The sequence below is a fragment of the Zea mays genome, chromosome 4, assembly GCF_902167145.1.
Source record: "Zea mays cultivar B73 chromosome 4, Zm-B73-REFERENCE-NAM-5.0, whole genome shotgun sequence".
In the NCBI taxonomy this organism is placed as follows: Eukaryota; Viridiplantae; Streptophyta; class Magnoliopsida; order Poales; family Poaceae; genus Zea; species Zea mays.
The window spans coordinates 15,326,662-15,398,750 of NC_050099.1; the positions used below are offsets into that span (position 1 = coordinate 15,326,662).

At 43.9% G+C, this 72,089-nt stretch overlaps 2 protein-coding genes across 2 annotated transcripts; both read right to left on the bottom strand.

The window, feature by feature from the left end:
* Positions 1-26,365: 26,365 nt before the first annotated feature.
* Positions 26,366-30,700, bottom strand: LOC100191795 (uncharacterized). Its single transcript, NM_001137220.1, has 11 exons — positions 30,417-30,700; positions 28,894-29,379; positions 28,692-28,779; positions 28,533-28,595; positions 28,233-28,393; positions 28,041-28,116; positions 27,882-27,941; positions 27,682-27,789; positions 27,343-27,579; positions 26,989-27,113; positions 26,366-26,911 (listed from the first exon to the last, which is right to left on the bottom strand). Exons 1-11 carry the CDS (start codon positions 30,572-30,574, stop codon positions 26,659-26,661), a joined length of 1,815 nt encoding a protein of 604 aa, NP_001130692.1. The 5' UTR covers positions 30,575-30,700; the 3' UTR covers positions 26,366-26,658.
* A 5,072-nt stretch (positions 30,701-35,772) lies between these two features.
* Positions 35,773-36,250, bottom strand: LOC118476882 (LOB domain-containing protein 13-like). Its single transcript, XM_035967197.1, has 2 exons — positions 36,152-36,250; positions 35,773-36,056 (listed from the first exon to the last, which is right to left on the bottom strand). The coding sequence occupies exons 1-2, from the start codon at positions 36,245-36,247 to the stop codon at positions 35,904-35,906; spliced, it is 249 nt and encodes an 82-aa protein (XP_035823090.1). The 5' UTR covers positions 36,248-36,250; the 3' UTR covers positions 35,773-35,903.
* Between the last annotated feature and the right edge of the window lie 35,839 nt (positions 36,251-72,089).

Genomic DNA, 72,089 nt, shown 5'->3' on the forward strand with positions numbered 1-72,089 from the left:
AGCTCAAACTCATTTTGAGCCAGTCCTAGAAAGCGCTTGAGGGTTTCTTGGGTTTCAAATTTATCCTATAAAAAGAATACACAAGTGAAGCGAGAATAGTCATCAATAATTACTAGACCATAATTACTTCCACCGATGCTAAGATAAGCAACGGGCCCAAAGAGATCCATATGGAGAAGTTCCAATGGTCTTGATGTCGTCATCACATTCTTGCTTAGATGACTTGTTCCCACCTGTTTCCCTGCTTGACATGCTGCACAAGGTCTGTCTTTCTCAAAACAGACATCAGTTAGTCCTAACACATGTTCTCCCTTTAGAATCTTATGAAGGTTATTCATCCCAACATGTGCTAGACGGTGATGTCAGAGCCAGCCCATGTTAGTCTTACCAAGTAAACATGCATCTAGATCGGCATTCTCTTTAGTAAAATTTACTAAATAAAACATGATGTTAGTCACACCTTCAAATGCTAATGAACCATCACTTCTTCTAAAGACAGTTACATCAACATTTGTAAATAAACAATTATATCCCATATGACATAACTAAATGACAGAAAGAAAATTATATCAAAGTGATTCTACCAAAAAGAGATTAGAAATGGAATGCTCGGTAGTAATCGCTATTTTACCTATCCTCTATACCTTTTCCCTGGTTCCCATCTCCAAAGATGGTCGTGTCATGGGAATCCTTATTCTTGACGTATGAGGTAAACATATTCTTCTCCCCCGTCATGTGGTTTGTGCATCCGCTATCAATGATACAGCTTGAGCCCCCGAATGCATAAACCTGTAAGGAATTTAGGCTTGGGGTTTAGGTCCCCAACTTGTGTTGGGTCTTGTCAGGTTAGTTACATAAGATTTTGGAACCCAAATGCAAGTTTTACCTTTCTTGCATTTTGGTCCCACATTTGTAGCATTAATTTTATCATTCTTATAATGAAGTACATATGATGCATCAAAAGTACGGAATAGAGTAGAAGGTCCGTGAGATACATTCCTATTCTTAGGCACATGAGAAACAACATGAGAAGCATGGCACCTAGTTCTACTCCTATTAGAATCACTAGATGAAGCAAACATAGTGTGAGGAGTAAAGACGCCATCATGACACTTGAGAAAGGTAAAACTATCATTGCAAGTACCATGATGAGCATTATGAGAAGCATTCTTCACATGAGAACACAAATAAGCATGGTTTTTCTTTTCATGAACAGAATGCAAGCTACTAGCCACATGTGCCTACCCCTTCTCCTTTGTGAAGTTGAGGACCTTTTGGCTCTTAGTGTTCTTGGTTACCTTTTAGAAACCAAGTCCGTCCTTAATGGAGGAATGTCTACCAATGGTGAAGGCATCCCTAGCAAATTTAACTTTCTCTACTTCATTTTTGCAAATTTTAAGTTGGACATTTAATTGAACAATTCCATCACTGAACTTTGGAATAGTAGAGGCATGATTACTACAATCATCAAAATCGTGGTCTTTACATTTAGCACAAATTGAAACATGCTCAATGGATGAAATAACAACACTTGATTTCTCTATTCTAGCATTCAAATCATCATTTAAACTCTTAAGGCTAGTACTAGAGGAATGGCAAGAAGACAATTCAAATGCAAGCATTCCATTCTTCTTTATTTCTAAAGCAAGGGATTTTTCTACTTCTACTACTTTATCATGTTCTTCATAAAGCATATCCTCTTGTTTTTCTAGCAATCTACCCTTTTCATTAAGAGCATCAATTAATTCAATAATTTTATCTACCTTAGATCTATCTAAGCCCTTAAAGAGATTGTTAGAGTCTACATCATCATCATCACATTCCTCATAACAAGAATAGGTATACTTAGGAGTATATCACGTGTACGTACCATCTTCTCTTTTTCCATGAGGCAAGTGTGATGCTCGTTGGGGAAGAGGGAGGATTTGTCGAAGATAGAGGCAGCAAGTCCTTCATTGTCAGAGTCGGATGAAGAGCAGTCCAAGTCCCATTCCTTGCCGATGTGCGCCTCACCCTTCATCTTTCTATAGAACTTCTTTTTCTCCTTCCCTTTCTTCTCTTGTTCGTGGTCATTCTCATTATCGATACATTGAGCAATAAAATGACCAGTCTTACCGCACTTGAAGCATGAACGCTTTCCCCTTGACTTGTTCTTGTTGGGGTAGTCCTTGCGTACTTTCAATGCGGTCTTGTAGCACTTGATTATAAGCGTCATTTCCTCCTCATTAAGTCCAGCCGCCTCCACTTGCGCCACCTTATTGGGGAGCGCCTCCTTGGTGATTGTTGCTTTGAGTCCCACGGGTTGCGGCTCGTAGAGAGGAATAGGTCTATTGGCGATGTCATCGACGTGCCTTGCTTATTTTACCATCATGTGCCCGCTTACAAACTTACAAAGAATTTCCTCGGGCGACATTTTGGTATACCTGGGATTTTCACGAATAAGATTAATAAGATGAGGATCAATAACATTAAATGACCTTAACATGAGGCGCACGACGTCATGATCCATCCATCATGTGCTTCCATAGCATCGAATTTTGTTCACCAGGGTCTTTAGCCTGTTGTATGTTTCAGTTGGCTCCTCCCCTCTTCATAGCGAACCTCCTGAGCTTGCCTTCCACCAACTCCATCTTGGTGATTATTGAGGCATCATTACCCTCATAAGAGATTTTGAGGGTGTCCCATATTTGCTTGCCATTGTCCAAACCACTAACTTTGTTGTATTCACCCATGCATAGAGATGCTAAAATAATAGTAGTAGCTTGGGCATTTTTATGGATTTGCTCATTAATAAATATGGCATTATCATTACTATCAAAATACATTCCATTTTCTACTACTTCCCAAACACTAGGATGAAGAGAAAATAATTGACTACGCATTTTATGACTCCAAAAAGAATAATCTTCCTCATCAAAGTGAGGGGCTTGCCAAGAGGAATAGATAATAAATGAGCATTGGAGTTGTATGAAATACGAGAATAATCAAAAGAATAGTTTTGGTTAACCGTCTTTTTCTTTGAAGAAGAATCGTCATTGTCATCATCCTTTGGTGAAGATGATGAGGCGTCGTTGTCGTAGTAGATTATCTTCTTGGTGCGCCTCTTCTTCCCATCCTTCCTCTTGTTGTTTGAACCTAAATTGATGGGCTTTTCTCATTTTGGCTAATTATTGTTGAAGGTCTCCTTGTCGTCGATCACAATCCCCTTGCCCTTAGGATCCATCTCTTCGAGCGGTTAGTCCCTTGATGAAGAGAACTCTGATACCAATTGAGACCACCTAGAGGGGGTGAATAGGTGATCCTACAAAAATCAACTCTAAACAACACAAACTTGGTTTATAATTGGTGTTAGTGAAAACTAAAACCAAGTTAGGATGAGAAGATAGATGGAGAGAGAACTCTTCTCTTGATTGCTCGTTTAAGATGAGTATTAAAATTAGGAGCAATATTTCAAGAAAGTAGATAACTCAAGAGGATAGTAATCGCAATAAGTACATAGACAAGTGAAACATTGATTTTTATTGTGGTTCAGCCAATACCTACTCCATGTTGTGGTGAACTCCTTTGGTCAAGGGTTGCACTCAACCCCTCTCAAGTGATCCAAAATCAAACTTGAGTGCAACAGATATCTTCCTTATATCAAAATCTCGTTGTGAGGAATCTCAACAAATTGGAGTCTCTCATGCCTTACACAATTGATTACAAACAAAATCAGAGTAAGGATGGGAGTAGAAACGCACACAATAGCACAACGCAGCAACAACACGCACACAAGTGAAAAGAGAGAGCGCATGAAACACAACGACGGAGTTACAGCTCAAGAACGCGCTCAAATCTCTCTCTAGCAAAACAATAGCGTGGTCATAAGGAATCAGAGTTGTAGTGTGCTCAAAGAGTGCTTGGGTGACTGCTCCATGCACCTATGGGGTCATTTTATATCCCTAAGGGTCCTAGGAGCCATTGGAGCTCCATTTAGAAGGCACTGGTTGCCTTCTGTCCACAAGTGCACCATACTATCCGGTGCACACTAGACACTGCATAGTCACCAATTCCTTTCCTTAATCAGTCGAGTTGACCGTTGCTAGCCGTTGGTCACTTGGCACATCGAACAATCCAGTGGTGCACCAGACAGTCCGGTGTTGCCTTGTGATCGTTGGCTGGGCTGATGTTGCATGCGTAGATTTCATAGCTGATCGTTGGCAAGACACGCGGCTGGAACACTGGACAGTCCGGTGCACATCGGACAGTCCAAAGAATTGTAGTTGTGGCGCCTCGGCAAAAACCCGAGAGTGGCATGTTCGTCGGATGACATCCTAGGCACCAAACACTGTCTGTTGTGCACCGGACAGTCCGTTGCTCCCCAAACTGGCACATGTTTGGCCAAACTTAGCCAACCACAATTTCTCCAAATTGGTTCAACTTGAGAAGTTTTCTAGCACTTAGATGAACATAGTTAGCAACTAAAACAATTTACTAAGTGCTAGAATCATAACTTTGTTCCTTCAATGCAATATGAATTGCAATATACTCTTATATTTCTCAATTTCCCTTTCAAATACTTGTGCTCATACTCGTATGTGGAGTTTCTAGTCCATAGTAATGTGTTGGGCATCTAATCACCAAAACAACATAGAAATGGCCGAAGGACTCATTTCCCTTTCAACAAGCACAAACCTCATACCAAAGGGGCTCCTTCAATCAATCGATTTAAGAGCTAGATCGGGTGTGTGTGTGAGAGAGGAAGAGTGCTTTGTCTCAAGTTAGGTGATCAATAAGTGTGGGAAGTGACCAGGTTAAATCGGGAGAGAGGTATGAGGGGGAATTTATAGTCTCCTCAAAAAGAGTTGTTGGGCTGAACTTTTCTGCGCAGGGCCAGTTGAACCACACCAACCCCCAGTTGAAGTGGTTTTGACCTAGTTCAAAATGGGTAGTTTGACTGTGATCAAATGGTCCAGCACTGGTTGAACCGCCCCTACGACCAGTTCAACTGCCTAGTGGTTAGACTGATAGTCAGTTTGTCAATCAGACTAGCAGACAAGAAGTTAGACTTATCAGCTGACCCTAACACCGGTTGAACTGCCCTTAGGGCCAGTTCAACTGGTATTGACCAGAGAGGTTTGGAGAGAAAACCCAAGATGAACTAGCCCTGAGGCAGGTTCAACTGGTTTTGATTAGAAAGTGTCACAGTTGAAGTCAAGTTGAGCTGTCCCGGGGAAAAGCTCAGCCCAACTGAAGTCAAGTTCAACTGTTATGGAGAAAAGCTCAACTCAGCTCAAGTTAAGTTCAACTGTCCTAAAGACAAGTTCAATTCAGATGAAATCAAGTTGAACTTTTTTGAAAGAAAGTTCAACTGCTTCTCAACAGGAAGAATCTCCGTCTCTCAAACCTAACATGAGTCGAACTCACAGAGTGTGCAAAGAATTTGGTTTTCAAAATAGCTTTTGAATTTAGAGGCTTGAGCAATAGCAAACACCATTACCTGTGCAAAAACTACCAAGGAAGAAATAAATCATGTGACTCAAGAAATATAGAAAGTTTTACACGATCGTCGCATGGAATCTTTTCAAGGCACCATTTGATGTATTTTCTTTGTCCTTGATACTTCTTTTTTCCTTTCTCAATTAAAGTTGTTACTCCTTTTATTTTTACTGAAACTGAATATACACTAGGAACAAACTTTGTTAGAAACCTTATTTGTTTTGTCATTTAATCACCAAAACCCTCAATTTGGGTTGATTGCAATTACACCTATGCTCAGGTAAGAAGGTAAGATACCACAATGGGCTGCCCTCTGGGTAGAGTGTGGCAGCGGCGTCTATGTATGGCCAGACGCTTAATTATGGTGCCAGCCTCCATTTAGAAATTTATGGAGTATAAACTATGACAAAGTGAGTATTTGCATCATGGAGTTTGGGTTGTAATGAAATCTTCTGCATGTACGCTAACTAAACCCTATGGAATCACGACTAGTTAACTTTAGAGTGAGTAGGCTTGCCATCTCCATAGAGCATGATGGCCACTATATGTTGTCAATAGTTGAGAGGCGAATAGGTAATGAATCATGCATCATGTCATTCACATCTTTAATAAATTTTCCCCTTAATACAAGTATGGCTATTGGGATATGTTTAGGGTGGAACATGTTCTTGCTAACATCACTAATTCTTTGACCTTCTCTTCCATCTTTGTTCCTTGTGACCTAGGATGGCTCCTCCTAAGAAAACGCCTCGTATGCATATTGGGCCACGTGGTGTGCCTAGGCACTAGTTGGCTTCTCGAGAGCCTAAGGCAGGAAGTAGCAGAAGTGTGCCTTTGCCACATGTGGGGCTACTGCAGAGGCGATTAGACCTTTCTACCTGAGAGTGTTGTCTCAATGTAGCTCACACTCGGGAGATGTTGACAGAGAGGGAGCAGCTCCGTCAGCAAGTGGCTGAGCGCAAACATTTCTTGGCAGCAACACTTAGGTCTAGGGAGGCATATCATTTGATGGGTCGTCTCTAGGATCTAGTGATGGATTATAATGACATGGAGGATTATGACAATGGACTGGATGAGGAAGTCCACCGGCTTTATTGCCAGTTGCACCTTAATGACTAGCCCGGAGCAGAAGAGGTGGAAGGAGGGGTAGTTCTAACTGATGGGGGTGAACCTGATGCAGACATAGAGATAGAAGCAGCTCCTTCGCTTGTACCATTAGGTGGTGAGTTGCCAGGGGTAGTGGTGTTTCTAGAGTAGCCACAGGCATAGAGGGTTAGTGTTGGCGCTGATCTAGTGTCGTATCCTTGGATGTAATGACAATTCTAGAATCAAAAGTCTTTGTTCGCCGCTTAGCAGCTTCGTGGCCCTACTAGTACTTGGTGTACTAATCTGGTTACCATTCAATCACCAGAGCATCAGGTCACATGGGGTGAGTTCAAAGAAACTTTTCAGGCTCATCACAATCTAGATGGAATTTCGCACATGAAATTAGAGGAATTTCTGAGACTGAGACAAGGAACAGATTATGTCTTGCAATACTTTGGGAAGTTCAACCATCTTTCTCGGTATGCCATCAATCATGTCAATACTGATATAAAGAAGAAAGACTATTTTATGAGGGGTTTAAATTCCAAGTTGTAGTGGCTACTTGCTACGGTCATACTTTTAATCGAGCAGTTAGTGTGGCCATAGCAATGTAAGACAAGGCACATATGCATCAGAATATTAAGCGAGCTTAGAAGGGCTCAGGATCTGGATCTTCTCCAGGATCAGATAAACACCAAAAAGTGGTGATCCGATCTGCTAGTCTTGCTAATGCACCTTATCGCCCAGCATCCTATCCTATCAAAAATCATATCAACATCCGCCTTGCAAATGTGTCAAACCAATTCCCACCAACAAATAACCAAACCCTTTGTTTGCCTGCTCCAAATAACACATAGGATCCTTATTACAATTGTGGAAGGGCAGGGCACTTTATCAAGGACTGTCCCTATCCAAGGCAGAATAGTTCCAATTTTTAGAAGCCTTTAAGGGGCAGTTCTCAGAATCAAAGCTAGAATGCTCCATCCAGTAATTCAAAGGGGGAAAATAACAAGAAGACTGGAAGGGTATATTATACACAAGTTGGTGGTACTCCTGAGGGGCAACCAGTGCTTATGCATACGTTTTCTGTGTCCCATCATCCTATAAGAATACTTTTTGATACTAGTGCATCTCACACATTTCTCAGTAAAACATTTGCCATGAATCATAACATTCCAATTCAAGAAGTGAATAGGGGTGTCGTTATAAAGTCCCCTAGTGGTAAATTGAGTACTAAGAAGGTGGCATTTAAAATGTCTATAAAATTGGTTGGGCATAGTTACCCTACCAATATGATAGTACTGAAAGGCCAAGACATAGATGTGATTCTGGGTATGAACTGGTTAGCCCAACATGAGGCTATCCTGGATGCTAGGCAACAAACAGTACAACTGAATACGATAGTAGGAGAAAGTAGACTACTGATTCAATTACCATCTATGATAAACTCGGTTTCAATGTCCGAATTGGACAAGTTCGTGGTAGTGTTCATTGATGATATTCTAATTTATTCCAAGAGTAAAGAAGAGCATGTAGATCATCTTCAAATTGTTTTGACTCGACTGCGACAACATCAGTTGTATGCTAAGTTTAGAAAGTATGAGTTTTGGTTGAATCAAGTCCCATTCCTTGGTCATATCCTGTCAATTGAAGGTGTAGCTGTGGATCCTAGCAAGGTGAAGGACATTCTACAGCGGAAACCACCTACCACAGTTCACTTGGTTCAAAGTTTTTTTGGTATGGCTGGATACTATCGTCGGTTCATCCCCAATTTTTCAAAAACATCCAGGCCAATTATCGAGTTGCTAAAGAATAATGTAAAGTTCAATTAGACTCCAGAATACAATGAAGCCTTTGAAAAGTTGAAGCAATTACTGACCACAACACCAGTACAAGCCCAACCTGATATTGAGAAATCTTTCAATGTTTATTGTGATGCTTCTGGCATAGGTATTGGATGTGTATTGATGCAAGAAGGTCAAGTGATTGCATATGCTTCACGACAACTTAGGCGACATGAGGAGCACTATCCCACTCATGATCTTGAGCTTGTTGCGGTAGTTCATGCTCTGAAGATTTTGCGCCATTATCTGTTGGGTAATATATGTCATATTTATACGGATTATAAGAGTTTAAATACATCTTCACTCAATCTGAATTAAATATGAGACAATAAAGATGGTTAGAGTTGATCAAAGATTATAATTTAGAGGTGCATTATCATCCAGGAAAAGCTAATGTGGACGCCGATGCACCTAGTCGTAGAGTGCATTGCTATTATCTTACAACTAATCTTTTTGGGACCACATTATGCCAAGAAATGGAAAAATGAAACATGGGGATGTTTCAACAAGCAACACTAGCCAATCTTCAACTCGAGTCGGCTTTAATTGATCAAATTGTTGAGGCACAAAATACTGATGCAGGGATAACTCATATCAAAGAGTGAATGATGGTTGATGAAACCACTTGTTCCCGAGTTGAAGACAAGGATGTTCTTTGGTTTAATAACCATTTGGTTGTTTCTAAGGTTCTTGAGTTAAGGAAACAAATACTAGATGAATCTCTTGCCTCGCGATATTTTATTCATCCTGGTAGTAATAAGATGTATCAAGATTTAAAGCAATGCTTCTAGTGGATAAAGATGAAGATAGAAATTGCTCGTTATGTTGCAAGATGTGATGTTTATCAATGAGTAAAGGTTGTGCATTTGAAGTCATATGGTTTGTTGCAACCATTGCCTATACTAGAAGGAAAGAGGGAAGACATTAGTATGGATTTTATTGCGGGTTTACCCAAGACATCAAAGAGTTATGACTATATTTGGGTGACTGTGGATCATTCTACCAGACTTTATCTCCAGCCAAGACTTATGCAAAGTTATACATTGCTTGTATCCTGATTTTGCATGGGGTACCTAAGACTATTGTATCTGGTCAAGGATCACAATTTTTCTAGATTTTGGGAGGATTTGCACAAGTCTCTTGGTACTAAATTAATTCATAGCTCTGCTTATCATCCTCAGACCAGTGGACAAACTGAAAGGGTGAACCAACTCTTAGAAGATATGTTAAGGTCTTGTGTTCTGGCTTACTCAACAAAGTGGGATGAGTGCTTGCCTTTAACTGAGTTTTCATACAACAATAGTTATCAAGAGAGCATACAAATGGCACCATTTGAAGCTTAGTATGGTCAATATTGTAGAACTCCGCTAAACTAGTCAGAACCTGGTGAACGGTTTTTCTTTGGAACAGATTTGGTGAAAGATGCAAAAGAGAAAGTTAAACTTATTCAACATCATTTGAAGATAGCACAACATCACCATAAAAGTTATGCAGATAAGAGGAGACGACCTTTGTTTCTCCAAGTTGGCGACTATGCGTATCTAAAAGTTTCACCAGTGAAGGGAGTGGCTCGTTTTGGTATTAAAGGAAAGTTGGCACCTTATATTGGTTTGTTTATGGTGATGCAACAGTGTGGATCTGTGGCCAACAAAGTGCAACTACCTGAGCATCTTTCAGATGTGCATAATGTGTTCCACGTGTCGAAATTGAAGAAGTGTCTTTGAGTTCTTGAATAAGTAGTGGATATTTTAGACATCAACCTTGAACCAGACTCAACTTATTTTAAGTATCCTATTAAGATTCTAGATCAGAAAGAGATAATCACTCGCAAGAAAACCATTAAGTTCTACAAGGTTCAGTGGCACCAACATTTTGAAGAGGAGGCTACCTAGGAATCCAAGGAATACCTAAATAGCCAGTTTCCTGTGTTTTTAGACTCCTATAAATCGTAGGCTTGATGTAACCTGTTTTTGATAAACTAACAGGGGCACGCACCCCCTGCCATGTAAGAGAAAATGGGAAATAAGTTTGTGACACATTTCCTTTTCCATTACTTGGCCTGGGACTTTAATCTTAGGACGGGATTCTTTTTAGGGGGGAGGATGTAACACCCCTGGTGTTACGAGAAACTAAACATTGGCATGTCATCATATGCATTGGCATCGTTGTGTTTGTGATACAACTAGAATGCATTCACTAGGGTGTAAAAGATGATCTATGAGTGGAGTCACTTTTCTATTAGAAGATGGATCAAATTGACAAGTCCTTGAAGAGAATAACCACACTTCAAAACCCCTAAATAAGTGTCCAAATGTGAAACTCAAGATCTAACCACATTTTGCCAAAAGTTTATATGCCAAAGTTGTAGAATTATGAAAGCTAAGCAACTTTTATATTTGGATATTTCCATGTTTTGTAAAAAAATTAGAGTAAATTGCAAAGTTCAGTTTTGACTCATGTTTGGATTTGCTGAAAAACAATACCAACTAGCCAACTTTGAGCCCTTGTAACTCTCAATCCATAAGACTTTGGAAGTTGGTTACTATAACAAACTTGTAAAGCTATTATAGGACAAGTTTGGTTAAGTAACTTGGCCTAAAACCTACGGAACTAGTTGAAAAAGTGTTCCAAAGTGGGGTTGTGCAGCTCCAGGTTTCAAACTTAAGTGCATTGGAAGTTGCTAAAATATACCTTCAAGAAGTGTACTGGTTACATTGGCTACCTAAGACCTGGATTTCTGACTGTGATTATACCTTTTTGAGCACTCTATGGAAAGAACTATCCCGACTAGCAGATGTGCAGTTATCTATGAGTTCCTCCTACCACCCTCAAACTAATGGACAAACAGAACGTGTTAATCAGCGCATGGAGACTTTCTTGTGGTGCTTTGTAAATGATTGTCCTTCAAAATGGTTTGATTGGGTATTTTTGGCTAAATTTTAGTACAATACTAGTTGGCACTCAGCTCTCCAGTCTTCCCCATTTGAGGTGCTCTATGGTCATTCTCCAAGACAGTTTGGGTTGACTATTCCTGCAGTTTGTGCTTCATCCATGTTGTCAACTTGGCTGCACGAACGTGTAACTATGCAGAGTCTCATCCAACATCATCTAGCTCAAGCCCACCTTCGTATGAAATCTCAAGCTGACAAGCAACACACTGATCGTGTCTTTGTTGTTGGTGATTGGGTCTATTTGAATTTGCAGCCATATGTGCAAACATCATTAGCTCCTCGCTCCAACCAGAAGCTAGCTTACCGGTTCTTCTATCCATTTTAAATTGCTGACAAGATTGGTAACGCTGCATATCATCTACTTCTTCCTTCGACTGTGATGATTCATCCAGTCTTTCACGTATCCTAGTTGAAACGTGTCATCCCTCTCTGTACACTAGTGGATGAGTTATCGACATCTCTAGAAGGATTACAGGTCCCTGAAGTGTGCTTCAGCGTCACATCATTACGCATGGTGATACTATTCGACCTCAAGCGTTTGTCAAATGGTCTGACATGAACACTTCGCTGGCTACTTGGGAGGACCTTGAAGAATTACAGCAGTGTTTCCCTTGTGCTCCTTCTTCGAGACAACCAGGTTCTTATCTGGGGGTGTTGGAAACATGCATGTGGATACGTCACTGGAACAAATGGAAGGGGATGACCAGACTATAGGTCGTCACAGTGCTAGAGCTAAGAACCCAATAGCAAGTTTGTCGGCCCATACGTGATATATATTGTAATAGTGAAACACTAAAGGGTTAGGAAATAAGAAATACCAAATTCCAACTACTCTTCTCTCCTTACTTCTCTATCTCTCCGATCTTCCTCCTCCCCACGTCGTCACTGCTAACATCCAGCTCGCTGCGACGGTGGCTGCATGGTTGGTCTGGACGACGACGACGACAGCGACGCTGGCGGCGGCAACGCACACTGGGTGGTGGCTGCTTTCTTCCTCCTGAGATGTGCTCCTATGAATGAAGATAAAGCCAAAGATATTTTAGTCACATTATATGTGCTGGGTTGACAAGAAGAATGAAAAATGTTGAAATGGAAAGAAAATGGAGAGAAACCCTTGAAATAAAAAGTTCATGTGCCTCGGTCACTTATTGTGGAACATGGATGAACCAAGTGTCAAATGAGAGGGAGACGAACTTGAACCAATATTCTAAAATCTCTCGTTTACTGACCTCATCAAGAGCCTGGAAACTAAGGACGATTCATCGGTAATGAGCAAATTTGGAGGCCTAGATACGGATGTCGTCATTGAGCGGGAGGTGCGCCGATAGGACTGACGGGTAGAGAAATCTTTATCGTGATAGGCTCCCCGATAAATCTAGTTTTCGTGTTTATCAGAGAATTCTATTTTTTTCCTATTGGCCAAAAATTTCGATCGTTTATGAATTAGCTGTCGCCAAAACCCCAAATTATAAGCTAGTTGTTCTATAGATTCTCTTGAGCTCTTTTAGGGTACTCAAATCTCTAATTTTTTTACACGTTCCTCAAATGGCTAGATTTAAAGTTCTCTGAAAATTTTGAAAATATTTATGTATGTTAATTTAGCTAATAGAAGGTATATGTAAAAATTGGAGATAATTTTATTATTGTTTGGTAAGTGTTTCTAACAAATGTAAAATGAATTTAGTTAGTAAGTAAAAGAAAGATCACTTAACTTGTTTAATAAAATCAACAAAAATTGCAGTACTTTAGTAATATTATTATTGAATTATAGTAAAATTTATAAGATATGAATCAGGGACAAAATATTAGTTTCTTGTATTTTTTATTTTTAGTAATTAAGCTGCTACTTCTAAAATTTTATAAAAATTAGGATAAATATAAATATATAATTACTGAGTTTTGTGTAAAACTATATAAATTTTGGATACTACTAGAAGAAACTAAAAAAAGACAAAATTGGTGTCAATTAAATCAGTACCATGTCATAAAAACGCTAACTAAAACTGCATAGAGAGTTATTTGTCTAGTTTTGTAAAGCTAAGAAGGTTAAATAATCGATTTTAGAGGTGAGAGGATGAAGTAGACTACCGTATAAAGATCAAGATGTTATGTAGACTTTTTCCTTTTACTAAATATTTAGATATAATCAACATGATATTATAGGTAAATAGAGTTTTTTTTCAAATTTGTATATCGAAAAAATTTGGTTATCGTAGATAGCATTCCAAAAACCTGATAATTTTGTTTACCGTCAACCTCGAATATTTATTTCTCTATCGATAAAGTGCCCTGATGGACAGGAAGCTGTTCCAAAGACGGGCACTCCACATGTGGAGAGGAAGCAGTACAGGCTCCTCTTCTACAGTTCTACCTCTGTGGTACCGTCTGAGCTATAAAGGTGCACGTTGGCAAGTCCATTTCTGGTAAGCGAGGCAGGAATGTCACTGTTCACGCCGCGCAATTCCTGACGATGGCAGACACCGACGATCAAGAGGGTCATCAAGAAGCTGAGACCCTGTTTGGAAGTGTAGTATTTTTACAGTTTTAAAACAATATTAGTGGCATGCCCGTGCGTTGTAACGGGAATATATAATATCAGTATACTACGATAACTTATATACAAAATCTGTGTTATATTGTTATGAGAAAATGTTTCATAATCAATTTGTGATCCTAGTCGTACATAAATTTTGTTATTTTTATCTAGTTATTTCACCACTACATTGCAACCATCAGTATCATGCAGACTTCGATATATGCCACGATTTGTATGGTCTCATCATTGGAGAGCACGTTCCACACATGCCGGAAAAATTTTCTCGTACATCGTTAGTCATCAGACACGCACCACCATATGCTCTTGCTTAAACAAAAAGGTAAGTGTGTATGTGTTTGCGAAGAAAATTAAAGGCAAACCGGCACAAAAGCTACCCTAACGGTGGCGAGGATGACGAACTGGTCACTGTTGTCGATCCTCCTCTGTGTCACCTCCGGCGCCAAGATGACGCCACAATCCTCGATATAGTAGTCGTCGAACGCATGCGACATGACGAGTACCGATGACTCTTGGTTGGGCTGCCAAACGAAGTGCACCCCGGGCTCATCAGCGAGGTAGTACCCCTGGCCGTTGCACCACCGGATGCGCTATTCCACTACATACATCATGTTCGAGGACACTCACACAACGTCAGCAACGTCCATCGTCCCAGCGCACAAGAATTCATGTTCGGTCAGTAGCGACTTACGTGGCAGGTTGGGCTTCAGGTGGACGATGAGCTGGACGACGTGATGGCGTCATCGTCGGATGCGGTGTCCAGAACAACCCGAGAGTCGTCGACATTGGCGACAACCATGAGACCCCCTGCTTAACAATGGACAGCGCGGTGCAGCTGCTCTGGACCGCGTCCAAGCGGCGGCTTCGCGGGAGCTTGTCGTACACATCGGCGCATGCGACCACGTAAGACTTCTTTTAGAGGTCGAACTGACAGTCGCCAAGCTTCTTTTCGTCATCGATGAGCGACGACAACGCAAGTGCCTCCTGCTCATGGAGTTTGTTCGGGGTTTGAAGTAGGAAACATGGATTCATGCTTGGCGTTGGTTTATGAAAATGACTCACAAGTCTGATCCATGGAAAAAAAAATATTACGAAGAAAAAATTTCACACATGCAAAAAAGGGAATTTAAGTATAATGCATTATTCAAATAAAAGAAATAGCATGCAAAGCTCTTCTTTAAATAATATTACCTCCATCCAAAAATATAATTCAAGAATATCGGTGATACTTATCTACTACTACGCATTGTGCAATGGTAGCAAGTGAGCTTGGAGAGAGATGTAATAGATGTGTTTCCTGTCATAGATGTAGACATAAACACATATAGGTGGGTGCCCGTGCGTTGCCACGGAAACATTTGTGTGTTATACTGTTATGTGAAAATGTGTGTTATACTGTTATGTGAAAATGTTTCGTAACTAATTTGTGATCCTAGCCATACATAAATTTTGTTATTTCAATCTAACTATTTCATCACTACATTGCAACCAACAGTACCGTGCAGACTTCTATACATGATAGCTGAATGCTCGTGCGTTGCAACGGGAATATATAATACCAGTATACTACGATAACTTATATACAAAATATGTGTTATACTGTTATGAGAAAATGTTTCATAATCAATTTGTGATTCTGGCCATACATAAATTTTGTTATCTATAATCTATCTGTTTCACCACTACATTGCAACCATCAGTATCATGCAGACTTTGATATATATCACGATTTGTATGGTCTCATTATTGGAGAGCACGTTTCACACATACCGGAAGAAATTCTCTCGTACATCGTTAGTCATCAGACACGTACCACCATACGCTTTTGCTTAAACAAAAAGGTAAGTGTGTGTTTACAAGACTAATGGTCAAACATCGTATAACCATAAAGTTAGAATACTATATTAATATATTAAATAAATTAATCCAATAGACATAGATTAACCCAATTAACATAGGATAAATAAATATCTAATTATAAAAGTATGTAATATGGTATAATCAATGTTGTTACTGCGTAGTAAATATTCATACGAGACTAACACAACTGGAACGATTCAATTTGGAATTAAAATGGGGAAGTTACGAATTTCCAAAGTTTCTATGTATTTGATATAGGATTAATTAGGAAATCAATTTTATTGTTGTTTTCACGACAAAACAGAGGTATTATGTGATAAAAATAATATTATAGAATTATAAAAATTGGAATGAACTCATTTGGATTTAATATGAAATTTCCATGAATTAAATGGGTTTCTGCAATTATTTTTAAACTAAAAATCAATTTCTAAACTCCTTTTCCCTATTTTCTTTATTTCCTGGGTTGCGTCCCAAATTCCAGAAAGATTAAGGGCCAAGCTATAAATGTTTTTCTATACTCAGTGAGCATACAGAGTGGACAGTGGGTTAAACACAAAAGACGTCTTAGTTGTACACAATTTAACATTAGTCATGTTGGCTAGAGGGTGGAAGGCTAGGCATTCTGCTTAATAGATCCAAGGTTTGATCTCTGGGCAGCCATGATTTGATTTTTTTTCTGCGCGCGGAACGGGGGAGGGCAGAACGGCAGACTACTCTTACCTTCTTAATAAATAGTATAGATTATAATATTTGATGATACTATAGTATTGAAACATAAAAATTGTTTAGTTTGTACATGCAAAACACAGTTTTAAATACTATGGTTTACCTAAAACCGTGGTATTTTTTGAATTTTTAAAACTCCACTCAGGACCTCAGTTTTTTTTTCTCTTCTCTCTACATCTACTTTGTTTTTCCAATGAAACCAAACAGATCTCGGTTTTGAGCAATACTGTGGTGTTCGAACCAGAATTGAGCGGCCGGACGGTCCGGCCCGGAGGCCGGACGGTCCGTGGTCCGGACGGTCCGCGCCTGTGGGCCGGACGGTCCGCGCGTGCGCAGAACAGATTAGGGTTCCGAGTTTTGTGCTACGGTTGTTAGCTATATTCGCGGGATTAGCTCGGAATCAGTTGTGTAAAGGGTCCAGCCCCCCTCCTCTATAAATAGAGAGGTCTACGGCCGATTTGTAATCATCAACAATCGAATCAATACAACTTTTACTCGCATTTTATCCTAGGAGTAGTTCTAGTCTAGTTTAGGTTTAGCCACTCGATCCCCAAATTCTCCGCCTCTCCTCGACTCTACGTCGATTAGAGGAGTCTAGGTCGGCCTGCCCGAGCCTAGACACCACCTAGGATCTCTCCTCCCCGACGGGGTCCCTCCCGGGAGCGAGATCTAGGCGCCGTCGGCGATCTTCCGCCCCCCCTGCGCACGCGCGGACCGTCCGGCCCTAGGGCGCGGACCGTCCGGCCGTCAGGCAGAAGTCCCAGCAGCGCACCAGGCCGCGGACCGTCCGGCCCCAGGCCGCGGACAGTCCGCCCTTGCGCAGAGAGCACCACCGCGCCTCGCACCAGGCCGCGGACCGTCCGGCCCCTGCGCGCGGACCGTCCGCCCCTGTGCAGAGGGCACCGCCACGGTTCTTGTTGAGTGTTTGGCGCTCCGAAAAGGCGTCAACATACTTTTTGGCGACTCCGCTGGGGAAAAAACATATCTAAGCTTATCAAATCGGTCCTCAATGGCCGGTTCAAGGGATAGCTCTGATATTTCTCCAAGCAACATCATAGAGCCGACTTGGGAAACCTTGCCGGCTGACGAGCAGCTCCAGTTTGAGGAGCACAAGGAGCGGATGATCCAGGAGGCGAAAGCAAAGTTCCTGGCCAACTTCAAAGTGGACAGGAACAACAAGGTCGTCCGACATTGGGCGACGGATCCGGCTTCGCTCCAACCCACGCCAGATATCCCCAATGTAAGTAATACCAACGAGCTACAATCTCTTAGAAATTATGTAGAAGAGCAGCGTGAACAAATGCAGAGCATCATAGGGGGTATGCAAAGCGATGTTAAGAGACTAGTACGTGCATTCGATAAGTCTAACATCGCAAATTTTCCTTCACACGAGGTTGGGTTAGGAGATAACGCGTGTAACACATCGGCTACAAGTTGTCACGACCAGTCACAACCCCTTTATGGGATGCCGATGGACACATACCCTAAGCAACCGCAAATCGGCAGCAAACCAGCCGATCTGCACATGCCCGGACCGCCCGCACGTGAGCGCGGACCGTCCGGACCAGCAACAGTCGGGCCTATTTTTAATGAGTTACCTAGATATGCGCCCGAGCCACCACACACGGCACAGAACCCAAACTACCCAGTCGGACGGTCCGCATACAACGACGGACGGTCCGCATATAACCACGGACGGTCCGGGTACGTATCCGGACAGTCCGCGCATGAGTATTTTGAGGAGGATTATTACATGAATCCTCACCCGTCCCAGCAACACTTCCCATCACACTATGCGATGCACCAGCCCATTAATTCAGGATCCAAAGCCCAGGAAACCTTTCCGGCCCCACCTAGAAGGCCGGAAAGAAACGATCAAACCTATGACCCATATAGGGCAAATGAAAATGCACCACGTAACTCAAACCAATGGGGGGAAAGACAACATGCTAATATCCAGCCAACCCCACCTATGTTTGACCAGAGAGCCGGTAGTCTTGCACCGGCTGCCATTGATATGGTAAGGGAAGAAATAGCCGGGGCGTTCCGAGATAAGCTCGGAGTAAGCATGGTCCCTGGGGGGCAATCATATCGGAAACCTTATGACAGCCGATTTGATCACCACCCATACCCACAGGGAACCAGGATACCCGAATTCGCAAAATTTTCGGGTGATCAAGGGAAAAACACACGCGAACATATAGGCCAGTTCTTAGCACAATTGGGAGAATTGGCCGACACAGAGGCATTTCGCGTACGTTTATTTTCATTATCACTAACAGGAACCGCGTTTGCATGGTATGCCACTTTGCCTCCTAATTCCATTTCATCATGGGGGGATCTAGAACAAAAATTTCATGATCATTTTTTCTCCGGTGATTATGAATTGGATTTGGTAGATTTAGTGTCATTGCGACAGACAAAAGACGAATCGGTTAATGATTACATCCGGAGATTCCGCGATACAAGAAACCGATGCTTTCAAATTCATTTAGCAGAAAAACAGCTAGTAGGATTAGCCTTTAATGGTCTGCGATATTATTTAAAAGAGAGATTAGAAGGCATCCAATTTTTTACACTAGCACAGTTACACCAGAGGGCTTTGGCTTGCGAAAGCCGGAGCAAAGAAACTGCTAAAACAATGCGTCACAACGTACATATAGTAGAATGCGACCAAAGTAGCTCAGATGACGAATCAGCCGAAGTGTATGCTGCTGAAATGGTTTGGCCAAAACAGGCCAAATCTTCGGCTTGTTCCTCCTTGCAGCCGGTTCAAAAGAAACGGCAAGAGGAGGTTAAGTTTACGTTTAATGTTGGTAAGTGTGATAAAATATTTGACGAATTACTCAAAAATGGCAATATTAAAATAAATCACACTGTTCCATCCGCCGACGAGCTAAAACGTCGTGCATACTGCAAGTGGCATAACTCATTTTCTCATGCCACTAATGATTGTAATGTATTCCGACGACAGATTCAATCGGCCATTAATGAGGGACGATTGAAATTTCAGGAAATGCAGGTGGATACAGAGCCCTTTCCAATGAACGTGATCGACTTTGAGGGCAAGAAAGTCCTGGTTCGGCCAAACACGGCCGATAAAAGCAAAGGCAAAAAGGCAATCATCGGCAATTCTAAAAAGGCCGATGAGGATCTTAAAGTTTCTTGCAGAAAAGTGGTAGCCGAGAAGACTCCCGATGGAGGGGAGACCCTAAAGGTGACCATCACAGCCTCCAGCACTGGGGGGCAGGCGCAGACAGGGAGACAGATGCAGGAACCCGTGCTGCGTATCCCGGACGGTCCGACACGTAGGCGCGGACGGTCCGGGACCCCACCGGACGGTCCGGAGAGCTCCGGCGGACGGTCCGGCCATGCTCAGGACTCGCAGCGACCACGTACCTTCAAACCACGACGACCAGAGATAGGTACGTGGAAAACAAATACATTTAAAGCAGCTGGTCGGCTGATCAAGCCTGGCCCGACTTTCGATCAATTGTTATCTAAATATGTGAAAAAGAAGGCCGGCCCCAGTGACCGGCCACCGAAGCGACCTCGCTCACCCATTCATGAGCAACGTCAGGTCAGGCCGATTGGACCACCTCACCAATCGGAAGAAATGAAAGGTCCCATTGTACAATTGAGACCTAACATGCCGACATGGACCCCTCCACCCCCTTATCCATCTATGCCATATCCATACACATACTTACCTCCACCATATGTCCCAAATCAAATGTGGGGCATGCCACCATATCCATTTGGGATGCCACAGTACCCCGCCTGGGGGGCACCCCAAACGTCCGTTTTTGATAGGTTGGCGCCACCAGTGCAAGACCGATTGAGCGCTGCTGAATCAGGTCACCAGGCACAGGCCCAACAAGATTGCCGGACTACTCGGCCTCCTAGGCCGACCAATCCGGCAGGGGGGCATATGCCTGCAGCAACTCAAAAAACAACAAAAAAGGACATCATCAAAATAGGCACCGCAGATGTTGTCATACAGGGAGACAATAAAGGGCCGATGATTTTTGGCGAATCGGCCAACACAACCGAAAAGGATACGGCTACCATCAAAACAGCCGATCCAAAATACTCCATGCCTCGATGGTGCCCAGCAGGATTGACACGATCCCAAAAGAGAAAATTACAGCGCCTAAGAGCAAAGGAGAGCCAGGAGAAAGAGGCGGAAAAGACATTTAATGACACACATCCATTATACCCGCCGCCGCAAAAGAAATGGAGACCGAAGGCCGTTGAGAAAAAACAAACGGCCACCGAAATAGAAAGTCAATCTGCACCAGGCGCGGACCGTCCGGCCCCTGCGCGCGGACCGTCCGCCGTTCACCAGGAAGTCTCTGCACAACCTGCACCAGGCGCGGACCGTCCGGCCACCCCACGCGGACCGTCCGCCGTTCACCAGGAAGCCTCCCACGACACGACAACATCAATGGAGGAGGACGACCTGCTGGGAGAAGACCTGGTCGACTATGAGGCTTCTCCAGAACGCCCAGGTATGGATGTAAATATTATTACATTTTCTGCCGATTGTACTATTATCGGCGACGATGAACCTGTTGTTGCCCAGTTTGATTTTGGTCCTAAAGAAGCTGCCTTTACTAAACCAAAGGAATCGGTAAACCATTTAAAGCCGCTCTTCGTGCGCGGCCACATTGATGGGATACCGATTGCTAGGATGTTGGTAGATGGAGGAGCGGCTGTAAATCTAATGCCTTATTCGTTGTACAGAAAGTTAGGTAAACAAGATTACGAACTTGTCAAGACCAACATGACCCTCAGCGGTGTTGGAACTGATAGTTCGATCAAAGCCAGGGGAGTCACGTCCGTTGAATTGACCATCGGAACTAAGACCCTTGCTGCTGCATTCTTCGTCGCTGATGTAGAAGGAAATTACAGTTTAATCCTAGGTAGAGATTGGATTCACGCCAATCAATGTATACCTTCTACATTACATCAAATGCTGATACAATGGGTAGGCGATGACATAGAACAAGTACATGCTGATGTATCGGCCTGCATCGCTGTGGCCGATGCCCCTGTACTCTGGACTTATGAGACTGCTACATGTCTCACAGGAGTAGACTTTTCTGATTATCAGTTCATAAGTATAGATAAGAAAGGTTTCATTCCTGTAATGCTAGAGCCGATGGAGAATCGGCTAAATCCTAAATAAAGTTAAATGATGAATACACACAAAGTTCATGAGTCTTTGGTCACAGACAGTTCGGCCGCCAAGGCCGGATGGTCTGGTCTTTCACAAAAGAGTTCGGACCTTAGGACCGAACATCTACCACAGCGAAAAGACAGTATTACGGATGATCCGGTCCCTGAGACCGGAAAGTCCGCCATCACACAAAGATCATCTGATTCCTCTGTAGGGGACATGATAGAGGAATTCAGAGATCTTGATAAACTAGGACAGGGGTTTACATCGGCCGATCCTTTGGAGGAGATTGACATAGGAGATGGTAAAACTCCAAGGCCGACTTTTGTAAACAAGACCCTGGAGACCGATTCTAGAAATGAGATGATCGGTCTATTGAAGGAATATTCAGATTGCTTTGCTTGGAATTATACTGAGATGCCTGGATTAAGCCGAGAGATCGTAGAGCATCGGCTGCCTATTAAATCTGGTTTCAGACCTTTTAAGCAAAAAGCCAGAACATTTCGTCCGGATCTTCTCCCACGCATCAAGGACGAAATCCACCGGCTGCTAGAAGCTGATTTTATCAGACCTTGCAGATACGCAGAGTGGGTCTCCAATATTGTGCCGGTGGAGAAGAAGGAGACAGGTAAACTTAGAGTATGCATTGATTTTCGCAATTTAAATAGAGCAACTCCTAAAGATGAATACCCCATGCCCATAGCCGACACATTAATCAATAATGCATCAGGAAATAGAATTATTAGCTTCCTTGATGGTAATGCCGGATATAATCAGATTTTCATGGCCGAAGAAGATGCGTCTAAAACGGCCTTTATATGTCCAGGCTTCATTGGTTTATTTGAGTGGGTTGTCATGACATTTGGTCTTAAAAATGCTGGTGCTACTTATCAGAGAGCTATGAATTTGATCTTCCATGAATTGTTAGGAAACACTGTGGAAGTTTACATTGATGATATTGTAGTCAAATCGGCTGAGTTTAGTTCTCATATAGCTGATTTGCGCAAAGCCTTTGATAAAATGCGTCAGTATGGTTTGAAAATGAACCCGCGTAAATGTGCTTTTGGAGTGTCGGCCGGTAAGTTTTTAGGATTTGTCATACATGAACATGGTATAGAGATAGACCCTGACCGAATCAAGTCTATTCGGAATGTGGGACCTCCGACCTGTAAGGTCGAGGTACAGAGGTTTCTTGGCAAGGTGAATTATTTGCGAAGATTTATTTCTAACCTAGCCGGGAAGATTGATGCGTTCACCCCTATTCTTCGGCTTAAGAATGATGCCGAATTCGCTTGGGGGGCAGAGCAGCAGGAAGCATTTGATCTCATCAAAAAATACTTATCTTCGGCTCCCGTGTTAAAGGCACCACAAGCAGGAGTACCATTCCGATTATACATTGCAGCTGAGGATAAGGTCATTGGGGCTGTTCTGACACAAGAAACTGAGGGAAAGGAGCATGTGGTGACATATCTAAGCCGAAGGTTGGTGGATGCTGAAACAAGGTACACTTTTATTGAAAAGTTATGCTTATGCTTGTTTTATGCATGCACCAAATGTAGATGTTATTTACTGTCTAGTCATTGCACTGTTTCTGGTCAAGCCGATGTGATCAAATACATGTTGCATAACCCAATAATGAGTGGTAGAATTGGTAAATGGGCTTATGCACTCTTAGAATATGACTTGGCTTATGAACCATTAAAATCTATGAAAGGCCAAGTCATAGCGGATTTCATTGTAGAGCATCGGGTTAATGATATTCATGAACTAGACATATCATACCTCACTATTACTCCTTGGATTTTATATTTTGATGGATCGGTCTGCAATGAAGGGCAAGGAATTGGCATTGTGCTTGTTTCACCAAGTAATGTCTCCTTTGACTTCTCTAGCCGATTGAAAACGTATTGCACTAATAATCAAGCTGAATATGAGGCCCTCCTATTCGGTTTAGAACTGTTAAATGGTATGGGAGTAAAACATGTGAAGGTATTTGGTGATTCTCAGCTGGTTGTCCAACAAGTGTTAGAAGAATATCAATGTCTTGATGGTACTCTAAATAGTTATCTTGAGAAATGTTGGAGCATAATCCATTCTTTTGATGAATTCAGTATTCAGCATATCTCTAGAGTTGAGAATCATAGAGCTAACAACTTGGCTCAAGATGCATCGGGTTATCGGATAAAGAGGGGGAAATTTCACAAAACTGAAAATCTGATAACCAGTGCAGAGCCAAAATCCCAGGTCGCGGACCGTCCGCGTGTTGACGCCGGACCGTCCGAGGTTACCAGAAAGGTTCTCTTAATCGATTCGGCTGACAATGAAGCCGATACCAGTGATTGGAGGATACCTATACTTAATTATTTGCAAAATCCCAATATCAGGATAGATAAGAACATTCGGCGAACAGCTTTCAAGTATGTTTTGATGAGTGATGAACTTTACCGCCGAACGGTTAATGATATCCTGCTTAAGTGCTTGGGCCCAGATGATGCTATATTAGCCATGGCCGAAGTACATGAAGGAATTTGTGGTACCCATCAATCAGCTCCAAAGATGAAGTGGTTGTTGCGAAGGTCTGGTTTTTATTGGCCTAGTATGACAGCTGATTGTTTCAAGTACTACAAGGGGTGCCAAGTGTGTCAAAAATTCGGTGACCTACAGTTGGTCCCTGCAGCCGAATTACATCCTATCATCAAGCCTTGGCCATTCAGAGGATGGGGATTAGACTTTATTGGAGAAATTCATCCTTCATCATCAAAGGGGCATCGGTTTGTGTTAGTTGCCACTGACTATTTCACCAAATGGACTGAAGCCGTTGCTCTAAAGAACATGACGCATAAGGAGGTAATTGAGTTCATAACTGAGCATATTATTCATAGATTCGGCATTCCCCAGACCTTGACTACAGATCAAGGTACTTCTTTTATGTCAAAGGAGGTACGTGAATTTGCTGAATTATACAGAATTAAGCTGCTTAATTCGTCTCCATATTATGCTCAGGCCAATGGACAGGCCGAGTCTAGTAATAGGACGTTGATTAATTTGATAAAGAAAAAGGTATCTGATAATCCCAGACATTGGCATAAGATTTTGTCTGAAGCTTTATGGGCTCATAGAATATCTAAACATAGTGCTACTAAAGTATCTCCTTTTGAGCTTGTCTATGGGCAGGAAGCAGTGTTACCTGTGGAGATAAGTTTGAATGCTGTCAGGTTTGCCAGACAAAATGATCTAACTGCTACTGATTATTATAATTCAATGATGGATAACATTGATGAGGTGACCGACAAGAGGATGATAGCTTTGGGAGCAATAGAAAAGGACAAGATCATGGTAGCCAGGGCCTACAACAAGAAGGTCAAAGCAAAATCATTCCAAGTAGGAGACTTGGTGTGGAAGACCATTTTACCTCTGAGGAATAAAGACCGAAAGTTCGGAAAATGGTCGCCAAGCTGGGAGGGTCCTTATAAAGTGAAACAGGTGATGTCTGGTAACGCTTATTTACTACAAACATTACAAGGCAAGGATTTACCTAAGGCTTTGAATGGGCGTTTCCTCAAACAGTACCATCCTAGTATGTGGCAAGATGCCTAAGAAAACCGATGTAATCACATCGAGTTAGTTGCTTTTGGTTCGCCCAGCTCCACCAAAAGGCAGGGGGGCATATGTTCGAACCAGAATTGAGCGGCCGGACGGTCCGGCCCGGAGGCCGGACGGTCCGTGGTCCGGACGGTCCGCGCCTGTGGGCCGGACGGTCCGCGCGTGCGCAGAACAGATTAGGGTTCCGAGTTTTGTGCTACGGTTGTTAGCTATATTCGCGGGATTAGCTCGGAATCAGTTGTGTAAAGGGTCCAGCCCCCCTCCTCTATAAATAGAGAGGTCTACGGCCGATTTGTAATCATCAACAATCGAATCAATACAACTTTTACTCGCATTTTATCCTAGGAGTAGTTCTAGTCTAGTTTAGGTTTAGCCACTCGATCCCCAAATTCTCCGCCTCTCCTCGACTCTACGTCGATTAGAGGAGTCTAGGTCGGCCTGCCCGAGCCTAGACACCACCTAGGATCTCTCCTCCCCGACGGGGTCCCTCCCGGGAGCGAGATCTAGGCGCCGTCGGCGATCTTCCGCCCCCCCTGCGCACGCGCGGACCGTCCGGCCCTAGGGCGCGGACCGTCCGGCCGTCAGGCAGAAGTCCCAGCAGCGCACCAGGCCGCGGACCGTCCGGCCCCAGGCCGCGGACAGTCCGCCCTTGCGCAGAGAGCACCACCGCGCCTCGCACCAGGCCGCGGACCGTCCGGCCCCTGCGCGCGGACCGTCCGCCCCTGTGCAGAGGGCACCGCCACGGTTCTTGTTGAGTGTTTGGCGCTCCGAAAAGGCGTCAACATGTGGTAAAGTAATACCGTAGTATTTATGTCATTTACAATTATAAACTATAGTATCTCACAACTACATTATTTTAAAACTGCATTTTCAAACAGGGCCATGAGCCGCGCTCTTGGCATCTTCCGGTTTGTCTTGGAGGCCGCGAAGAGCCGAAGACTAACTGTGATGCTGTCAAGTGCCAATCACAATGGCTAAGGTGTTGTGTTTAAGAAAAAGAACGAAGATGCAAAGGGTGTGTTGGAGCTGCAAGGTCATCTATGGAGCTTGGTTGTTGAGAAGACTGGCATACAGAGATGTGTTCCATATGCATCAGATTCAATTACCATGAATCTCCTTTCTCTAACACCTTGTGCACAATCTAGCCATATGGACAAAACATATAGATGTGCGATCTGAAATGCTACTCTTTTTGACTAGCTCTTCTCTGAATTTGTACAAAGGCGATGCAACTGCATCCTGGGTGAAAGATACATACAGAAAGGGCGAAACACAAAAAAAAAAAGGTGTTCCTTTGTTTCTCTAACAACATAAATAATGAAACACTTCTTTCCCTGCCTGTATACAAAGTATTGCTTCTTTTTGGAATCTCTACAATCTTCTTGGAGAATCAAAAGTTTGCGTTTTCACCTGAGAGATTTCGAGCCATGGATCTGTGAGACCGCTGCTTGGTCGCGTTGGGTAGAGTGCATTGTTGATAGGATTGTAGTTGGCTGCTCCAGCTGAATAGGCTGGGTGGGGAGGGGAGCGCAAGCAACTTCGGTTGGACTGCCTGTACTGCCGTAGCGGGCTAGAGCAGGGAGAGACAGGCAGCGACATGTTCATCCGAACATTGGATGTGTTCCTGGACGAAAGAGAGATCGGTTGAGACACAGTTCACAATATGTAAATTGATATAAATCTGACAGAAGGAGAACATACAATGCTGCGATCCTGCGACTTGATGTCGAAGGAATAGGGGATGTTGGTCCTGGCAAGTTTCTTCCAAGGATATCAGGATCTCTTAAAGGAGATAAACTTCTGTATGACGAAGTTTCAATTTTCACCTGGAGAAAAAAGCACACCATTAAGAAATCATGAAGGAACATGGAACCTTGGAATATGATCGGTGTGACAAATCGTAATAAATTGTGATCAGCTTTACAGTTTTACATGTATATATATACATGCATATCTTCTATCATGCTCTAATACAGAACACAAGCCGATTTCATAAAGGGGCATCTATTTGATAATATTAGTCCCAAAATCGGAGGCAGTATGTGGATGACGTACCCTGCTGTTTTTTCCGTCAGTTGAATTAGGAAACATATCCCTTGTGATACTGGACCTGGAACTCCTGACTGTAGCCTGGTCCTTGACAAAAGGGTGATCCATCAGCTGAGCAGCTGTAGGGCGGGCAGCAGGATCACGCTGCAAGCAGAGTTTCAGGAAACTTTTTGCCTCAGAAGAAAGATTATTTGGGATATCTGGTATGTCTTTGCTGTTGCCAATTTTGAATATTGCTGCCACCTGTGAAATCCATCCAAATATTAGCAGATGATCAATGGAAGAATAGTCATCATAATTGATAAGCATGTAAAAATGATTGCATCCATTAAGTCAATAACTCACCCCTTCATACTGACTCCAAGGAGGCTTTGCTGTTGCCATCTCAAGAATGGTGCAGCCAAGGCTCCAAATGTCTACTGAAAGGCTGTAACCATTGCTATTCATAATAACCTGAATTTTGGCATGAAAAGAAAGAATTCAAGCCTTTTAGTTTCTGTTCACTAGGGGGAATCAACAAGATACTTCAACTTCAGTAGCCTCACCTCTGGTGCCATCCAGTAAGGGCTCCCTTTGAAGGATTTGATAGATGTATATGCTGATATCTGTGTACACATAACAGATTATTGATTAAAATCATAAGATAAGAAAGCCAGGCAGCTAACTATTGAATTGTGAGATGATTGACAGAGTTTAGCACTTACATGTTTCGCCATACCAAAATCAGCAAGCTTGATGTCACCATTAGGATCTACAAGTATGTTTGCCCCTTTGATATCCCTGTCAGATAAGTAAACTTCCGTTAATAAGTAAAGATGCTAAAACTGGCATGTGGTACGAAAGAATAAAAGACAATTGTATCTTATATATTGATGATGGTATTGACTGCCAAATACCTATGCACTGTATTCCGCCCATGCAAGTATGCAAGGCCAGAAAGGATTTGTGCTGTGTAATTCCGAAGCACTGCCTCCCCAAACGGACCATATTCTTGAAGCAACTTATGGATAGAGCCCCCAGAAACATACTCGAGATAGACCGAGAGTGTCTCATTGCACTGCATTATAGCATAAAACACACATATTAATATGACCATTGTATCAATGCTTAATTTCAAGGTTGTAATTGCACTGCTTATGAGTGTTATGAATGATTATTATGTAATCCTAGAAGATCACTGTTAATTCAGTAATTACCAAATCACTGCCATAGTACTGAACAATGTTTGGATGTGACAGCTGACTCAGCAGCACGATTTCCTGTACATATCAACTAGTGTCAGTCCGAGAAAGCAATACAGTTTCTTCTACAACATTGATGCCAATATTTACAATATTTCCGTAGTATATTATCACCTGATTTAGCTGCCTGAGGGACTCCTTTGAGTTAGAATCATCTGAAATGACCTTAACCTCTTTAATTGCACACATTTGACCACCTTCACTGCATAGCATATATTTCTAATATGAGTTTGTATGGTGTTAAAACGAAACGAATACAATAACTCATCCAAAAAAATGTGAGAAAAACACAATGCTTCAAAATCAGGCCAAGTACCTGTTGAATCCCATGTATACTTGCCCAAACGTCCCACTACCTAGCAACTTCCCCTTCTTCCACTGTAGAGAAGAGGAAGGCAAGCATGGGGAACCTGGAGGAAGAGGAAGTGGTTGGGGTGAGCTTGAGCTTCGCGAATCATCCTGCCATGAAGTAGGAGATGCAGGGCATTGCCCAAATGTTCTTGATGGCACAGGCGAATTTTGATAGTGATGTCCTCTTGAACTAGGAGGAGAAGTGGGCACTTGTGTACTGAACACGATTTCGGTTGATCTCCGACCACGGCAGTATGTAGTTCGATCATTTGCAAGATCCAAATTTTGAGGGCGAAATTCTTTCCTTGGGGAAACTGATGTTTCAGACAACCGGGTATGCTCCACAGCCTGATTATTGGTGAAAATGGTCCCCTCTGCTGGCACCTGACTTTGTTTCCGGGATTCAATTGCTACTGTTCTGCCCAGAAGAGTGCTGCTTGTTTCTGACAACCTATGAAATCGGACATAGGAAACAACTCTCAGAAATGCATGTCTTCGATAAACAAATAGTGATACTTTGCCTTTACATGATGTCGTATCTCAATCAATAGTATTTTTTTTTACTATCGAAGCGCAATTATTTCCTTAGACAACTATTCCCTCCTACTTTGTAATCATGCAAGGATACAGAAAAAGGGGGAATATTTTTCTCAAACAAAAAACGTCTCCAATGAATGAGGTATCTTTGGATTAAATATTGCTTCGAAGTGTCAAAATATATATTTTAATATCTGTAATTAGACTAGAAGAACCGAGCCCATCAAAGAAGTCCACCCGAATGTAAGAAGATGAATGAACTCGTTTCAGAAGCAATCATCAACAGAAGTGTTTTAGGCATAGTATAAGTCGTAATAGGATAATGGAATCCGTAAATCAATTGGAGCAATTCCCCCAAAATTCAAATAGCCACAGAAATCCTCCGAACTGATGGAATTTGTACATTAGAAGAAAAAAAACTGACCGAATTTCAGAGTAGCGTGTTACTATTTGTCTACAGGTTGGACAAATTTCAGAAGGCAAAAGGTCAACGCTCTAAACTGGGCACTAAAGCATACCCAGAGAATGCAAAATTTAGCAGATAACACATCGAAAATTGCAGCTCCAAAATCCAAGTCGCCCAATAAAAATCAAACAAGCAAACATCAAATATTTCAAACACAGAGAGTTAAACAAATCTCGGCACCCGAACCCATTTGGGAATATAGCATACGGCTCCCACTCGTCAGTTCACCTTGAATTCAATCGGACGGGCAACCAAGCGAATCCATCCACAAGGAGATTCAGCAGCCAAAAATAATAATAAGGTTCAGGAACTGCTAATTACTAGCGGCCCAAAAAAAACGAGCGCGCTTTACACCAAATCCTGCACGGGGACAGCACCAAACGGCGCAACTTTAGCTTCCCCGTGAACCAACCAACCACCCACCCACCCAAAGAAGCCACCGGTGGTGGACCAACCGCCGCGCCGTGCGCTGCCCCATGTCTCACCTGTAAACCCCGAGATCCAGCTGGTCGTCGGACGTGGAGGACCCCAGCGAGGAGTCGCCGCCGCTGGACGCCGACGCCGAGGCGGAGGCCGACGCGGACGCGGACGGCAGCGGCGTCGGCAAGGACGCCGGGCGCGGGAGCGGGAGCGGGAGCCCCATACCCTCCCCCGCCGCCGCCGGCGCATGCTGCTGCTTCCCGCGGACGCCCTTGGCGAGGAGCGCCTCGTCGAAGCTGCTCGCCTTCTTCTTCCCCTTCTCCTCCTTCACATCGCCGATGGCAGCGGCCGCCGCGATCGATTCGTCCGCCGCCGCCGCCGCCGCCGCTCCGGCCGCCTTGCTAGACTTGCTCCTGCCCTTGCTCTTCCACCACGCCGGCATCCTGCCGCTCCACGGTGGCTTCAGAGAGTTTGAGAGAGAGAGAGAGAGAGAGAGAGAGAGAGCGGTGTGTAGAGAGAGAAAGAGAAAGAGGAGAGGCGTACACGCGGGAGAGAAAGGGGCCGGGGAGTTGTAACGACCGGGGTCGACGTTGCGGGGCCCGCGTGGCAGTCTGCGCGTACGCAGCAGCTTGCGCCCGCGGGCACACGAGTGGTGGCGGCCGATGCACACGTAGCGCGCGCCTAGCGATGCGCCACCGCCCACTCCCAGTGCTGCTGGCGCGGCGGGAGGACAGACAACACGCTTCGGCCGCGCCAACTCTGGCTGGAGCCAGGGCCCAGGGATGACACGGGCTGCCGGCGGCGCCTACCGGGCCCACGAGGGACGTGGGGACCAGGTGGGTGTTGCCGTGCGGCGTGCGTGTTGGCGCGGAAGTGGAGTGGACAGGTGACAACTGGTGGTAGACTGACGTGTCCGGCGGGTTAGGTTGGGTTGGCTGCTAAGCACACAGTGGTGTGGTGTGGTGGGGGGTGGGTTTACGTTTATCGCTCGCGACGCTGCCACTGCCAACACACTACTACGCCTTTTCGTCCTTGGTGTTTTTTTTTTTTGTTTTTTTGCATTTCGATTAGCAACCCAACAATACTACAAGTACTAGTATATAATATTTCAATTTGTTAGCTACGGATGTTGAGAGATGCCGCCTTTTGTTTTTAAGATAATAAAGATGGGGGGTAGTAATGGCGACGCGACGGCGGGCTGATGGGTGAGCTAGCCATTGATTGAGAAAAAGTTACTTGTATTTATCTACTCTCTCGTGTGCCGACTTGCGAGCGTGATGTTTATTTTTAATCCACGTTTGATACGGGACATGGGTCAATTATCGTATACCGAACACGAAGACTTGTGTCTGTCTGAACTGCCTCTTATTTTTTAACCCCGCATGTCAACTGTCTCGCATCGTTTCTTTCTCTATCGAGTGTTATTTGTCTGGTTGGCACATACATACCTAATAAACGTATCCGTGTGATGCTATATTATTCGGTTCCTGCTGGCTGCATCTTATCTTAACTGGAACAAATAATGTCTCGTTTTTGTGTTTTATTTAAGATTTCCTGACTGTAAGTTTGAGTTGTTCACCGTACGTCAATGTTGACATGTGAGGTATGTCATATGTATGTAATATAATAATTAGTGATGGTGGACTGATTACGTGCTAATGACAAATGGAGAGACATCAAAACGGTTCTTCAAGCACAAGAGATAGCTAAGAGACTCTATTGTACAATAGAGTGTCTATAAATTTAATTTATTAATAAATACAGAAATAAATGCGCTTGTACAATATCGGATCGATAGAACGGACGACGAATTTGTACAGTTCATGTGAGGTGAGGCGTCTGTTGCTACTTGGGTTACGAGCCAGAGGGCGTCTCTTCACGGAGAGATGATGGCTCCACGATTTTTTTTTTTTTTTTTTGCAAATAACACCTTTAAACACCTCAAAAGACTCTACATTAATCACCACTCTACATGTCTAAGTCAGGTTCATCGAAAAGTTATTTACTCATCGTAATTACCAGGTCGGGAAAAAACAAGGGGACAAAAGAGAGGGTACGCAGACCAGTGTTATCCCAAACGGTCGTTTATACCATTTAAACGTCGTTTAAACGTTACTCGGTAGCTAACTATATTGGTTGTTTATGCCGTTTAATCCTGTATAATCCATTTTTTCAGTCTGTTTTAACGCTCGTGTAGACCTATTAAACTCTAAACAGAGAATGACTGATTGTTTACCGTTTACCGTTTAGGATAACGTTGAACAGATGTAGGGGAGAAAAACAAGAGGAGAAGAGAGAGAGGATACCCATATGTAGGGGGGAGAGAGAGGGATGTGACACCCTTTCTTCGCGCCCGCGTCCACGACGAAATCTACAGTGTTTCGCAATCCAATAAAAGGAGCATCCGTGATGCTTGGCACGAGCTGCTGGAATCACCCTTAGAATAGATAAGCGTTGATTTAGCAATTTGTAGCGTATATGTGAATGTAAATAGAACCTACTATTCTTTATTCTAAATTACAATTCGTTTTAGATATGTATCTAAATATATTTATAACAGTATAGAAAAGCTAGAAAAGGATGCGTGCGTACATGGCGATGGAGTATACGTCTGTAGATTTTGAGAATTCATCAGATGCGATCAAAAGCACGCGAGTGAATTAGGATCGGGAAACCCCGGAAACGTGGCACAGATGTAGTGCATGCTCTCAACTACAACAGCACGGCCACGCGGGCGCGCCGAGCGCGTGGAAGTAGCAGATTTTAGCCCTCTTAATTTAGATTTATTTAATTCTGGTTTCTATTTCTGATATAATATTTTTATCTGTATAAATTATAGCTGCAATAGTGTCGAATTTTAGTTTCCGTAGATTGCATGTGGCCCCGTTGCTGTTGGAGGCCGCGGATAACACAACACATTCTTGCGGCAGCCGCACAACGGCCGGGGAAGGGGAACGCAGGCAGCTTGTACATGATCTCACGGAGAACTGGAGAGGGTAGACCCCACGACCTCAGCCCACAGTGACGAGCAGCTGTTCGCAATGGCGGACCACCCATTGTCTGGCGCATCTATGGCATCCTCCATTCAATTCGGTGGCCTTCTTTGGCGAAGACAGGAAGAGATGGTGGAATCGACAAGGAACAACCGGATCCACATAACTGCCAAGACTCGTACAAGTCGTCGGTTCCATTCTTTTCGTTCCCCGTCTGCAGGTCTATGGCCGTAGAAGTTTGTCTCCTTTGGGGGACTGCCACACTGATATGCGCCCTACGCTGCGCCGTCGCTTCCTCGTTGATGACAACGTGATAGGGATGGGAAAAAAAAACTCACTATAATCCAAACATTATAAAAAATATAGTCGTTCTCTTCTATTCCTTCTTATAGGTCCAACCAAACATAACCTTAATTAGTTTATGTAGTCTGGTTCGGACGATTGATCTTTGAAAACTACTCGTTAATTTGCTATTGTTATATTTACTATCCGTGTGTTTGGTTTCTTAGGTGTACACGCCCAGGTCCGTGGCATATGTTGACCGAGGAAGTGCACCTATTTGGTTGCCCGTGTGTTGGAGCTCTGAACTGCACATACGGATATAAAGAAAGCCATTTTAGGAGATATGGGTTGCATCCGCGGAGATGTGGGTAAGGTCCCGTATCCCACCATGCAGGCTTGGATGGGGCTGCACATCTGCACCGGGAAACCAAACACGTGGTATATTTCTCGTTTAACACCAGTGGTTGCCCGCAATAAGCAGGTGCATGCATGCACGCGGGGAGGCCAGTCCTGGTCTCCTGGACTGGACAGGGCTTTTGCTTCGCGGTTAGTTCGCGTCGCCTTTACCCGGCTGCCCCCACGTCACCGGCCGGAGGACTGGTCATCGTGCCACCACCCGCTCCTCGTTTTCATTTGCAAGGTCGCCTGTGCCGCTGTCCCCCGTCGCCTTATGGTGATTGATTCATTCAGAAGCAAAAACCGCACCACCACGGAAAGAGACTTGAGTGCCGGTACTAATAATTAATTGTAGTACTAGCTACATTCTTAATCGACATATTATGTAGTTAATTAATGCTAAGAATCTTATTTATTAATGTTAAGAGCTAGTTTGGGAACTATATTTTTCTAAGAGATTTTTATTTTTTTCAAGTGAAATTAGTTTATTTTTCCATGGGAAAATAGAAATTAATTGGAAAAATTAGGTTTCCAAACTAGCCCTAAAGGTATGATTAAATACCGTTGGATTTTACACGTACGTTTTATTAGCAATTCGGTTCCCAAACATGTCCTATACATACTTTGCTGGATGCAGCCTATTATTAGCTACTCCCTCCGTTTCTTTTTATTTGTCGCTGGATAGTGCAAAATTGCACTATCCAGCGACAAATAAAAAGAAACGGAGGGAGTACTTTACAACGTACCTCTATCTAAAATCCATCCCAAGCAATTTTGCCGGCCATGCGCATGCACGGCACGGCGGGTGTCCAGTTACAAAGCACCAGCTTCGTTTTCGTTCATCGCAATTAATGGCCGTCGCCTTCGCTCGATATCTCGGCACGATATCATCATCACACACAGTCATCGTTATCGATCCCCTCGTGGTCACCACCTACGTCGCGCCCACCACTGCACACTGCACCGCACCGCACCGCACCGGATAACAACCTATCTCGATCGATCTACGGGGTATCATCGTCTCTTTAATTTATTATTAAGTTTAACGATCGCACGTTGTCAGCGTGAGATATATATATGGTAAAACGTACACTTTGCCACCAGCAAAATTTAAGCTATCGCGTCGTCTCTCCTAACTAAACGTTTTATTAACTAATCTGTTTGCTTTATTTGGTTGTTCGGGCCGGCCGATCCCGTGACATTCTGCCACTCGATCGATCGATCGATCACCCCGCCACATATCACTACAGTAAACGCAGAAACGTCCGACGGCCAAAGCCGTCGGACATAAGGAATAAACCGTCGGAAATAGATTATTTCCGACGGTAAAGCCTTATCTCCGACGGCTTTAAGCCGTCGGAGATAACTCGTCGGAAATAGTGCTATGTCCGACGGCTGCCGTCGGACATAAGTTATCTCCGACGGCTGCCTATGCCCGTCGGAGATAACAAATCCCAACCGTTTTACCGGTCGGGATGTGGGCCCCACAGAATTAAGTCCGACGGCTCCCACTAGGCCGTCGGAGATAAGCATCTCTTATGTCCGACGGCAGTTAATGCTGTCGGACATAACTCGTTGTTATTTCCGACGGCTACCATTAGGCCGTCGGACATAACAAATTACAGAATTTACACAAAATTCTGTTTTTTAAAAAATCTGACATTTACAAAACAAAAACAGATTCATGCACATATACAAATTCACATTCACAATCACAAATATACACATTCTAATAAGTATTCACAATCACAAATATTCTCACATAAATATTAACATTCACAAATTTAACATCAACATATAGGTTCGACGGTTGTTGCAAACTGAAATTGTGTCTCACAAACAAATGTTGCAAAGTGTTTCATAAAAAAACATCACGACACATCAATCATATCCATCGTCTGGATGGTTCGAGTAGCCACCTCCTCCGGCTGGACTCTGCGTGTTGAAAATGGTGTTCACCCACGAATTTGTTGTGTCGTCCTGACCAGACCCATCTCCAGGTGCGGCAACTGAAGCGGGTGGTGTCTGAAATCCCTATAACACAAGCACATGAAATAGTAACCACTCAGTTGTTCATTTAAACACATAAGACATTTATGAACATGTCACACACGCATATGTGTACATACCATAGGGAATTGTGACGGAGGCGGAGGCGGAGGTGGAGGCGCCAACATTGGCATTGGCAGTGCAAAGTCCGGAGGCGGCATCCCATATGTCGGCATCGGGACGCCCGCTTGTTGGGCTAGTTGCTACAAATTATATACAAGTCATTGTTGAACAAACAAGATACACATCAAGTGTTTTGCAAAATAAGCTACAAAATGTTACTTCAACTTACCGAGAGAAGAGCTTGATTTTGGGCCTGGAGGCTTGCATAATACTCGTCCCTCTTCTTCTGGTACTCGGCTTGTTGTCTCTGGTATTCAGATTGTTGCCTCTGGTACTCCAATTGTTCCCTCAAGACTGATTGATGGTACTCTGCCTGTTGACGCAATACTGCAAGCTCTATCTCATGGGCTGCTGATCGTGAACGGGACGACTGTGAAGACGACGATGTGGATTGTCGTCCACGGCGTCTCAGCTCTCTGGAATCAATCGTAGAATCAAAAATACCCAACCTACAAGAGTGAACCATGCACTTAGTATAGTAACTCATGGCTCAGTTGAAAACCAAATCAAATAATCTCACCGTCCATGGGCTTGTCCTCCTGCGCTAGCATAGGCTGCCTGAGGGTCGATTGGTTGGCTCCTCCAATCGTACTCCTCCCCATGGCGTTGAACCATCTCCTGCCCATACGAAGCCTGGAGGCAAACAATATCAAATATAAGTGCATAACCCCTATGCCCTTGCAAACAATATCAACACACATAATAGAGTATCAAAAACTCACTAGACGGTCGGTGGCCGTCTGAGTGCATAACACATCAGGATTCTGAGGATCAGAACCCCTATGCCCTTGCATATACACCTCCACATCCGTGGGCGTACGGCCGGATTTTACTTCCTGTACATAAAAGTTATAATGACACATTTCTATGTGATTCAAAGTTACGACAAACTGTGACTTACCATTCGCTTAGCCAAGCGCACATGACCATCACCGCCGTAGTTGTGGAACGACTCAGTCCCACGGTTTCCCCTGTTCCTTTCGGAAATGGCACGAAAGTCAGGGGAAGCCCCCCATCTGCACAATGCCCGATAACCGTCTGATCGGGTGGCCATCCACGGCACGGACACCTACATGAAATTTTTTAAATAAAGCAAGCAAATACATGGCTTTGTGCGATATGAGAGGCAACAACCTGTTTACCTCTAGGTATTGCTCCTCCGTCAAGTAAATTGATGACCACTCGACCTTTGTATTTGGCATCGGTCGATCATCAACATTTGCTCTGTACCATGCCTTTATAGCCTGAATTCGTGCATAGTACATTGCATCTGCAACGACATCGTTCGCGTTAAACTCAAACACGTAACGAGCGTTCATATCATATGATCCATCGTCCGGCAACTTGTACCGTTTCTGCAAAAACCATAGTGTTATCATAAAAGCAAACATATATGGAATAACTAAAATAGTATAAACAAGTCATACCCAGAATGCATCCCAAACTAGTGCCTGTGTGTTGTCAAACGTTCTACAGACACCATAGCGATAATGCTCCCAAGTGGTGGCGGGGACAGACTCGCCAGTAGGCAAAGTCACAAGACCAGGCCAGTGCAGACGAACAAGATTACCAAGAACCATGTTCACCTGCCTGTAGTGTCTTGTGCCTGTGAACGAGTCGTCGATCCAAGTCCTGCAAACAGAAATCAATGTAGAAATTAAAACATAACTTTCAATAACATTTAAGCAAAGATATGTCACTCACTTTCCACTAGGCTTTATCACAACCCGAGATTCGGGTGGAAGCTCTGGAGGTGGTCCAACAAAATGCAGCTTCCTCGTTCTCTTAACTCGAGAAGTTCCAGACCCAGCTGCAGAATCTCCACCAGCCCCAGAATCCCCAGCCCCAGAATCCCCACCAGCGTTGTCTCCAGCATCATCTCCCACATTATCTCCACCATCATCTTCAACATCATCTCTTGCATGATCCTCTACCACTGGTTCCTCAATTTCAGCATCCTATGAAACAAATAGCTTACATCATACAATATTAAGTAACTCAAATAATGTAATTTAACAACTAACTTACATCTTGTGGAGGCAAATGTTCTGCCAGCGCTCTCCGTCTGCTCATGGTAGAACCTGTGCCCTGAAAAACTGAATCCTCACCCCTCGAGCTGCTCCTCGAGCTACTCCTTGACCCAAGCAAACTACGAGCTAAAGACTTCATTTTCTTTGACATCCTATTTTAACAAAAACAAGTTAGTACATAAATCGACAATAAAATAATAAAATATGCAATAAAATCATAAAATATGCAATAAAATCATGATCCATACTCGTCAATCGTAATCGTAATCAAAATCAGGATCTAGTTGCTTTCGTCGATTTAATGGACGCCAAGTAGCTTTCTTCTTTCTCGTCACTCGTTTTCTTTTTGGAGGAACCTCTACATCATTTTGATCGCCTAATAAAGATTCTTCCAACATTTCAGTTTGTACATTAAACGTGCTTGTAAGTTCTTCGTCTTGGAAAATCTCAGCAGCCCCCACTTCCTGCTCGATTTGACTTTCAACATAACCAGCATCACCAGGAGCATATAGTCGTTCACGCGGATTAACTTTGTACACTACCCTCCAATCAACCAAACCGTTTTTCTTAGATGGATATGTCATATAATACACCTGCTCGCATTGGTGGGCAAGGATTATAGTGTCGTGGCCTTTTAATCTATCGTTGTGTTTGACTTCCACCATGCCATATTGATTTTCTCGCGTTGTACTTGGAGAAAACCAATCACAATCGAAGAACACCACTTTGAGTTGTTTATCTCCAAAAAACTTGTACTCGATTATATCATTAATGACTCCATAATAATTAGTCACCTTCCCTTCATCATCGACAGCTCTAGTTACAACTCCGGAGTTTGTCGTGGCTGCTAGAGGATGATCATCTTCGAACCTTGTGGAACGGAATCTAAAACCATTGACATCATACCGACCATAACGTCTGCCAGTTACTGCTCCTAGGGATAATTGTCGAAGGTCCGGGTGTATATTGTCATTTTTATCTACATAATCTCGAAACCAACACAAGAAATTAAGTCCCCCATCTTTTCCCTCTCGACGAATCTGGTCACGTTCACAGCCAGAGATGCAATTTTGAGAATCAAATTCCCTGTTAGTACAAGGAAACAAACCTTTTAGTATCACAACAAAAATTCTAGCGGCAATGACTAAAATAAAGTTTACACTTACAGGAGAAACTGACTCATCTCTTCCATGTTGTTATACATGTAAAGTAAAGCAGTCTTCCATTCGTCGTTGGTGAAACAGTATGTTGTGCTGGGTCCTACAGTTTTGCCCCTCCATTGAAAAATTTCAATATCACTAATAGGGGGCTCGTCGACATGATACCGCAACGTATGGGCATTGACATTGTGTTCCTCTGCAAAGTACAGGCCCGTGAACGATGCTATCTCTTTGTATTTGAATTCTTCAGCGATGCACCCTTCAACTCGTCTCTTATTACCAACCATTGCACGTAGCTTTTTTAGTGTCCTTTCGATGTGATACATCCATCTATATTGCACAGGACCTCCTACCTTAGCTTCGTATGGTAGGTGAACAAGTAGATGTTGCATCAGATTGAAGAAACCTGGTGGAAATATTTTTTCAAGTTTGCATACCAAAATCGGTATTTCTTGCTCAAGCTTCTCCATCATCTCTTTCTTTATTTCTTTGGCACAAAGATGTCTATAAAAGTAGCTTAGCTCCGCTAATGCTTTCCAGACATCATTTTTTACAAAACCACGAAACATAACAGGAAGGAGTCTTTCCATTATTATGTGGTAGTCATGACTCTTCAACCCAGAAAACTTGCCCGTCTTCAAATTCACAGACCGTCTAAAGCCCGCGGCGTAACCATCTGGGAACTTTAAGTTTTTCAACCATTTCATCAATTGTTTCTTCCTTTTAGGTTTAATACTGAAAGGAGCACGTGGCTTCTTCTGATTCTCTCCTATCTCTATAGTTGGTCTTCTACAGATTAAGGCCAAGTCTTTCCTTGCCTTAGGGTTGTCTTTTGTTTTGTCGGTGATATTCATGCAAGTGCTGATAATGCTTTCACCCATATTTCGTTCCTGGTGCATGACATCAATGTTATGCATTAGAATCAAGGCTTTCATATAAGGGAGTTCCCATAGACCACATTTGTGAGTCCAATTATGCTCGGTTCCATAACCTTCAAAACGATTTCCATGTTCGTTTAGTTTCAAATCATTAAGTCTCGCGAGAATCTCTGGACCACTTAGACGCTTGGGTGGTCCCCTCGTCACAATCGTGTCCTTTTTAAAAGCGTTCCTATCGAACCTGAATGGGTGATCCTCTGGCAAAAAACATCTATGGCAATCGAAGTAACATATCTTTCCACCAAACTTTAGTCGAAAGCATAAAGTGTCTTCAACGCATATAGGACATGTCAAAATCCCATGACAACTCCATCCAGCAAAGATACCATAAGCCATAAAATCATGAATAGACCATAAAAACGCGGCTCTCAGGTTGAACTTCTGTTTCTTGTAACAATCGTACGCCTCGACTCCTTCCCACAAAATTTTCAATTCTTCAATCAGGGGTCTCATCATCACATCGATCTTTGTTCCAGGATGATCCGGACCAGGTATTACAAGACACAAGAAAATAAATTCATATTTCATGCAAAGAGCTGGTGGAAGGTTGTATGGAACAGCAAAGACGAGCCAACATGAGTACGACGTTGCAGTTAGATTGAATGGTGAGAAACCATCTGTTGCCAAACCGAAGCGGACATTCCGCACTTCATCAGCAAAGCTGGAATCAAAAGCATCTAGTGCCTTCCATGCATCTGTATCAGCTGGGTGCACCATGACATTTGGATTCTCACGTACCCCTTCTTTGTGCCACCTCATGTGTCTGGCTGTATTCTTGGAGATGAACAAACGTTTCAACCGAGGTATGAGAGGCATGTAACGAAGCTGCTTACGTGCAATCTTCGTAGTCACGGTCAAACCATCGTCGTTTTCAACCTCAACGAATCTACGCTCACCACATACAGTACACTTCTTCTCACCTGCGGTCTCCTTCCAGAAAAGCATACAATTATTTTCACAGACATCGATTTTTTCGTAGTCCATACCAAGGCCAGATAACAGCTTTTTAGACTGATACATGTCCTTTGGCATCTTGTGATTCTCCGGAAGTACATCACTGATCAAGTTCAAAAGTTCCTTGTAACAGTTGTTTGAGAATGCAAACTTAGACTTAATAGCCATAAGTCGAGTCACAAATACAAGGACAGTCACTTTAGTGTGTTCATGCAACGGCTCTTCGGCAGCTTTAAGGAGCTCGAAGAACTTCTGAACCTCAGGTGTAGCTGGATCCTCAAACTCGGTGGGTTGACCGGGGTTCTCCGAATCGACGGTTAGAAACTCATGGCGTACATCGTCAAGCATCTCTTCCATCCTATCGTAGTCCTCCTCTTCATGTGACTGAACTTCCGATACAATACGAGGAGGTGGGTCCTCACCGTGGTGCACCCACACCTCATAGCCTGGCATATAACCGTTCTTGCAAATATGTATCGACATAGTCCTCCTGTCAAGGAAATTAATGTTCCGACACTTGCTACAAGGGCACCTAACATCGGTTCCAGTCTCTGACCGAGCAAAAGCATGGTCGAGAAAAGCATCAGTCTTGGCCACCCACTCACTTGATAGAGCACCTCTTTTCTTCCAACCTTCATACATCCATCGACGATTCTCCTCCATACTAGATACGAGACGTTAACTTAATTAGATAAGTAATGCACGTGCCATCTGTTTTTACGAAGAAATCACGCCCCTACATCTGTAGGAAAGGATAGGTCCTAAACCCACCCAGGAGTGACCGACGAGGCCGTGTTTATGACAAGACATATGGTCGTGCGAAATTTCGGCAGCATAACCCCGTTGTTCTCCAATCGCACGCCTAAAAATGGTGCAATTGGAGAACAGAGAGGTTATGCTGCCGAAACTAAGCAGGAGCACATGCTTTTGTCATAAACACGGACTCTGTCGGTCACCCCGAGGCTGTCCAATAAAGGGACAATTCCGGCCCAACATACCTCACATGTGTCGCATGTAAGGTGTGTTGGACCGAAACGGGTGACGCCTAAGTTTCGTTTGTTGACACTACGATACACTATGAATAACTAGAATCATCGTTAACCATACTAGATACGAGACGTTAACTTAATTAGTTATGATTACTAATTAACCACACTAATACAATAGCCACTAATTAACCAAACTAATACAATAGCACTACAAAAAATCATTTCACGGGACCCTAAATCAAATAAAACAACCTTATTTCCGAGGGCTAATAATTACCCTCGAAAATTAAAAGTTTAAATTATATAGACACCACTACATAACATTATTACGGGTGACAAATCATATAAACTGACCTTAATTCCGAGGGCATAATAATTACCCTCGGAAATTAAAAATTTAAATTATCTAAGCAACACTAAGTAAACGAAAACAAACTTAATTAATTACATAACCAAATTTCGCCATATAATCAAATTTAGGCCCTCGGATATAATAAGATAAACATTATTTAACATACTAATAATTTAATAACAACAGTGGAAACTACAAAATAAAAATAAAAATACTTACTTAGCAGTGGGCAGGGCAGTGGCGGCCGGCAGCGGGTGTCGACGGGGGGCGGGCGGCGGGTGTCGACGGCGGCGACGGGCGGTGACGGGGCGGCGGCGGCGCCGGGCGGTGACGGGCGGTGACGGGGCGGGCGGCGGGTGTCGACGGCGGGTGGGCGGGGCGGCGGCGGCGACGGGCGGTGACAGCACGGCGGCGGCGGCGACGGGCAGAGAGAAGAGAGGAGAGAGCGAGCGCGCATGAAAAATGAACCGCGCGCCGGGCTTGCCGTGTTAAAAAACCTTACCTCCGACGGCTACGTACGAGGCCGTCGGACATAAGCTTATGTCCGACGGCTGTCAGGGTAGCCGTCGGAGGTAAGGCGGTACTTCCGAAAGCCCTTGGTGGCCGTCGGAGGTAACGCTATGTCCGACGGCATCGTAGACAGCCGTCGGAGATTAATTGACCGTCGGATTTTTGTTAGTTTACTGTAGTGTATCTACTTTCTTTTCGTCAATATTCTCTGACAACCATACACGTACCAGCATTAGGGTACGCGTGTGTATATTTAAAGAATGTACGATCTGGATACTATGTTGTGGTTCTCCTCACTAGATACATCTAAAAAACTCGTTCGTATAACCCAACTTATCTATTGGCACCGATCTGGGTGATAATCACTGCTATGGGTACCGGCGGCGGTACTCTCTACAGCAGCGCGGACGGTCCGCGACCTGGAGCAGAGACGGGTTCACTCTGCTGACCACCCGGATGGTCCGTGTCTAGTGGTCGGCCGGTCCGCGCATGCGCAGGGGTGACAGCGTGTTCGCCAATAGCACCTGGATCTCGCTTTCGGGAAGGATCTCGTCGAGGTGGAGAGATTCAAGGGTTTGTCTTGGGATCGACAGGTCACCCAAAACGCCTCTATACGACGTAGAACCGGAGAGAGGTGAAGATTAGAGGGAGAAAGCTACGTTACTATCTACTCCTAGGGCAAAAGGTAAAGAACGTACGATATATTCATTGTAATTTGATTGTTGGTGATTGCAATCAGCTGTACCCCTTAATATATATATATATATATATTATATATATATATATGGGGTCTGGACCCGTTTCTAGATGTCGGGGACCATAATTAGGGGTACCCTCAAGACTCCTAAATCTCAGCTGGTAACCCCCATCAGCACAAAGCTGCAAAGGCCTGATGGGAGCGACTAAGTCAAGGATCGGTCCATTCGAGGGACTCGATCATGCATCGACTGAGCCCAGCCTCGGGCAAGGGCAGCCGACCCCGGAGGATCTACGTCTCGCCCGAGGCCCCCCTCCAGCAACGGACATACTTTCGGCTCGCCCGAGGCCCAGTCTTCACCAAGAAGCAACCTTGGCCAAATCACCACGCCAACCGACCAAATCACAGGGGCATTTAATGCAAAGGTGGCCTGACACCTTTATCCTGACGCACGCCCTACAATCGACAGAGCCGAAGTGACCGTAGTCACTTCGCCGCTCCACTGACCGGTCTGACAAGAGGACAGCGCCGCCTGTGCCGCTCCGACTGCTGTGCCACTCGACAGAGTGAGGCTGATAGCAGCCAGGCCCGGCCTCAGGCGCCATAGGAAACTCCGCTTCGCCCGACCCCAGGGCTCGGACTCGGGCTCAGCCCCGGAAGACGACGAACTCCGCTTCGCCCGACCCCAGGGCTCGGACTCGGGCTCAGCCCCGGAAGACGACGAACTCCGCTTCGCCCGACCCCAGGGCTCGGACTCGGGCTCAGCCCCGGAAGACGACGAACTCCGCTTCGCCCGACCCCAGGGCTCGGACTCAGCCCTGGCCTCAACCGACGGTCTTCGCCTCGCCCGACCCGGGGGCTCGGACTCGACCTCGGAGGAGCCTCCACGTCGCCCAACCCAGGGCACGGACCGACCATGTCAACATGAGGCGCCATCATTACCCTACCCCAAGCTGACTCAGGCTACGGGGAACAAGACCGGCGTCCCATCTGGCTCGCTCCGCCAGACAAGTAATGATGGCGCCCCGCACGCTCTATGACGACGGCGGCTCTCAGCCCCCTTACGGAAGCAAGAGGACGTCAGCAAGGACTCGACAGCCCCGACAGCTGTCCTTCCGCCAGGCTCCAGCGCTCCTCCGACGGCCACGACACCACACGAACCGGGTGCCAAAACCTCTCCGGCTGCCACGATGGCATGTACTTAGGGCGCTAGCTCTCCTTCGCTAGACACGTTAGCACACTGCTACACCCCCCATTGTACACCTGGATCCTTTCCTTGCTCCTATAAAAGGAAGGACCAGGGCCCTCTTACAGAGGGTTGGCCGCGCGGGGAAGGACGGGACGGCGCTCGCGCGAGGCCGCTCGCTCCCTCCCCCGTGGACGCTTGTAACCCCCTACTGCAAGCGCACCCGACCTGGGCGCGGGACAAACACGAAGGTCGCGGTATTTCCACCTCTCACGCCCGTCTCCCTCCGGCTGCCTCCCCCCTTCGCGCTCCGTCTCGCGCCGACCCATCTGGGCTGGGGCACGCGGCGACAATTTACTCGTCGGTCCAGGGACCCCCGGGTTTCGAAACGCCGACACTAGGTGTCTCCAAATAGCAACCACAAGTTTAGTGGGATAAACTCGCGCGGAAAAGAGATTAGTTGCGCCTGATCTGATCTAATCGCGGACCGTCCGTGGACCGAACCGTCCGGTTGTGCTCAGTGCCACAAATGGTGCTCAACAGTATCTAAGCCTTGTATCTTATTTACTAGAACCCCTTAAGATACAACTCATTTATGTGGGTTGTATGAGTGCAACCGTAACTAGAGTTAGAGAACCGTGCTAGTGACGTTCCTTCACCAAGATACGTCTCTTATGTGTTTTTTGTACTTACCCCCTTGATACCCTTCAAGATACGAGTCATTTATGTGGGTTGTACATGCCCTATGTACCAATATAGTGTTCGTTTTATCCTTGTACTTTTATGTCCATATTCAAGTACATGATAATAAATCTAGACACATATATAATACACATACATCAAATATTGTATGAATCTATTAACACCCTTGTTGAGCACCATATGTGCCACCTGGTGTGGTCGGACGGACCGACTTTGTGGCCGGACAGTCTGGGGCGCGGATGATCTGCACCTAGGCACGGACGGTCCACGATTATATTACATCATGCGGTTTAATCCCTTTTTGTGCGTGTTTATCCATCTAAACCCGTGGATTCTGTTGGAAACGCCTAGGAATAGGTCCAGAGCTCACCCTATATATATGAAGAGGCACGACCGATTGCGAGCATGACCAATTGAACCAAATCAATCTATATTTCATTCCTTTACTTTTTGCCCTAGGAGTAGCAGTAACGTAGCCATCTCCATCTTCACCTCTCTTCGACTCTACAATATAACCCTAGGATCTCTTCTCCCTGACGAGGTCCCTTCCGAGGGCGAGGTCCAGGTGCTGTTAGCGATCACCGTCGCCCTTGCATACGCGCGGACTGTCTGGGCTCCACGTGTGGACTGTCCGGCTCAACACAGGGAAGACCCGCTCCTGCCACAGGGTCGCGGATCGGGGTCACAGACCATCCACGCCGCCTTACTGAGCCCGCCAAGCGAAACAAACCCTAGTGTTTGGCTCCAATTCAGAGCTAACAACCCTAAAACGAATACTCCCTCTGTACCAATATAGTGTTCGTTTTAGGCTTTTATTTTTATCTTCATATTCATGTGGATGATAATGAATCTAGACACATATATAATACATATATGTCAAATATTATATGAATCTATTAACATTTTAAAATAAATACTATTTTGGAACGGAAGGAAGTACTATTTTAGGACGTAGTGAGTATAAAAGTTGCAGTTGGTGGCCGATCAGCTTGCTCCACCACCAGCATGCATCTAGTAGAGTTTAATAGACGTGCTGGCGACGCGTATGCATGCACGCCTCGCGTCAACTATCTTATATCAATATATGTAAATCAAATAGAGAGTAGATCCATAAAGCGGCACAAAAAAAAGGCGAGGCAATCTACCCATCACGTATGCATACATCGACATATAAAACCACGGGGTGTGAATAAAATCTTTAAGGGCTAGTTTAGGAACCTTATTTTCTTAATAGTTTTTTATTTTCTCAAGGAAAATTAGTTCATTTTCCCTTAGAAAATTGGAAATCCCATAAAAAATGTGGATGTCAAACTAGCCCTAACGCAAATTTATTGTATTAGACTCCATATAGTACAAAAGGTTGGGCGGCTATACTGTATTGCACCACGTACGCAAGAAAGCTACTATACATGCGTAGCACCTCGGCCGCTACTTTTCCACATCCATCGAAACCATCTCGTACCGGTACACTGCCTAAAGTGTGCATGCTTTAGAAAATGGAGTTTGATGAGCTCCTCGCCTTGGAAATGTTTGGCCAATTTAGACCCAGAACATCGATCAACCGTACTATATAATGACACACTACATGTTGTTTTTCTTTGACACCGAAAAAAACTATGTACTAATATAATTAAGGTAGAAGAGTTTAATAACTATATATATAATGGATACGCTTATGATAAGCGTAAGGAGGCCTACACAATTAAAGTTGCACCGTCTTATGACAGAAATTTAAGTTTTGACTAGTACAATGACCAATGACCGTACGTTTGCGACATCATACAATACAATCATATTTAATACATAAAAAATAAATTTAATATTATAGTGAACGTATGGTCCACATATCAGATTTTAAACTGCTAAGAACAAATATTTCCAACTAAGGCGAATACACATTATATCACATATGTGGGTCGTTTAAGTTGTGGTCATTACCTTTAAAAGCGAAGAAGTTGTTTATGAAGTATTCTATATGATTTGGAGTCTGAAGAAGAATAATACATTAACATCTAGAATGTTAAGTTCACCACTATTCAAATGAATTATTTGTCAAACTAACCTTCTACGTAGAAGCTCCCTCCCGTCTAGAAGCTCTAGATGCTGGTATATCTAGTGGTGAAGTATCATACATGTTGTGGCCCAATAACCCTCGATCCCTACAAAATCAAGGTAAACTAAATTATAAGATTTCAACAATATTTGCGAAAGATTCTAGTAAAAGAAAATTAATGAGCTTATTTACCTAGAAAGGTCTACTTTATAGCAAGTTAAGCCAAGGTTCAAAAGGTTAGTTCGAAACAACAAGTCTAAATTACAATGAACATGAATGACACATCGGAGTTGGTTCATAGTAAGTTCTGGTTCATACTAAATTACGCACCTGAGCTTGAGGAGGTGTTGGAGCATGTATTCCCAACTAAGGCATTGATAGATGAAATCGAGAGAAAACGAAAGGTTGTTGTTGTGCCTGCTCTAGAAACCATGACTATGTTGTAAATACAGTATATTAGTTATAGTACAAATAGACGACTGTGTTGAGAATAAATGAGACACTCACAGAAAGTGCTAGTTGCACATGTGAATAAATGAGAAACTCACATAAAGTGCTTGTTGCACCTGTGAGGTGTAAGGAGCCATGTACTCTTGTTGTTGTCAGATGAAAACCAGTTGCTCATTCCGGATCTCTTTATAAAGCCTTTCTTTATGATCCCTCGTAGTCTACTCCATGCTCGAGCGCCGACCATGACTGCTACCACAACCCATGTACGACGAAGAGCCCCCATGAGAGTGTAACTCCATCAATTGATCACACCGGTAGATATAAAGTACCTTGAAAACAATAAGAAAATTAGCTATTTGACCACAATTTCAATCTTATCGAAAAAATTATTATAAGTTCATACCGTCCATGGGCTTTTCCTCCAATGCAATGCATAACTTCACGATGGTAGGTGCTTCTGGCCAATCATAGTCTTCACCATGCTTGCTAACAATCTTCTTCTCGTAAGTCTCTTGCAATACAAGTGAAGGTTCATCACACATAATGTACATTTATATGGCAAGAAAATATTAATCTTAATAAACAACCACTAACCAGATGCTCAATGGCCGCCTGACTGCATAACTCACAGGGGTTCTCACTGTTTCCCTCATATGCCCCCGCATATAAACATCGATTGGAAAAATGAAATCTACAGATACGTGCCCACGTCTGCCATAAAAAGAAGTTTAATCTTGATTTTTAATACAAATCTACAGATAACGCATACCTGTTTTCATAAAAGAAGTTTTGTTAGTTTTCATTTCAATGTAGGGATCATGTGACTCCAGATATGTGCCCACGTCTGCCAACACCTACCAACACTCCCGTTTGAAAAATGAAATAAAATAAAATAGAACTACAAACTCTACTTTTTTACGCACTTACTGTATGCCAACATATATAAAGCAATACAATCGAAGTGGTTTTGTTTTTGGAGAACGTGAAAAACAAGTCTCAGCACTCACTTTTGGTAGCATGCATGAATTAGCTAGGAAGCATCGAGAAGAAGACAGACCCAGCACGGTCGTGTTGTGTTTGCAAGCAAGAATAGATAGCTAGGGTGGAGCGGTTGACCGCGACCTTGATCAACGTGTCATCCGTATATGCGAGAGAAGCAAGCAAGCAGGGGTAGATCCATGGAAGCGACCATGTTACCCTCTATGCACAGGAGCTTTTCTCAACGCATCTTCACCGGTCACAGGTCACAGCTCTAGCTTCGTCACGTTTAAGCAAACAGGCTTAGAAAATGCACCAACTTCACGCTCAACCAGGGCAGCCAACCTCTCCACCTTATTGAGAGCTCAACCCAGCTTCTCGTTGTGATGACACCTTAGGCACTTCATCCTCTTTAACAGAACCTTCGTCCTAGTTTTGGCCATCCATATTTTTAGCTACGCATAAGGGTGGTAATGAATCGTAATCCAAATATTTCTTCATAAATTGTTAGGACCCTACATTATTTTTAGTTTAAAAATAAATAGAAATAGAGTTTGATCCTAACCAGATCTGATTCTTACATTTTGTAGTGTAAAATTTAGAGCTTATCGTCACCTCTAGCTACGCTCGAGGCTCGAGGATCCGACAAACGCGAAATTCTGAATCAAATTAACAGGAGAGGTCAGCATCGATGGAGCCCCAACATCACGAAAAGCATCGATGGAGCCACCAACCTCAGCACCACGAGCATCTTCGCTCAACATCTCAAAACTACCGCACACCTCCTCTTCCTTCAATCCACTCTCCTCACTTGTATTGACACCAATAAAGTCAACTCTTCTGTTTTAGACACCCTATTATTTACAGGTTGTCCAGTATTACCTCTTTTTTATGGTGGCTCGAGATATATATCTGGTTTTCAGCTTCACGATGAAGGTGGACTCCTCTCACCGTAAGAAATGTTTCCGATGTCAAAGGACACGGTTGAAGCGCTTGCAATCAACTCCAAGAATTCCAATGGTCAAATTCTTTTCTTTGTTTTCATAAACTTTTCGATAATTTCACAAGCCTTTGTTTCGATGCCTCAACAAATAAAGTCTGCATCGTACTTAAATTGACGAGGCTTGTTAGCTTCGAGATCAGGAAATTTATATTGTTTTGATCCAACTTTCATCAAATGAAATCTACAAAGGCTCCCAACTTTGGCGAAGAGGCCAAACCTGTGCAGCAACGAACAGATGCCTCAACGAGATCTCTCCCACCTTGAAGTAAAGCTACAAGATTGTAAGCTTTCTCAATATTCTTCCATACAAGGGTGTCTTTGAAAGATGACTTGCATGTGAATGCATTCTTACCCATCCTCGTAGCCAATGAAAACCTTTTAGTAATTCTACCGCCTTGCATTGGTCCCTTTCTTCAACAATAGGCACCTTATTGTAAAATCAGTACTTTAATCAGTCATCATGTCATTTGTTCTTCGTGGCAAGCGTAATCTGCTTCACATTATTACAACATGACTTGAAGCTACAACATCCAAAACAATCTTCCCTCCCGTCTAGAAGCTCTAGATGCTGGTATATCTAGTGGTGAAGTATCATACATGTTGTGGCCCAATAACCCTCGATCCCTACAAAATCAAGGTAAACTAAATTATAAGATTTCAACAATATTTGCGAAAGATTCTAGTAAAAGAAAATTAATGAGCTTATTTACCTAGAAAGGTCTACTTTATAGCAAGTTAAGCCAAGGTTCAAAAGGTTAGTTCGAAACAACAAGTCTAAATTACAATGAACATGAATGACACATCGGAGTTGGTTCATAGTAAGTTCTGGTTCATACTAAATTACGCACCTGAGCTTGAGGAGGTGTTGGAGCATGTATTCCCAACTAAGGCATTGATAGATGAAATCGAGAGAAAACGAAAGGTTGTTGTTGTGCCTGCTCTAGAAACCATGACTATGTTGTAAATACAGTATATTAGTTATAGTACAAATAGACGACTGTGTTGAGAATAAATGAGACACTCACAGAAAGTGCTAGTTGCACATGTGAATAAATGAGAAACTCACATAAAGTGCTTGTTGCACCTGTGAGGTGTAAGGAGCCATGTACTCTTGTTGTTGTCAGATGAAAACCAGTTGCTCATTCCGGATCTCTTTATAAAGCCTTTCTTTATGATCCCTCGTAGTCTACTCCATGCTCGAGCGCCGACCATGACTGCTACCACAACCCATGTACGACGAAGAGCCCCCATGAGAGTGTAACTCCATCAATTGATCACACCGGTAGATATAAAGTACCTTGAAAACAATAAGAAAATTAGCTATTTGACCACAATTTCAATCTTATCGAAAAAATTATTATAAGTTCATACCGTCCATGGGCTTTTCCTCCAATGCAATGCATAACTTCACGATGGTAGGTGCTTCTGGCCAATCATAGTCTTCACCATGCTTGCTAACAATCTTCTTCTCGTAAGTCTCTTGCAATACAAGTGAAGGTTCATCACACATAATGTACATTTATATGGCAAGAAAATATTAATCTTAATAAACAACCACTAACCAGATGCTCAATGGCCGCCTGACTGCATAACTCACAGGGGTTCTCACTGTTTCCCTCATATGCCCCCGCATATAAACATCGATTGGAAAAATGAAATCTACAGATACGTGCCCACGTCTGCCATAAAAAGAAGTTTAATCTTGATTTTTAATACAAATCTACAGATAACGCATACCTGTTTTCATAAAAGAAGTTTTGTTAGTTTTCATTTCAATGTAGGGATCATGTGACTCCAGATATGTGCCCACGTCTGCCAACACCTACCAACACTCCCGTTTGAAAAATGAAATAAAATAAAATAGAACTACAAACTCTACTTTTTTACGCACTTACTGTATGCCAACATATATAAAGCAATACAATCGAAGTGGTTTTGTTTTTGGAGAACGTGAAAAACAAGTCTCAGCACTCACTTTTGGTAGCATGCATGAATTAGCTAGGAAGCATCGAGAAGAAGACAGCCCCAGCACGGTCGTGTTGTGTTTGCAAGCAAGAATAGATAGCTAGGGTGGAGCGGTTGACCGCGACCTTGATCAACGTGTCATCCGTATATGCGAGAGAAGCAAGCAAGCAGGGGTAGATCCATGGAAGCGACCATGTTACCCTCTATGCACAGGAGCTTTTCTCAACGCATCTTCACCGGTCACAGGTCACAGCTCTAGCTTCGTCACGTTTAAGCAAACAGGCTTAGAAAATGCACCAACTTCACGCTCAACCAGGGCAGCCAACCTCTCCACCTTATTGAGAGCTCAACCCAGCTTCTCGTTGTGATGACACCTTAGGCACTTCATCCTCTTTAACAGAACCTTCGTCCTAGTTTTGGCCATCCATATTTTTAGCTACGCATAAGGGTGGTAATGAATCGTAATCCAAATATTTCTTCACAAATTGTTAGGACCCTACATTATTTTTAGTTTAAAAATAAATAGAAATAGAGTTTGATCCTAACCAGATCTGATTCTTACATTTTGTAGTGTAAAATTTAGAGCTTATCGTCACCTCTAGCTACGCTCGAGGCTCGAGGATCCGACAAACGCGAAATTCTGAATCAAATTAACAGGAGAGGTCAGCATCGATGGAGCCCCAACATCACGAAAAGCATCGATGGAGCCACCAACCTCAGCACCACGAGCATCTTCGCTCAACATCTCAAAACTACCGCACACCTCCTCTTCCTTCAATCCACTCTCCTCACTTGTATTGACACCAATAAAGTCAACTCTTCTGTTTTAGACACCCTATTATTTACAGGTTGTCCAGTATTACCTCTTTTTTATGGTGGCTCGAGATATATATCTGGTTTTCAGCTTCACGATGAAGGTGGACTCCTCTCACCGTAAGAAATGTTTCCGATGTCAAAGGACACGGTTGAAGCGCTTGCAATCAACTCCAAGAATTCCAATGGTCAAATTCTTTTCTTTGTTTTCATAAACTTTTCGATAATTTCACAAGCCTTTGTTTCAATGTCTCAACAAATAAAGTCTGCATCGTACTTAAATTGGCGAGGCTTGTTAACTTCGAGATCAGGAAATTTATATTGTTTTGATCCAACTTTCATCAAATGAAATCTACAAAGGCTCCCAACTTTGTCGAACAGGACAAACCTGTGCAGCAACGAACAGATGCCTCAACGAGATCTCTCCCACCTTGAAGTAAAGCTACAAGATTGTAAGCTTTCTCAATATTCTTCGATACAAGGGTGTCTTTGAAAGGTGACTTGCATGCGAAGGCATCTGTAGCTTATTGTAAAATCAGTACTTTAATCAGTCAATGAAAACCTCGTAGCCAATGAAAACCTTTTAGTAATTCTACCGCCTTGCATTGGTCCCTTTCTTCAACCATAGGCACCTTATTATAAAATCAGTACTTTAATCAGTCATCATGTCATTTGTTCTTCGTGGCAAGCGTAATCTGCTTCACATTATTACAACATGACTTGAAGCTACAACATCCAAAACAATTGATAGTATTCACTACCTCGATGGTGTGATTCTTAAACTAACAATGCATCTCATTCAGAGTGCAAAAATAAGTTGTGTTGGGACTCAATTCTTGAGACTTCATAGCCAAAATAAAAAAGAGCTATCTTTGAAATGCCATTCAATGTCAAATGATGTATCTCAATATTAAACACACTAATTATAACTTCCATTAAGTCTTGCATGAGAAACCAAAGCCCAACATTAAACAAGTCCTTAAAAACCACACAATCATCAAATCTTATTCTCCAGCAAACACACTGCCATTGTTTCGGAAATCGGGGAACAATAATATTTGTATTGGGTGGGGATGCTAGCGCGGTCTCATTGAGAATGTAAAAACGCTAGCTGGGACTTGAACGAAGAACTTGGGACATGGGGTTATAATGGTTCAGCCAGAGCCCTAGTCTAGTGTAGTGCTGATCGTAGTATTTGTTGGAGCATATTATAACTGGTGTGCTTGTGTGTCTCTCTCATAAGAGGAAGAGGGTCTTTCCCTTTTATACACTAAGGGTCTTTCCCTTCAGAGAGAGAGAGAGACGAAATAAAGAAAGAAGAAATCCTTCGTCTATTGCAGCGGCCCCCGTCTCCTGGTCGCGAGAAGTAGCGCTCCAGGACATGGCATCTCTTGTTGCTCCTGTGCTTGCGGCGGGTTCGTGGCTGACGCCCCCGGGGTGATGCGCGGCAGGCCCCATGGTTCAGCCCCGGGGCACGACTGACACATCATGGTTCCTTACGGCCATTGTGAGCCCCAAGTTGTCCTTCTGCGCATATGGATTCATCCATTCGATATGACACCCTGTCTTGCCGTTTCCGCCATACTGGCTACTATAGAGGCTACGATACTGAGGTCGTCCCTGACAAGAGAGTTGTATCTATGTCATATCGCCTGAGCGCCTAGCGTAACGCACTATCGTGGTCGACGTATGCTTGTGGCTCTGGCTCAATGCTTAGGCTTGCTCAGCGGGGGACCTGGTTGCCCGCTCCACCTCGTAGACCTACTCGGCGGGGGACTTGGTCACCCGTTCCGCTTCACAGACTTGTTTGGTGGGGTCCTGGTCGCCCGCTCCGCCTCGCAGACTTGATCGGCGGGGGACCTGGTCACTCACCCTGAAAAATACTTGGCAAAGGCTTTGCCAAGTGTGACACTCGGCAAAGAGATCTCGACAAACAGTACAACAGCAACGACTTCTTTGCCGAGTATTTTTTTATCGGACCGAGTGTATTTCTGTGCCGAGTGTCTTGCTCTCGGTAAACACTGACGTTAACGAGAGCAGGACTTTGCCGAGTGCCCGATAGAAAGCACTCGACAAAGCGCCAAGCACTCGACAACGACCTGAATTCCGGTAGTGCACCTCACAGACTTGCTCGATTGGGGACTTAGTCGCCCGCGCCGTTTGGCAGACTTGCTCGGCGAGGGACTCGGTCGTCCACTCCGCCTTGCTCGGCGGGGGACGTGGTCGCCGGATCCGCCTCACAGACTTGCTCGGCGGGGGACTTGGTTGCCCGCTCCGCCTTGTAGACTTGCTCGCATGTGGGACTTGGTCGGATGAGTCGTTCTTGGGGAGTTTCGTGGGCTTTCTTTGGGTACCCTATTCCTAGGTGCCCGACACACACATAATCTCGTAATAAAATCTTCTTTTGATTGAAAGGAACAATAACAGTCCCATCCATCAAACAACTTACCAAATCTTAGGAATTTGTTTACATCATCAACCAATTCTTATTCAGATAGTTTAACATATGCCAACTCATTTTACGAACCAGGCAAAGTCATAGGAGCAAATTCCACAACACTAGACATCTAACACAGATCAAAGTCAATCAAACTATAAACAAAATTAAAAACAAATAGTATATATTAGAAACATACCTTTGCAAGGTTCACAAACAAATAGTAGAAATATTGAAAAATCTCAAAAAACGCAAACTAAACATTCTTTGCAAAAAAGATTTGTTTTAATAAAACAAGAAGTGAGAACTATCGTTTCAAAGCAATAGCAAACTACAACCTGTAAGTTCAATAAATATAAGTGACTTAAATCAAAAGCGGTTGTTCGACCTCTTTATGTACTCAACATCAGTCAAACTTGTCCATTATAAGTTCAAAATTTAAACAATTCACTTTTCAATGTCCAACTCCAAAGCTAGGGGACGATATTTTACCTTCGTTCGAAATTGTCATTTCGTGGGATTCAAACATCTGGAGCAGACCTTAGCCTGTGAGGGGCTATTACTGAAGATTTGACCTCAGACAAATTTAGTCCCTTATGTTTGGATGTTAATATTAATTATATTATGTTTTCTTGATTTGTGTTTCTAGGGATATCTTCGTTTTATAGAAAAAAGAATATTATAACAAAGACTAACGATTCACTTTGTCTGAAAGCCATTTCTTCCTCTTCGTTATGGTACATCTATGTGCGTAGGTGTGGCTACTGGATCGATGCACGTACCAAATAGTGGTCTCAAGTATCCTGCAGCCTAAGTCATGGCAATAACACATGTTGGTCCATCCCATAATGTCGCACATCATACATTTAATTTGTTGTACCTAAGATTTACTTGATAAGCTAATGTTATGGACTTGTTATTATATCCTTTTGATGTGGGGTCCCAACTTTGGGGTTGTATTGCCTTCGGTGGGCCCAAGCACATCCTTCTTTCTTATGACATGATTATATTTAGCCACATTAAGTCCCTTGGTCCTTCGAGGGCTTGTAACCCTGAAGTGTCTAAGGCCCGACCGTTCCCATAATGCAAGGCTAGGGATATTAGGTACCCCGAGGTCTGGCAGAGGACCACGAGCGTCTAAGTGTTGTTAGGTGCTTTAGAGGATATACTCCTAAAAACTCAAATCCTTCATGAGCGTCTTGAGCATGAGGGATCCATAGGATTTAAATTCATGGGAATCCTTGGACACGAGGGGCCTTGGGGCTTATATTATTCTAGCTATGGACATCCTAGGGCACTGAGGGCCTAGGCCTTAGAGTGCTCTGGGCCCAATGGGTCTTGGGTCCCATAGTGGATTTTTATAGGACTATGTTGTACAATTATCTCCTTAGGGTGCCTGATATCAAGTTTCTCGGTACCAAGTCCGGCCTTGGTTGGGGCCAGGAGAGGTCCTCGAGGCATAGAGCTCTGGGAGGGGTGCTCCTAGTAGGTTAGCCCTGCAGTAGCTTTTTCATATCGAAATTCTTGAATGCATCTAGGTGGATACAAAAGTTATAACCTTCTCTAGGTGCTCATAAATAAGGTTTGAGTTTCTAAAATGGTGAACCGTGTCTTTCATCAATCTCTAATTCGTATGGTAGTTAGGTTTTCAAACCTAAAAGGTGAAATCAGTATCAGACTTCCCCTGTTATTAAGATCGGACAAGTTTCGTAAGCTAGAGGACTTCAATGTTGGTTTTTTGTATTCTAAAAAAATACAAAGATCTGATCTAATCTCTACAATTTTGTACATAATTTACATTGATTAAAAAAATCCGAAGCTAGTACCAAAATTATATATATATATAAACCAAATTTATATTGTTTCTAAACTAGACTACGTTTTCACATTTAAATTGCACGAGCAGGTGGTCTAATTTTCTAAAAACATCATCTAGGGTGGGCGTGAGGCTTCACAATGAAATGTCTCTTAGTATGGTTCTAGTGCTTCAGCTCTTATTGACCAAGACCAACGCATCATCTATCACCCACACTACCGATCATGCTTGATCATTGGCAACCGTTATCTACCACCATGTTTGAGCGTGTAACTGCTACCGTCAACTAGGGGTGGAAACGAGGCTCGCTGTTCTCGGTCAAGTAACAAAACAAGCTCAGCTCGACTCGCTTGCTTATTTGACGAGTCTTTAAAGTAGGCTTAGCTCGGCTCGCGAGTTGGCTCGTTGAGCCAGCGAGTCTGACCAAATATTTGAACTTGCTCTCTAAGTTATAATGTAAAATCTCAAAGTAACATATTTTTAAATTAGTAAAATAAATATATTACTAATATAATATAGAAAATAGATTATTGTTTTACAGTAATCTCAAATAACATAAACAATCGTCTATTTGGTACTAACATTATATGTTAATTGGAATTTTATGTAACAAATTGTTATTGGTTTAAGCCCCGAGTCGCAGCGAGCCGAGCGAAGATGGTTTGCTCTTTTCTCGAGCCACAAAAGCAGGCTCGGGCTTGTTCTAAGTGTTGAGCCGAGCCGTCTCACCGAGCTCGAGCTTTTTTTCAGGCTTATTGTCCTGTCTCAGTGTCAAAACAACTTTTCTTTTATAAACTTTTATTTCAAATAAAACATAATGTTTTATTAGAAAAAAACATTGAACTCATAATTAAGCAAAAAATACTTAATTCATAAAATAATTAAAAATATATATTTCTTGAAAAATAAAAAATTACGTAATTCATAAGAACAATTACACTACTTGAAAACTTAAAATTATGTAATTCATAAAAATAAAATCTAATTTCCATGATGTCGATCTCGGATATGTTCATTAAATTATCTTGAAGCTCATCATGGATTAGACTATCGTGGATTGAGGCCTCGCTTTCAAATATGGTTGTAAAGCCTGCCAGTGCTTCATGGATGATGTTTGGTGTTGCAATGTAGGACTCAAATATCTTGTAGTTGTCTACATCGTACGATCCTCTATGTTCATACTTAATAATCATGTTGTGTAGAATGATACATACATTTATAATCACATTGAGTACTTGATGGGAAAAAGAATGACCTAGATAAGCGAGAATATGGAAACGAGGCTTGAGGGCCCTAAATGCTCTCTCTACGTCCTTCTTTGCTCCCTCCTGGTATGCAACAAACATCTGCTGCTTTAGAATGTATGTCAGAGGAATGATCTTCATAAACACTTGCCATTAGGAGTAGGTGCAATTGGTGAGGTAGTAACCTTAGTTGTAATCATGTCCATTTGTTGTGAAGTTCACATTTGATGCTTTGCTCTTGAGCACGTTAGTGAACAACAGTGACCAGTTGAGCACGTTGATGTCATTGTTCAATGCTGCTACCTCGAAAAAACATGTCAAATCCACAAGTCATACGAGGCTACCTTGAAAAAATATGTCAAATCCACAAGTCATATAAGGCATTCTAAGCATGAGCTTCTCCCTATTTCGATATACTCATTAATGGAGTCAGCAATGCTACTGTATGCAAGCATGCATATGGTAGCAATGCATTTTTGGTGGTGGGGGTGTGTTGCGGTTGAGTGTATTGGTTCTAATGAAGTAGGGGGATGCTCACCCAACCTCTACAAGGTTTGAATAAAGAGACTCCTCTGCTTGTGGTACCTTCGATTAAAGTAGAGCGGAGATGAGTAGACACATGGGTAATTAAAGTAGTCTTGCATTAACTGGTCATGGGTGACATCACAGTCTCGATCGATGTAGCTCCGATGCTACATCTTTCATCTTGTCCTCATTGAAGACTTGGAGGTAAGCTTTGACGTCGTATCCATGATACTTTGGTGTAGCATATTACTACCAGATTCCGACTCTTTTGTCGAGTGCTTGGTGCTTTGCCGAGTGGTTTTTGTCGGGCGCCGCACTCGACAAAAAAATCTTTGTCGAGCGCCGCACTCGAAAAAGTCCTACTCTCGGTAGCGATCACGTTTACCGAGAGGAGGACGCTCGGCATAGGAAGACACTCGACAAAGTGTCGTCAGCAGCCGTTTATAGCTGATGGTCGTTACCTTTGCCGAGTATCAGGCTTTGGCACTCGACTAAGAACCTACTTTGTCGAGTGTAACCCATCTGACACTCGACAAACTATGCTTTGCCGAGTGCCTACCTTGGACACTCGGCAAAGTATATTTTTATTTTTTTCTTTTTCCAACCAAACTTTTTATGGTTTGTTCCTACGCTATGTAGACTTACATGTTCAATTTTTACACAATTATAAAAGTGTTTGCTATAACTAATAGATTTTATTTATTTAATTGAATTTCTCGGATAATTTAGAATTGAACTGCAAGTCACACGAAAAATCGAAAACCATGAATGAAAAATGATATCCATATTATTTAGCAAAAGTTACGACCGATTTAAGGAGCAGACCGAAATTTTCGAGCACCATGCTCACGAATCATGACAGTGAACTTGTCATCGAGTTGTTTAAAAATTTTATAAAATATAAACAAAGTCAGAAAATTACGAAACTTTTATACATGCATTGATATCATATGTAGTGGCTATGATAAAAAATTAAAAATATCTCATAAAAATTATCATACATTATGTGTCTAGGGAGGGAGTACCGAGTAACATATGACCGGCCTTTTCAATTTCGCTCCGTACTAATATCCTATCGATCCCTTGGTGGTAGCAGCACGTCACGCGTACGCAGCCCGCCAGCGGCGGGCGGCGTGGCGAGGTAGCCGTGCCCACGTTTTGGTCGAACGGATGGATCACACCCCGTGTGCCACTGCTATAACGCGCGCGCGGAGGCGCACAAGTGGGGCGGCAAGTTGCTGGATAGTGGATACCCACTAGCTAGCTAGGTCGCTCGCTAGTACTAATAGCTGCCACCCCACCAGCGCACCACACCAGCAGGCTTGCGCTGCATATACAAACACAAAAGTCGGTAGGAGTTGGACGCATTGTTCACGTGCTCGCCCTGTGCATCGCCAACCGTGGCTCTGGCGCTTGCCTGCCCAGTTGCCCAGCGCAGCACGCAGCGCCCCCTGCATAGAACACATCTGGTCGCGGCGGCCGTTGCTGTATGCGCGCCGCGGTTTTGTTATTGTGAATGTTGTCCACTCTAGCGTGGCGTGGAGAAGCCTGTTTATTAGCGAGTGCATTGTGCAAAGATGCATCGATCAGAACCTGTACTAAACTTGACAATAACTTCTTATGAATGTAGATCGTACATAATAATATAATGTAACTATATAATAATAGCTTGTTTACAATAACCTTTAAAATGATATCTAGAAGGTTACATAGAACTTATGGGCATATATATGTGATTATACCTCTCCCTAGTCTTGCATTTATCATATTACTCCTTGTTTTTAACTTTGTAATTTTACACTTTCATTTTGAAAACGAAGTATATACGTGCATTTAACGGTGTCAAATTTGACGTCAAACGACAAAAATGTCCACACAATTTAGTATGATTTTACTCCTGATAGGGTTGCACCCATATAAATCGAAGTAGAATAGTTCGGTCCTTTCACCCTTTTCTTTTTACATTTTTTATTTTTTAATCAATAATTCTGATTACACACAACAAGAGCCTGCACGGATGGCATAGTGTAGTGTTCAGTGGCCCGGCGAGGTGCACAGGTAGGGCTGTATGGCCGGCCGGAATGGCGGCATCTGACATCGCCTCAGAAGTGCGGCAGTGTGACGCACGCGGCAAAGGGGTTGCCCAGTTCCGTGTGCTCAACCGGAGGGGATGATGGCCGACGCAGCTTTACGTCGTTACGTGCATTTAACGACGTCAAATTTGACGTGAAACATTAAAAATGTCCACACAATTTAGTATGATTTTACTCCTGTCAGTGTTGCACCCATATAAAATCGAAGTAGAATAGTTCGGTCCTTTCACCCTTTTCTTTTTACATTTTTTATTTTTTAATCAATAATTCTGATTACACACAACAAGAAGCCTGCACGGATGGAGTGTAGTGTTCAGTGGCCCAGCGAGGTGCACCGGCAGGGCTGCATGGCCGGCCAGAATGGCGGCATCTGACATCGGCTCAGAAGTGCGGCAGTGTGACGCACGCGGCAAAGGGGTTGCCCAGTTCCGTGTGCTCAACCGGAGGGGATGATGGCCGACGCAGCTTTACGTCGTTACGTGCATTTAATGGTGTCAAATTTGACGTCAAACGACAAAAATGTCCACACAATTTAGTATGATTTTACTCCTGATAGGGTTGCACCCATATAAATCGAAGTAGAATAGTTCGGTCCTTTCACCCTTTTCTTTTTACATTTTTTATTTTTTAATCAATAATTCTGATTACACACAACAAGAGCCTGCACGGATGGCATAGTGTAGTGTTCAGTGGCCCGGCGAGGTGCACCGGTAGGGCTGTATGGCCGGCCGGAATGGCGGCATCTGACATCGCCTCAGAAGTGCGGCAGTGTGACGCACGCGGCAAAGGGGTTGCCCAGTTCCGTGTGCTCAACCGGAGGGGATGATGGCCGACGCAGCTTTACGTCGTTACGTGCATTTAATGGCGTCAAATTTGACGTGAAACATTAAAAATGTCCACACAATTTAGTATGATTTTACTCCTGTCAGTGTTGCACCCATATAAAATCGAAGTAGAATAGTTCGGTCCTTTCACCCTTTTCTTTTTACATTTTTTATTTTTTAATCAATAATTCTGATTACACACAACAAGAAGCCTGCACGGATGGAGTGTAGTGTTCAGTGGCCCAGCGAGGTGCACCGGCAGGGCTGCATGGCCGGCCAGAATGGCGGCATCTGACATCGGCTCAGAAGTGCGGCAGTGTGACGCACGCGGCAAAGGGGTTGCCCAGTTCCGTGTGCTCAACCGGAGGGGATGATGGCCGACGCAGCTTTACGTCGTTACGTGCATTTAATGGTGTCAAATTTGACGTGAAACGACAAAAATGTCCACACAATTTAGTATGATTTTACTCCTGTTAGGGTTGCACCCATATAAATCGAAGTAGAATAGTTCGGTCCTTTCACCCTTTTCTTTTTACATTTTTTATTTTTTAATCAATAATTCTGATTACACACAACAAGAGCCTGCACGGATGGCATAATGTAGTGTTCAGTGGCCCAGCGAGGTGCACCGGCAGGGCTGCATGGCCAGCCGGAATGGCGGCATCTGACATCGCCTCAGAAGTGCGGCAGTGTGACGCACGCGGCAAAGGGGTTGCCCAGTTCCGTGTGCTCAACCGGAGGGGATGATGGCCGACGCAGCTTTACGTCGTTACGTGCATTTAACGGCGTCAAATTTGACGTGAAACATTAAAAATGTCCACACAATTTAGTATGATTTTACTCCTGTCAGTGTTGCACCCATATAAAATCGAAGTAGAATAGTTCGGTCCTTTCACCCTTTTCTTTTTACATTTTTTATTTTTTAATCAATAATTCTGATTACACACAACAAGAAGCCTGCACGGATGGAGTGTAGTGTTCAGTGGCCCAGCGAGGTGCACCGGCAGGGCTGCATGGCCGGCCAGAATGGCGGCATCTGACATCGGCTCAGAAGTGCGGCAGTGTGACGCACGCGGCAAAGGGGTTGCCCAGTTCCGTGTGCTCAACCGGAGGGGATGATGGCCGACGCAGCTTTACGTCGTTACGTGCATTTAATGGTGTCAAATTTGACGTGAAACGTTAAAAATGTCCACACAATTTAGTATGATTTTACTCCTGTCAGGGTTGCACCCATATAAAATCGAAGTAAAATAGTTTGGTCCTTTCACCCTTTTCTTTTTACATTTTTTATTTTTAATCAATAATTCTGATTACACACAACAAGAATCCTGCACGGATGGAGTGTAGTGTTCAGTGGCCCAGCGAGGTGCACCAGCAGGGCTGCATGGCCGGCCGGAATGGCGGCATCTGACATCAGCTCAGAAGGGCGGCAGTGTGACGCACGCGGCAAACGGGTTGCCCAGTTCCGTGTGCTCAACCGGAGGGGATGATGGCCGACACAGCTTTACGTCGTTACGTGCATTTAACGGTGTCAAATTTGACGTGAAACGTTAAAAATGTCCACACAATTTAGTATGATTTTACTCCTGTCAGGGTTGCACCCATATAAAATCGAAGTAAAATAGTTCGGTCATTTCACCCTTTTCTTTTTACATTTTTTATTTTTTAATCAATAATTCTGATTACACACAACAAGAAGCCTGCACGGATGGAGTGTAGTGTTCAGTGGACCAGCGAGGTGCACCAGCAGGGCTGCATGGCCGGCCGGAATGGCGGCATCTGACATCGGCTCAGAAGTGCGGCAGTGTGACGCACGCGGCAAAGGGGTTGCCCAGTTCCGTGTGCTCAACCGGAGGGGATGATGGCCGACACAGCTTTACGTCGTTACGTGCATTTAACGGTGTCAAATTTGACGTGAAACGTTAAAAATGTCCACACAATTTAGTATGATTTTACTCCTGTCAGGGTTGCACCCATATAAAATCGAAGTAAAATAGTTCGGTCCTTTCACCCTTTTCTTTTTACATTTTTTATTTTTTAATCAATAATTCTGATTACACACAACAAGAAGCCTGCACGGATGGAGTGTAGTGTTCAGTGGCCCAGCGAGGTGCACCGGCAGGACTGTATGGCCGGCCGGAATGGCGGCATCTGACATCGGCTCAGAAGTGCGGCAGTGTGACGCACGCGGCAAAGGGGTTGCCCAGTTCCGTGTGCTCAACCGGAGGGGATGATGGCCGATGCAGCTTTACGTCGTTACGTGCATTTAACGGTGTCAAATTTGACATGAAACGTTAAAAATGTCCACACAATTTAGTATGATTTTACTCCTGTCAGGGTTGCACCCATATAAAATCGAAGTAAAATAGTTCGGTCCTTTCACCCTTTTCTTTTTACATTTTTTATTTTTTAATCAATAATTCTGATTACACACAACAAGAAGCCTGCCCGGATGGAGTGTAGTGTTCAGTGGCCCAGCGAGGTGCACCGACAGGGCTGCATGGCTGGCCGGAATGGCGGCATCTGACATCGGCTCAGAAGGGCGGCAGTGTGACGCACGCGGCAAAGGGGTTGCCCAGTTCCGTGTGCTCAACCAGAGGGGATGATGGCCGACGCAGCTTTACGTCGTTACGTGCATTTAACGGTGTCAAATTTGATGTGAAACGTTAAAAATGTCCACACAATTTAGTATGATTTTACTCATGTCTGGGTTGCACCCATATAAAATCGAAGTAGAATAGTTTGGTACTTTCACCCTTTTCTTTTTACATTTTTTATTTTTTAATCAATAATTCTGATTACACACAACAAGAAGCCTGCACGGATGGAGTGTAGTGTTCAGTGGCCCAGCGTGGTGCACCGGCAGGGCTGCATGGCCGGCCGGAATGGCGGCATCTGACATCGGCTCAGAAGTGCAGCAGTGTGACGCACGTGGCAAAGGGGTTGCCCAGTTCCGTGTGTTCAACCGGAGGGGATGATGGCCGATGCAGCTTTACGTCGTTACGTGCATTTAACGGTGTCAAATTTGACATAAAACGTTAAAAATGTCCACACAATTTAGTATGATTTTACTCCTGTCAGGGTTGCACCCATATAAAATCGAAGTAGAATAGTTTGGTCCTTTCACCCTTTTCTTTTTACATTTTTTATTTTTTAATCAATAATTCTGATTACACACAACAAGAAGCCTGCACGGATGGAGTGTAGTGTTCAGTGGCCCAGCGAGGTGCACCGACAGGGCTGCATGGCTGGCCGGAATGGCGGCATCTGACATCGGCTCAGAAGTGCGGCAGTGTGACGCACGCGACAAAGGGGTTGCCCAGTTCCGTGTGCTCAACCGGAGGGAATGATGGCCGACGCAGCTTTACGTCGTTACGTGCATTTAACGGTGTCAAATTTGAGGTGAAACGTTAAAAATGTCCACACAATTTAGTATGATTTTACTCCTGTCAGGGTTGCACCCATATAAAATCGAAGTAGAATAGTTTGGTCCTTTCACCCTTTTCTTTTTACATTTTTATTTTTTAATGAATAATTCTGATTACACACAACAAGAATCCTGCACGGATGGAGTGTAGTGTTCAGTGGCCCAGCGAGGTGCACCGGCAGGGCTGCATGGCCGACCGGAATGGCGGGATCTGACATCGGCTCAGAAGTGCGGCAGTGTGACGCACGCGGCAAAGGGGTTGCCCAGTTCCGTGTGCTCAACCGGAGGGGATGATGGCCGACACAGCTTTACGTCGTTACGTGCATTTAACGGTGTCAAATTTGACGTGAAACGTTAAAAATGTCCACACAATTTAGTATGATTTTACTCCTGTCAGGGTTGCACCCATATAAAATCGAAGTAAAATAGTTCGGTCCTTTCACCCTTTTCTTTTTACATTTTTTATTTTTTAATCAATAATTCTGATTACACACAACAAGAAGCCTGCACGGATGGAGTGTAGTGTTCAGTGGCCCAGCGAGGTGCACCGGCAGGACTGCATGGCCGGCCGGAATGGCGGCATCTGACATCGGCTCAGAAGTGCGGCAGTGTGACGCACGCGGCAAAGGGGTTGCCCAGTTCCGTGTGTTCAACCGGAGGGGATGATGGTCGATGCAGCTTTACGTCGTTACGTGCATTTAACGGTGTCAAATTTGACATAAAACGTTAAAAATGTCCACACAATTTAGTATGATTTTACTCCTGTCAGGGTTGCACCCATATAAAATCGAAGTAGAATAGTTTGGTCCTTTCACCCTTTTCTTTTTACATTTTTTATTTTTTAATCAATAATTCTGATTACACACAACAAGAAGCCTGCACGGATGGAGTGTAGTGTTCAGTGGCCCAGCGAGGTGCACCGGCAGGGCTGCATGGCCGGCCAGAATGGCGGCATCTGACATTGGCTCAGAAGTGCGGCAGTGTGACGCACGCGGCAAAGGGGTTGCCCAGTTCCGTGTGCTCAACCGGAGGGGATGATGGCCGACGCAGCTTTACGTCGTTACGTGCATTTAATGGTGTCAAATTTGACGTCAAACGACAAAAATGTCCACACAATTTAGTATGATTTTACTCCTGATAGGGTTGCACCCATATAAATCGAAGTAGAATAGTTCGGTCCTTTCACCCTTTTCTTTTTACATTTTTTATTTTTTAATCAATAATTCTGATTACACACAACAAGAGCCTGCACGGATGGCATAGTGTAGTGTTCAGTGGCCCGGCGAGGTGCACCGGTAGGGCTGTATGGCCGGCCGGAATGGCGGCATCTGACATCGCCTCAGAAGTGCGGCAGTGTGACGCACGCGGCAAAGGGGTTGCCCAGTTCCGTGTGCTCAACCGGAGGGGATGATGGCCGACGCAGCTTTACGTCGTTACGTGCATTTAATGGCGTCAAATTTGACGTGAAACATTAAAAATGTCCACACAATTTAGTATGATTTTACTCCTGTCAGTGTTGCACCCATATAAAATCGAAGTAGAATAGTTCGGTCCTTTCACCCTTTTCTTTTTACATTTTTTATTTTTTAATCAATAATTCTGATTACACACAACAAGAAGCCTGCACGGATGGAGTGTAGTGTTCAGTGGCCCAGCGAGGTGCACCGGCAGGGCTGCATGGCCGGCCAGAATGGCGGCATCTGACATCGGCTCAGAAGTGCGGCAGTGTGACGCACGCGGCAAAGGGGTTGCCCAGTTCCGTGTGCTCAACCGGAGGGGATGATGGCCGACGCAGCTTTACGTCGTTACGTGCATTTAATGGTGTCAAATTTGACGTGAAACGACAAAAATGTCCACACAATTTAGTATGATTTTACTCCTGTTAGGGTTGCACCCATATAAATCGAAGTAGAATAGTTCGGTCCTTTCACCCTTTTCTTTTTACATTTTTTATTTTTTAATCAATAATTCTGATTACACACAACAAGAGCCTGCACGGATGGCATAATTTAGTGTTCAGTGGCCCAGCGAGGTGCACCGGCAGGGCTGCATGGCCAGCCGGAATGGCGGCATCTGACATCGCCTCAGAAGTGCGGCAGTGTGACGCACGCGGCAAAGGGGTTGCCCAGTTCCGTGTGCTCAACCGGAGGGGATGATGGCCGACGCAGCTTTACGTCGTTACGTGCATTTAACGGCGTCAAATTTGACGTGAAACATTAAAAATGTCCACACAATTTAGTATGATTTTACTCCTGTCAGTGTTGCACCCATATAAAATCGAAGTAGAATAGTTCGGTCCTTTCACCCTTTTCTTTTTACATTTTTTATTTTTTAATCAATAATTCTGATTACACACAACAAGAAGCCTGCACGGATGGAGTGTAGTGTTCAGTGGCCCAGCGAGGTGCACCGGCAGGGCTGCATGGCCGGCCAGAATGGCGGCATCTGACATCGGCTCAGAAGTGCGGCAGTGTGACGCACGCGGCAAAGGGGTTGCCCAGTTCCGTGTGCTCAACCGGAGGGGATGATGGCCGACGCAGCTTTACGTCGTTACGTGCATTTAATGGTGTCAAATTTGACGTGAAACGTTAAAAATGTCCACACAATTTAGTATGATTTTACTCCTGTCAGGGTTGCACCCATATAAAATCGAAGTAAAATAGTTTGGTCCTTTCACCCTTTTCTTTTTACATTTTTTATTTTTAATCAATAATTCTGATTACACACAACAAGAATCCTGCACGGATGGAGTGTAGTGTTCAGTGGCCCAGCGAGGTGCACCAGCAGGGCTGCATGGCCGGCCGGAATGGCGGCATCTGACATCAGCTCAGAAGGGCGGCAGTGTGACGCACGCGGCAAACGGGTTGCCCAGTTCCGTGTGCTCAACCGGAGGGGATGATGGCCGACACAGCTTTACGTCGTTACGTGCATTTAACGGTGTCAAATTTGACGTGAAACGTTAAAAATGTCCACACAATTTAGTATGATTTTACTCCTGTCAGGGTTGCACCCATATAAAATCGAAGTAAAATAGTTCGGTCATTTCACCCTTTTCTTTTTACATTTTTTATTTTTTAATCAATAATTCTGATTACACACAACAAGAAGCCTGCGCGGATGGAGTGTAGTGTTCAGTGGCCCAGCGAGGTGCACCAGCAGGGCTGCATGGCCGGCCGGAATGGCGGCATCTGACATCGGCTCAGAAGTGTGGCAGTGTGACGCACGCGGCAAAGGGGTTGCCCAGTTCCGTGTGCTCAACCGGAGGGGATGATGGCCGACACAGCTTTACGTCGTTACGTGCATTTAACGGTGTCAAATTTGACGTGAAACGTTAAAAATGTCCACACAATTTAGTATGATTTTACTCCTGTCAGGGTTGCACCCATATAAAATCGAAGTAAAATAGTTCGGTCCTTTCACCCTTTTCTTTTTACATTTTTTATTTTTTAATCAATAATTCTGATTACACACAACAAGAAGCCTGCTCGGATGGAGTGTAGTGTTCAGTGGCCCAGCGAGGTGCACCGGCAGGACTGTATGGCCGGCCGGAATGGCGGCATCTGACATCGGCTCAGAAGTGCGGCAGTGTGACGCACGCGGCAAAGGGGTTGCCCAGTTCCGTGTGCTCAACCGGAGGGGATGATGGCCGATGCAGCTTTACGTCGTTACGTGCATTTAACGGTGTCAAATTTGACATGAAACGTTAAAAATGTCCACACAATTTAGTATGATTTTACTCCTGTCAGGGTTGCACCCATATAAAATCGAAGTAAAATAGTTCGGTCCTTTCACCCTTTTCTTTTTACATTTTTTATTTTTTAATCAATAATTCTGATTACACACAACAAGAAGCCTGCCCGGATGGAGTGTAGTGTTCAGTGGCCCAGCGAGGTGCACCGACAGGGCTGCATGGCTGGCCGGAATGGCGGCATCTGACATCGGCTCAGAAGGGCGGCAGTGTGACGCACGCGGCAAAGGGGTTGCCCAGTTCCGTGTGCTCAACCGGAGGGGATGATGGCCGACGCAGCTTTACGTCGTTACGTGCATTTAACGGTGTCAAATTTGATGTGAAACGTTAAAAATGTCCACACAATTTAGTATGATTTTACTCATGTCTGGGTTGCACCCATATAAAATCGAAGTAGAATAGTTTGGTACTTTCACCCTTTTCTTTTTACATTTTTTATTTTTTAATCAATAATTCTGATTACACACAACAAGAAGCCTGCACGGATGGAGTGTAGTGTTCAGTGGCCCAGCGTGGTGCACCGGCAGGGCTGCATGGCCGGCCGGAATGGCGGCATCTGACATCGGCTCAGAAGTGCAGCAGTGTGACGCACGTGGCAAAGGGGTTGCCCAGTTCCGTGTGTTCAACCGGAGGGGATGATGGCCGATGCAGCTTTACGTCGTTACGTGCATTTAACGGTGTCAAATTTGACATAAAACGTTAAAAATGTCCACACAATTTAGTATGATTTTACTCCTGTCAGGGTTGCACCCATATAAAATCGAAGTAGAATAGTTTGGTCCTTTCACCCTTTTCTTTTTACATTTTTTATTTTTTAATCAATAATTCTGATTACACACAACAAGAAGCCTGCACGGATGGAGTGTAGTGTTCAGTGGCCCAGCGAGGTGCACCGACAGGGCTGCATGGCTGGCCGGAATGGCGGCATCTGACATCGGCTCAGAAGTGCGGCAGTGTGACGCACGCGACAAAGGGGTTGCCCAGTTCCGTGTGCTCAACCGGAGGGAATGATGGCCGACGCAGCTTTACGTCGTTACGTGCATTTAACGGTGTCAAATTTGAGGTGAAACGTTAAAAATGTCCACACAATTTAGTATGATTTTACTCCTGTCAGGGTTGCACCCATATAAAATCGAAGTAGAATAGTTTGGTCCTTTCACCCTTTTCTTTTTACATTTTTTATTTTTTAATGAATAATTCTGATTACACACAACAAGAATCCTGCACGGATGGAGTGTAGTGTTCAGTGGCCCAGCGAGGTGCACCGGCAGGGCTGCATGGCCGACCGGAATGGCGGGATCTGACATCGGCTCAGAAGTGCGACAGTGTGACGCACGCGGCAAAGGGGTTGCTCAGTTCCGTGTGCTCAACCGGAGGGGATGATGGCCGACACAGCTTTACGTCATTACGTGCATTTAACGGTGTCAAATTTGACGTGAAACGTTAAAAATGTCCACACAATTTAGTATGATTTTACTCCTGTCACGGTTGCACCCATATAAAATCGAAGTAGAATAGTTTGGTCCTTTCACCCTTTTCTTTTTACATTTTTTATTTTTTAATCAATAATTCTGATTACACACAACAAGAAGCATGCACAGATGGAGCATAGTGTTAAGTGGCCCAGCGAGGTGCACCGGCAGGGCTGCATGGCCGGCCAGAATGGCGGCATCTGACATCGGCTCAGAAGTGTGGCAGTGTGACGCACGCGGCAAAGGGGTTGCCCAGTTCCGTGTGCTCAACCAGAGGGGATGATGGCCGACACAGCTTTGTGTCGTTACGTGCATTTAACAGTGTCAAATTTGACGTGAAACGTTAAAAATGTCCACACAATTTAGTATGATTTTACTCCTGTCAGGGTTGCACCCATATAAAATCGAAGTAGAATAGTTTGGTCCTTTCACCCTTTTCTTTTTACATTTTTTATTTTTTAATCAATAATTCTGATTACACACAACAAGAATCCTGCACGGATGGAGTGTAGTGTTCAGTGGCCCAGCGAGGTGCACCGGCAGGGCTGCATGGCCGGCCGGAATGGCGGCATCTGACATCGGCTCAGAAGTGCGACAGTGTGACGCACGCGGCAAAGGGGTTGCTCAGTTCCGTGTGCTCAACCGGAGGGGATGATGGCCGACACAGCTTTACGTCATTACGTGCATTTAACGGTGTCAAATTTGACGTGAAACGTTAAAAATGTCCACACAATTTAGTATGATTTTACTCCTGTCACGGTTGCACCCATATAAAATCGAAGTAGAATAGTTTGGTCCTTTCACCCTTTTCTTTTTACATTTTTTATTTTTTAATCAATAATTCTGATTACACACAACAAGAAGCCTGCACGGATGGAGTGTAGTGTTCAGTGGCCCAGCGAGGTGCACCAGCAGGACTGCATGGCCGGCCGGAATGGCGGCATCTGACATCGGCTCAGAAGTGCGGCAGTGTGACGCACGCGGCAAAGGGGTTGCCCAGTTCCGTTTGCTCAACCGGAGGGGATGATGGCCGACGCAGCTTTACATCGTTACGTGCATTTAACGGTGTCAAATTTGACGTGAAACGTTAAAAATGTCCACACAATTTAGTATGATTTTACTCCTGTCAGGGTTGCACCCATATAAAATCGAAGTAGAATAGTTTGGTCCTTTCACCCTTTTCTTTTTACATTTTTTATATTTAATCAATAATTCTGATTACACATAACAAGAAGCCTGCACAGATGGAGTGTAGTGTTCAGTGGCCCAGCGAGGTGCACCGGCAGGGCTGCATGGCCGGCCGGAATGGAGGCATCTGACATCGGCTCAGAAGTGCGGCAGTGTGACGCACGCGGCAAAGGGGTTGCCCAGTTCCGTGTGCTCAACCGGAGGGGATGATGGCTGACGTAGCTTTACGTCGTTACGTGCATTTAACGATGTCAAATTTGACGTGAAACGTTAAAAATGTCCACACAATTTAGTATGATTTTACTCCTGTCAGGGTTGCACCCGTATAAAATCGAAGTAGA

Bases quoted from the DNA above. Each gene is read 5' to 3' on its own strand.
- LOC100191795 (NM_001137220.1), bottom strand. From the start codon at position 30,574: ATGGGGCTCCCGCTCCCGCTCCCGCGCCCGGCGTCCTTGCCGACGCCG. The intron at 29,380-30,416 runs GTGAGACATGGG...CCGATTTCATAG, and splicing joins CTGGATCTCGGGGTTTACAG to GTTGTCAGAAACAAGCAGCA. The intron at 27,114-27,342 runs GTACGTCATCCA...TTTTTTCTCCAG, and splicing joins CTGACGGAAAAAACAGCAGG to GTGAAAATTGAAACTTCGTC.
- LOC118476882 (XM_035967197.1), bottom strand. From the start codon at position 36,247: ATGCCGACATATGGGATGCCGCCTCCGGACTTTGCACTGCCAATGCCA. The intron at 36,057-36,151 runs GTATGTACACAT...CTTGTGTTATAG, and splicing joins CTCCGTCACAATTCCCTATG to GGATTTCAGACACCACCCGC.